Source organism: Aplysia californica, unplaced genomic scaffold, assembly GCF_000002075.1.
Source record: "Aplysia californica isolate F4 #8 unplaced genomic scaffold, AplCal3.0 scaffold00136, whole genome shotgun sequence".
NCBI lineage: Eukaryota > Metazoa > Mollusca > Gastropoda > Aplysiida > Aplysiidae > Aplysia > Aplysia californica.
The window spans coordinates 1208097-1274616 of NW_004797406.1; the positions used below are offsets into that span (position 1 = coordinate 1208097).

The 66520-nt window shown below is 40.0% G+C and overlaps 2 protein-coding genes across 2 annotated transcripts; one reads left to right on the forward strand and one right to left on the reverse strand.

Annotated features, from left to right (window-relative positions):
• Positions 1 to 12330: 12330 nt before the first annotated feature.
• Positions 12331 to 22023, reverse strand: LOC101861033 (arrestin domain-containing protein 17). The gene is made up of 8 exons (XM_005096739.3): positions 21759 to 22023; positions 19593 to 19718; positions 19155 to 19280; positions 18486 to 18697; positions 17694 to 17876; positions 15924 to 16133; positions 15186 to 15354; positions 12331 to 14485 (listed from the first exon to the last, which is right to left on the reverse strand). The coding sequence occupies exons 2-8, from the start codon at positions 19705 to 19707 to the stop codon at positions 14067 to 14069; spliced, it is 1434 nt and encodes a 477-aa protein (XP_005096796.1). The 5' UTR covers positions 19708 to 19718; positions 21759 to 22023; the 3' UTR covers positions 12331 to 14066.
• Positions 22024 to 28652: 6629 nt separating this feature from the next.
• Positions 28653 to 59808, forward strand: LOC101861275 (ran-binding protein 9). The gene is made up of 12 exons (XM_005096740.3): positions 28653 to 28934; positions 40082 to 40193; positions 43703 to 43755; positions 46125 to 46292; positions 48577 to 48599; positions 50038 to 50139; positions 51053 to 51135; positions 51737 to 51849; positions 52074 to 52802; positions 53871 to 54022; positions 54474 to 54585; positions 59368 to 59808. The coding sequence occupies exons 1-12, from the start codon at positions 28751 to 28753 to the stop codon at positions 59496 to 59498; spliced, it is 1962 nt and encodes a 653-aa protein (XP_005096797.1). The 5' UTR covers positions 28653 to 28750; the 3' UTR covers positions 59499 to 59808.
• Positions 59809 to 66520: the final 6712 nt, after the last annotated feature.

Below are 66520 nucleotides of genomic sequence, written 5' to 3' on the forward strand. Positions count from 1 at the left end.
AAAGAGTACCAAATACACTAATCATCTTCACATTAACAGAGTACAATCACTATAACAAATATATGGAGCCTAATTTTTTTCAAGACTGTGAGACCATTACAAATCAGTATTTTATCGCCCCAAACAAGATGATCTGTCGTTATTTCGACAAAAACATGAAGCGTTGAACCGGCCGGCGCCGCATCGGCCCCCACGGCGAGCGAATTGGCGTACTGTAGTGTACCCCACGTGCGAGGTCTCATGCTTTCCAAGTCTCGCGGAAGGGTTAATGCAAAATAATTTCACACTAATTACTTTATTCCAAAAGGAAATGAACTAATCTTTTAATTGATATCTGTTTTGAGCCGGTACTTTACATATTTCGAGTAAAAAATTATCTTTTAAAATTTTGACGGTATTTTTAAAGGCTTTCTATTTAAACGCCAAAGGCCAAATATTTACAGCGGGAAAGCCCGTTTAAAGCTCTACATTTCTCCACCAATGAAAAGACGGTATTTAATCATCCCTTGTTACGCGAAGCATTTGAATGCATGCATGTCAATTTTTTAACCGGCCAACCATGCATTCCGACCACAAGGGGCTTCGCTTTCCTCGGCGATTCTCCAGCTCCTAATAATCGGACATATAAACAACTTACAAGTTACACCATTGTAACGAGGAAAAGCTGAACTTTTACATGGTATACGGCATTTGGAGTTTTATAGCGAAAGAGCAAAGAAACAGCGATCGGAATTACCCCGACTTCACCGATACCACGCGGTCGGAAGGCCATGAGTGCCCACGAGGCCGTGTTTACGCTACCTAGTGAAAGTGGAAAGCAGAAAATCTCACTTATGCGCAGCCAACTTCCAAGTCATTCCTTTCCTCCCATTTCATTGGCTTACAAAAAGTTACACCTCTTGCCATCCGCACCGCTCGCGTCCCACAGCATGATTGCACACGTGTTGAGCCAGTCATGCGGTGCAGTCAACATCATTCCCCTTCCCCCTTCCTCCAGCCTCCCGTGGTGAGACAAGGGCCACGTTTTGGCTCTCACAATAACAAAGTAACACCTACCCACAGCCGGAAAGGCTGTAAAACCAGGTCTTTAGTTGAGAATGCGAAGTGGATTTGTTTGAGATTCGATTGTTGCGTGTTCCGAGTGTTCAGAAACCCTGTGAAGTCTATACAAAGAAAACATAGGGACTGAAATGGGACCGAGCTTTAAGTTCGAGATACCCGAGAATTCGTGATTTTCGTGTTTGAGATTCATGGACTGTACTGTAGCACCCAGAGCTACATTGCACTGAGTCCTCCTACTGAATCGCACCTAGAGCGGCATTGCGAAGCATTTCTTCAATTGGCGAATGCGCGACCTGCCGAGGTATGCAGTTCTGTGAGGTCTAGGAATAATTCCCGATTAGATTTGACTGAAAATGAGGCTATATAGCAAAAGTAGAATTGTTCTTCTTTCTTCGAGATTTTGAATGGTCAAATTTGAATCAGAATTAGTGAGTGTGTGAATTTTTAAAGTAGCCTAATTATAACAAAATGAAGGGTGTTATGGCGTTGAAACTTGGAAAGTTTGAAATTACATTAAAATTCAACCAATGGAGCAATCTCGACAAAACAAAGACACATTGAAATTCTACTGTAATATAATATGGTATTTTTAAGTCACTAGAGTAGTTTGTTATTTTTAAATTGGACGAAATAGATGGGTAACGAATGAAACCTGATAGCCACAACTATAAAGAGAAAAATAAGTACCTTGCCTATACTGTACCCAACTGAAACTGACATGTTGGAAACGGTATTCTTTTCCTAATATTATAGTTGCGTTTTACCCCGATCGTTTTGTAAAGAAAAATATTTTTTATGAATGTTTTAAAAATATGATAATTTTAGACCATCTCCCTGTTCCAGGATTTCGGGGCATGCATCAGGACAAATCTCCAAGAGCTAAATGGTTAATAGTTGTCACTGACATGTATCATCTGCTGTATTATATTATGATGTGAAAATCAGTCGCTGATGCTAACGTCAAGTGCCAATATAATAGTCCCCAGAGTCAGTATCAACTGTTCCCAATGCCCGCGTCCACGAACATTTCCTTCTATCATCACTGACATCATTGTAAACCCACAATGACATCAACATCAGATGTCTCTGATTTCAAAATCAACTGTCCCTGATGGCTACATAATATGTCACTGATGCCAACATTGATTGTCACTGATATCAACTTACATTATCAGTTTCAAATGTTACCGACATCAACGCCAGTTGTGACTTAAGTCAATGGTAACTGTCATTGACCATTATTTCCTAATTACCTTCACTGATGGTATCATCAATTGCCATTGAGATTTATATATTACATGACTACTGTCGAAGTTTTGCGATTACTTGTCTTTTTTTTTTTTTCTCACACACCTTTTCCTCAGCGATATTAGCCATTTCCCAGGTCACTGGCCATTCTGTAGGTCACTACCCATGCTGTGGTCCACTCTCTGGCCAAGTTGTGGGTCTTTGGACGTGTATATTTGTGTGTGTGTGTGTGTGTATGTGTATGATATGTGTGCCTGTGTGAATGTTCTAGTGTCCTTCGATTTCTCATGCTGTATCAACCCATTTCTGTACACCAACTTCGCCAGTACAGACAAATCTGTATACATACACAAATAGTCCACTCGAGTCTATAGACATAAACTGACCTGCTGTACATGTACTTGTATGTAGACTCGCCTACCGTGGACACTTTTGTATGTGCATAGATCTGGCTTTCCATACATCATACTGTTTAAAAATAAGCAGTTCCGACACGAAATTCCTGTGAACATGAAAGGATTTCAAATCTCCAGATTTTTTCCCCTTCTTTATTCTATGCACCTGTAAATTCCCATTGTTACTCACAATCATAAATTCCAACAGATTTGATTAACATGAAGCAACTTTGGGTTGTTTTACTTTTACCCCTTTTACTGACTGAGTGTCCCCCTTTCCTTTTTTTTTCGCACACAGTATCCTTGTAATCTTCCTATTGTTGTCAATACATGTCACACAACATGTGTTCAATAGGCTGGGATCCCTCCCTCCCTTATGGAATGCCCTTTCCCACTTCATATATATATATATACATTTTATGCATAGCAGGTGATGAGAAGGTGGCTTTGATTTAACAGGACAAGGAGATGAGACACTGGGAAGCTGCCAACCATCCCTAATTTGTAGATGGAAACTTCCCCGATTATATTTATTATGTGCACTTATGATTTATGAATTCCATGTATTATTAACAAATTATCAATTTGTTTTTGTTCTTTTAAGCTGAGCAAGAAAAAATAGTGACATGGTATTGTTTACCGCCCCTATCAAGACTAGTAGGTTATGTGAGAGGCAATTACACTAAATAGTTGAATTGGAATGAAAAATCATCAAGTGAATAGCTACAACCTCTGATAAACCTCAGTCTCAGGTTGAAAATAAGGTTTCCTTTTTTAATAATTTCCAAAAGTTTGCAGCTCTGCATGTGTTATTAATGACTAAAAACAGATGACCATGTATGTTGACGCCATCCAAGAAACAGTAAGAAAGTGGTTCCTTCTCCTCTATTGTTTTTTTTTCTTTAGCTCTCTACTTAACTAGAAATCAGCTTGACAAGACGAAATTTTTGTCAGGCTTTTCTCAGCTGGTCCAGCAAAAGACACCGAAGGAACCGTCATAACTTTGACTTTAACAGAAAATCTTAAACACCTTTTTACTATTATTTATGTACAAGTCTATAAGATTAAAGTACATACAGATGCCGTAATCATCTGAAAGGAATATTGTGGCTTGATTGGTGTTGGTTTCTTCTCATGGTGAGGTGAGGATTTCATCCGTATTGTCACAGCACATGATGTGACTTGTGAGTGACATAAGTTTGTCCTATCCAGTTTCCCACGGTCATTGAGGTGTGTGACTGTCCATTTTTCTTTTCTAGTCTTCTCCCATCATTATGATGATGAGCTCTCAAGACTCAGCATGTGTTGATTTCAGATTCTTAATATTTATTTGTATTCTTTGATCTTTAATGGTGATATAAATAAAATTTTTCTACATCATTCTTTGTTCTCAGTTATTAAACTGATAAAGAGAGTAAGTTCTTTGCGAGTCACAAATTTAGACTTCGACGCCATTTTTTTCGTCAACTTGACATGTTGGGTCAACTTGACATATTCAGTATATATATTACATATAGTATAGTGATTCCATAGGATGCACTAAACACTAAATCATTAGATGAATGAACTGATCTTGTTGAATGTGCAAAGAACTGAAGAGGTAGACATCGTGATAGTACAGGGTATGCCAATTAAAAGGACCAGTAGTGATTCTATAGGATCATAAGAATGTAGTATGGTAAGCAAAGAACCAATTTCAGTTTGAGTTTGAGGAAAAAGTAGCACATCAAACACAATAACAGTCATTTAGTGCAGGAGAAAAGTAAGACAGAGAGAAACAACTGAGGAAAAGAAAAGAGGTAGGAATGAACCGATAGAATCCTTTCATGTACCGTAATAAACAACTGAGAAAAAGAAAAGAGGTAGGAATGAACCGATAGAATCCTTTCATGTACCGTAATAAACAACTGAGGAAAAGAAAAGAGGTAGGAAGGAACCTATAGAATCCTTTAATGTACCGTAATAAAGTTGCCCAATCACAGCTGTATATATGAAGACTACAAGGGGAAAGCGCCCTTTAAAGAAATTATAGCTGTAATTTTTTTTTATTCTTATCTTCCACATACTTGCATGTCAGAAGAAAAAAAAGATATTCTATTTGCATGGAACTTTCTATCATAAGTGAAGTCATTCCACCACTGTGTCACCTCAGTTTGTCAGTCTCTATGAGCTGAGACCGATAGGTGACACTTCCAGACTGAACAGTTGCAATGGCATGTTTTAGTTTAATTGTCAATTGGAGGGAAATTTCAACACATTCTCAACCCAACTTCACATACCGGTACATGTATTTCACATGAATCAAAAAAGCACTTGAACGCTGGTCTATGGCATAAAATAACAACTTTAATTTCACATGTTGAAATAATACAACTCCCCTTAAGCACTCTACATTTTGTCAAACAATCACCATAATTGTGCTTACTTGTTTACAGTTTTATCTTTTAGTTTTAAAATATATATAAAATAAGAGTAATACCAGTACATGTACTAGATTTTAATATCAGCATATCCCCTAAAGAACCATGTATAATTCTAGTCATTTCAGGACATCAGGACTAGGTTTCCTTTGGAGTTAGAGTAATGGTGTTTGTTGGGTTATACAGTCGAACCTATCCAAGACAGTATCACAAGGGAGCCGGGGGAAAAATTTTGTTGCAGACATTTTCTGTCTTGGACAAGGGAATGTAAGAATTTAAGGGGAAGTGGGATGTGCACAGAGCCAGCCTTACAAATACATGGAGGGAACAAAGACCACCGGTTCGGTCAGCAAGCAGTGGTCAAGACTTCAAACCTCCCAAATGCTATCCTAGCCACTCTGATCGCAGCATGCGTCAGTCTAGCTATTCCTTTGCCACCCGTGCTTACATCTCCTGAGGACCATTGTTCAACCAGCTAAAAACAGAAGCAATTAAACATCTTCGCTTTCACCCATCGATGCAATAAGCACAATCATCCAATGCCACCCCTCTCCTGCATGTAACACCCATGCGTAATATTTTATTCTTGGCTGTTGATCAGGGTGTAAGGAAGATGTCATATTTCACACCTCTGGCTATCCAAGAAAGTTTCCTCGCTGGCTCACCACTTGAGCACTTTGAAAAGAAAGAGGGGTGAGATTTCACACCCACACCATCCAGACCATCTCAGTAACAACTAACCACCTTCCCCCTTCCTCCCTTTCTCCTCTGGTGGAAAAGCTAAAAAAGGTTAGCGCCAGTGGCACCAAAACTGGGACTTTTGTTTCAAATCATAATTGTGCAGGCAAAAAGCATTTTCTGTCTTCAACAGTCAAAACCCTCTCAAAGGAAAGGAATTTTTCAGTCCGTTTTCGAGTTGTGAAGCTTTCCATCAATGGCAGAAGTACAATCAAACCTTGTTATACAGCCCCCCCCCCCCCCCCTCCTCACTGTACCGCCAACCCCACTTATTGCCAGGTTTTGCCTATGTACAAAAAGAAACGCTATATATATAAATATTGCTTTGTGCTTTCACCTCGTCATCCACCAACTCGCTGAGTTGTATGGTCCTAATCAAATGAATGTAAATTTGCCCCGCTATACCTCTAACGAACCAGCCACCAGAGATACACAATACACACAGCCCTGATCCATGGCCGCCTGATAATCTCTTTCCCCACACGCGTCTGCAAATCAGGCTCATTTCTAACACTTGTCGCCGGTTTGCTCCTGATTTTCCCTGATTCTGAAAATGTTACAGTATAATTTTTAGGCTTTGGCAAATATTTTAAAAAGAAATTGGAATGACATTTTAAAGTTGCTGGTAGAATCTTCACCACCTCGGCTTGTCAACAAAATATCTTGCGTCGCCAGAAATCATCCAGACAACCAAAACGTGGGCGGGCATCCGTGAGGCTTTTGTATTGTAAGGACTAGCACTCAAGTCTACGTGAAAGGTCTGAGGCAGCACAAGGTCTGACCAGTATTGGGTACAAAAATTGAACCAAAAGCTGAAGTTGTAACATGTAATTGGTTGCTATTCCTTCCCCCCTGCTCATGGCAATCCCACATAACAAACCTAGATGAGTAAAGGCAGGCTAGAGAATAGTTACTGTCTCTAGTCTCCACCAGTCTACCACTACTCAAGATGGCAATCAGTATTAGTATTATCCCATTATTCTGCTCGTCCCAAAGTAGGCAGTATATCGAGGTTTGACTGTATTGTAATTATAGAGGAATTTATCAAAGGGGGAGCGGGGAGATTCTGTCATGACAGGTTTCAATATTGGCAGGTTCAACTGTAATTTAGGGGAGATGATACAAATTGGATCCGAATAAGGAAGGCTACGATTTGGGAACAGGGGAAGATCACAGTACACAGAGTTTATGCTGCCAAAACGGCACATATATAAAATGTTTTAGTGACAGCATACATACATGTGCAAACAATCAAAATTGAACATGTAAACATGGACATTTATCAAAAACAAAAGGCGTATGCACAGATGCTTGGTAGAAACAGATCAACATCTCAAGTTAACGTTAACAGTTAACCAAAACAATTTTCATAATTAAGAATTCTGAGCGCACAGTACTCTGAATGTTGCTCTGGATCTATCTCAACAGCCTGCATACTTGTACTTAAGTGAATGCCAAGAGAAGCTTTTGCTAAAAAGTTAAAATAGCATTCGATGTACTTTTGAACTTGATCGGTCTCATAATTCGTGAGTCTAACAAAAATACAAAGCAGCTTCAAAAAGGATGAAATTGCAAATAGGAAATAAAGAAAACAAGCCAAAAGTTATGGATTTTCCCAAGATTATACTTGATATCGGAAGCAGAAGCTCCCACCAAAATTTAAAATGTTTTTAAAAATCACACTATTGTCATCAGTATTCTCCTCATTTGTTTCTCTCTTGGCCTTCTTGATACTCTAGACTACACCAATACTAGTTGATGACATTTGTGAGGCAAGCTAACAAAATGAGTTATTTCTTGGATTTTAGCCCTATGGACATAGACACATCATACAGTCATGACGGCCACCTGTACAAACGACCACTTTTTATGTCCTCCCTTGCGTTTTTTCTTATATAACGTAACCGTGTAAAACTGCCACCTGTCCAATGCGGCCGGCCGCGGCCACCTTATTTTATCAACCCGGGACAAATTTACCTGCCTCAGGCGGCCAAGGGTGGTCACTCATTGCCCGACGCTTTGTCATAAATTTTGAATCGGCCCCTCATGTTGTGGGCAGGCCTTCATAATTCATTGACCTGTCGTTATTGTTAGTCCCTCCAATGAATGTCTACCCTAATTGACCAATGGGTAGGCCTAACAATCAATGTTCAACTGCTGGTGAGGGAAGTGTGATCCATCAAAACCTAAAAGCCCCACCAACAACTCGTGCACAAATCGTGTGTGAGGTGACTGGTCACTGTTTGGTTTACCAAATCTGAACAAAGTAAGAATGGACATTGACATGAAGTTGCGACAAAAGCGTTGCTCGTTCTCAAAGAGGTGACGACCCGTTTGTTTGTTTTACAATGGCACTCGGTCTTCATCATCGTACTTGCATAAAATAATATTTCGTTTACTTTACCCTTACACAAAATCAGCAACAAAAAGAAAGCTAAACATAAAACAAACCCCCATTTTTCAAAAGAAAACAAAAACCCTTTTGAATAAGCCTGAGATCAGCCCCAGTTTGGACCTCAGTAGAGAATGGTTTGCTTTCTTCATTTTGATCAGTCCTGCCTAAGACGGCCACCTGTGTTATACGGCCATTTTTCTCCTTGACAACGGGTGGCCGTTTTACTTTTACACAGGTTTTACTGTATTTATAGATTGAGTTCTGGTACAATTATTTTTAAGTGACCTTGACCATCAATAATTTATTTATAGAGGCACCGACCATCCATGTCCAGGTGCTGTTTTAGCCACAATTTATAAGTATGAAATGATAAAAGGCATGTTACACTTAAAGAAAACGGCATCAGTTAAAAATTTTCAAGTCTGATGATTCCTGGGTGAATTTGCAGCTGATATATACTCTCAATGTGGATTGCAAAAAGTAACTCACTCGGTCAGCACGCCTCACATCTGGATAATGGTCACAATTGATTTTCTTCTTCCTCACAGACAACTGCAACCCAGACGCAGCAATAAATTTGATCAAAACTGCATATATTCTATCAACGCTAAAAAGTATAAAAACAAACCATAGGTTGTATCAACATAATCAGAGGGTAAAAAACACTGACTAGAATATTGAACTCCATACATACGTTCTTTGGTTGGCAAGCTTCACATGTAAAACGGAATCAACAGATTCGAGTAAAAAAGAAATAGCACAATACTTTAGTTCTCACCATATACTGACGACATTTACATATAAAAACGTTTTCTCTGATATAAAGCATTTTCATTAGATTATATATAATATATAGTGTGACATCGAGTTTCTGCTTTAGTAAAATTCACCAAGGCATTGGTATTATATTTTTGAGATTTATGAGCAGTGTAAAGTACAGAGACATTTACCAATTAAAACATGACAAGGTACAAGAGTCGCTTATGACGGACACTGGCAACAAAGGTCACTGAGGGACGTCAGGACACCACAAGCAGAAGCGGCAGAAGTGTCTTATAAAAACTGACACGGAACACGTGAATATTGCACTGTAGTAAAAAATGAGGTAATCCAGAGCACACAGCATAGAATCTCTCTCCCAACTACCCACCATTTGGTAGCTGAATACATCATTCAGAACACATGCCCCCCCCCCCCCCTCATCCATTACTCAACTTAGACCAATCACGAGGAATCCTCCTCAGTGTGGTCAAAGTCAAATAACCAAAGACTAGTAAAAGATTGGAGTAACAGACTGTGAAACACAGAATATCATACATTTACATTGCACAATCCCTATCCAACATTTAAAAAAAGATTACCATCAAGAAATAAGAAAAAATGCCATCAACGAATAAGACATCAAACAAAAATACCTAAGAGACACTGAAGTAGAATTCTTGGCCGTTACAATTATTACGTCAAAGGGTATCACATCGGAAACCACAGTAATTGGTAACCCATCACCAAGTTATGGTTTGCATACAGTCGGGCAGAGATAACACAAACACGCAAAACTCAAAATCAAGGATTGCTCACGAGTCAGACAAATGCCATTCTGAAACTGAACCACCATATTTTCTTTGTATTGGTAACACTGTTTTCTCAAACATCTGTGTGGATTTGTAAAAAAGCCCATCTCGAAACACCTAATCAAATTTTTTCCCACAATTGTTTTGAATTTAAATCGCCCTGCACGCATGGTGGAAAACAACACATCCATCCTCTTCAAGAGTGTCAGGTTACAGAGCACACCAGGCTTGCCCCCACACAGCATGATACACACACTGCTGGTATTGAATCACATCATTGCACATAGCCTGTTGGTTGTGTGTGTGTAAGGCACTAGAAGTTACTCCTTGGCTCCTTCTTACTGCTGTCTTTCTACTGCTACTCCTTGGCTCCTTCTTACTGCTGTCTTTCTACTGCTACTCCTTGGCTCCTTCTTACTGCTGTCTTTCTACTGCTTCTCCTTGGCTTCTTCTAGCAGGAAAGGAGGTGAAAGGAGACAATTTTAGAGAAGAAAATTTTTCCGTCGCTACCCGGATTCGAACCCAGGACCTTAGAAAGACAGGCGAACATCTTAACCTCAAGGTCACGAGAGCCCCCAAAGGCGCAACTGCAACGACTCGAGGAGTTACAACATGAAGGAATGAGGGCAATCCTTAGGTGCACATGGGACACCTCAGCTGAAGCAATGAGATACCTCCTAGACTTCCCATGACATCAAGGCTAAAGAGGGGCACAGAATGGATGACTCAAGCCACAAACACCATCAGTGAGTGCTGCCAGGTACAAGACATCAGGAGAGGCAGGGATTAGGTCGTGGTCGAAGATGCGCTCGGAGAGTACACAACGGTGAAGGCAACATAGGGAAGAGAATGTCGCGACTGGCTACTTGGAGCTAAAAACGCTGAAATTGAGACCCTGATAGTAGAAAAGCATAGCAAACAAGGAGATTCTGTGATCTTCACGGATGGATCAGTCAACAGAAAAGTCAAATCGAGCTTAGGCTTAGAAACATAATTTTTCTCTGTCTGTGTGTGTCTCATGTGATGACAGTTACGTAACCGTTTTCTCTCAAAGACGGCTGTCCGAAAAAGTTCTGTAAAAAAAAGCATGTGAAGTCAACATCTCCTCTGGATCTGACATAGAAACCAATTTATTTTAGTTTCATGACTCATCAGCATTACTCTCTTTGTCTCTCTTGCTTTTAAACTGGAAAAGTTGCACGTGCACACACTATCCATCCTTCTACCCTTTTGCCGATACCAGCTTAATTACCAGATACTTTTCATGATGACACAGAAGAGAAACGTTAATTGACTCACAATAAAAACCAAACTTCAGATTTCAGCAGAGATTGACGAAAAGTCCTCCAGCACTAAATCAGAAATTTATAAGAATTAATATATCACCAATTCAATGCTTTCCATGTTTCTCAAAAGAACTTAATAAAATAAGAAATCAAGAAGGCCAGCATGTTAACCTGACAACGCTGGCCCACTTTGCCAGATTTGAGAACATCAAGCTAGCAGTTTCAATGATTCCAGCAAACATGTGCCGTGTCTTTTCCAACCTCTGGTCCCATCCTGATGACTAATAAAGCAGGCAAAATTACAAAGGAACTTGGCCTTGACTTCACATGCAACACAGGATGGTTTGACAGGTTCAAAAAGAGACACAGCATTATTCAAGAAGCTGTAGACTGCAAATCTGCTACAGCAAATCCGTAGCAGTAATTTATATTCCAACCATTGTACTGTCAGTTACTATCCTTGATACTCTTTAAAATCTCTTTAATTTTTTTGTTTATCGGTTTACCAAAACTATGGATTTATCTAACGCATTTGTCAATCCCTCATATGTTTGAGTTATCTGTGCCCGACAGTACTTTGTAAAAAAAAAACCATCATGATCATATCAAGACTCATTCTTTGTAAACGCAAAACACTTGGCTGCCAACACAGTAAGTCATAAGTGAGTCGCTTCTCGGATACTGATATTATCAACGCTTAACCTTCCGTTCAACACAACCCACATACTTTTGGAACAAAATACTGAGTCGTTAACATTATGACCGTATCATGACTGACACAAGGTGTACACACAAACAAGTTGCGACAATACAACCTAGTCAAGACTCGTACACACTGTAAACACAAACATTTGTGAGGCATCGTGGTGAAACCAGGCGCTCATCGAAATAATGATATCGAAGATACCAGCTTTCTGCCAGTTTGACAATTATTATCGAATTTTTGTTTTTGGGCTCAACAACTTTCACGTCCATTGAAAATATTTCACTGAGGACTTTACTAAAACGGTGCAAATAAATTAACATTTTCAATTTCTTAAGACTGTCGAGCTATGAAAGTCACAAAACTTTGGAGGCCATTTTCTTGCTACTTTTTACCTCTGAAACCAGGCCACCCCCACCTCCTTCAATCGCAAATATCTCAACTTCTATTCAAAATAGATGGGTATTTTTCCATCAAAAGCAAGACAAATGAACAGGCTTACGATGGTACCAATAACTCCATTTGCCCAAAAATTGACAAGCACCTGATTCCACCATGTCAAGACACTTTTTGTTTTAAACAGACCAGGTCAAGACACACACTTTGTAAATACAAACACTAGGGTTTTTTTACACTACAATCACGCTATGGCCAATACACTTAATTTGTAAACTTAAAAGTTATTCAGGAGTCATAGCCACGCAGCATTCTAAAAGTTCTGGAAATCAACAAAAAGGAATTTTAAGCTTAAAATCATGAAAAACTTCTGGCACTAGATCTCAATTTCATCTTCAAATGTCAATCATAGTGGCACAATAAGACCTCCAAGACATCAAATATAACTGACTTAGCAACCACTTTCACCCTATCACTTATTGCATCTGCTTCCAGTAAATACTTTCCTGTACACTTCAGGAACAAAAACTTGTATTAGTCAATGTAAAATTGTTGACTTTGTGGGGATAGCACCTCTGTTTGGATTCAAAATTCAATAGTTTTCAACGGGGACAGGAGAGGGATTTCCAAGCGCCTTGACAACAACCCATACCATACTCAAAAAAATCTGCACACTCTCTCCAGTAGAGGTAGCAGCAGCATTCCAATTACGGCAAACCACAAGTAAACGTAATTTCATATCCTTCAATTCCTTTTGCATTTAGTGTAAAAAAAACTGCAAAGGTTTACACAGGCTTACTCAGTGGTGAAGAGACAGCAAGATAAATCACTAAATGGTGTAGACCCAGCATTCAGTGGTATAAAGACAGCAAGATAGCTCAGTCATCGGTATAGGGACTGAGATAACTCAATCATTCTTCAGTGAGGAAGGGAAGGTTGGATAACTCATTCATTGGTCAGTGAAGAAGGGAAGGTTGGATAACTCAGTCATTGGTCAGTGAGGAAGAGACAGTGAGATAACTCATTCATTGGTCAGTGAAGAAGGGAAGGTTGGATAACTCAGTCATTGGTCAGTGAGGAAGAGACAGTGAGATAACTCATTCATTGTTCAGTGAAGAAGAGACAGTTGGATAACTCGGCATTCAGTGATATAAAGACAGCAAGATAACTTAGTCATCGGTATAGAGACAGAGATAACTCAGTCATTGGTCAAAGGAAAAGAGATAGTGAGATAACTCAGTCATTGAACAGTAGAGTACAGACAGTGAGATAACTCATTCATTGATCAGTGAAGAAGAGACAGTCAGAAAACCCAGCCATAGGTCGATGAAGAAGAGACAGTGAGATAATAATTCATTTACTGGTTAGTAGAGTACAGACAGTGAAATAACTCAGTCATTGGTCAGTAGAGTACAGACAGTGAGATACCTCAGTCATTGGTCAGTAGAGTACAGACAGTGAGATACCTCAGTCATTGGTCAGTAGAGTACAGACAGTGAGATACCTCAGTCATTGGTCAGTTGAGTACAGACAGTGAGATACCTCAGTCATTGGTCAGTGGAGTGCAGACAGTGAGATACCTCAGTCATTGGTCAGTAGAGTACAGACAGTGACATACCTCAGTCATTGGTCAGTAGAGTACAGACAGTGAGATACCTCAGTCATTGGTCAGTGGAGTACAGACAGTGAGATACCTCAGTCATTGGTCAGTGGAGAAGACACAGTGAGATGACTCATTCTTTGATCAATAAAGAAGAAAGAATGAGACAAATCATTGATTGATCCAAGAAGTAGAGACAGCAGGATGACTCATGAGTTTGGCCACTGGAGAAGAGACAGTGAGGTAACTCGTTCACTGGTGTAGAGACTCGTAGCTGGGCGGGGGTGGCAGTGATGAGAGAGCCTCCCCCTCACTCTGGGACAATGGGCTGTAGCCTGTGGGGAGGGCCGGTGGGGGCGGAGATTGGGGAGGTGAAGGGGGAGGCAGGGGGTACGTATTAGTCTGACCACTGCTGTGGACAAAGGCCACTGGAGTCTCATTGCCGTGTGGGGGAGGAGGGGCTGTGATGTAGGCACCGGTGTCAGTGAAGTGCTCGCTGTTGTAGTAAGGGTAGCTGGGCAGTCGATGGAAGCGACTGCGACGGCTGGCGGCTGTGGAGGGACCCCCACCAGAGTCCACATTGGCACGACCTCCCTCATCAATATCATCCTCCTCTGTACCCTCCTGAGACTCCATGCGACCAAAAACGCATTCCTCGTAGGACGGAGGAACTAAGGAAAAGACACAGAGAAAAGAATGAGTTGATATCACAATCAGGCACAACTCTTGACCACAGATTAAGTAGCCCAGCTGTTTCACAGACACAACATCACTCACTTCGCTAATACACTCTAATAGCTTTTTGATAATCATAAATTAAATTGCGGGAACTTGGAAAACCCCCAAAAAGGATTAACCTTAATAAAGTGGCTAATAATTATCAAACCATATAATTTTGCTATCTATTTAAAAATTGAAGTATAGTTTAAATACTTCGTATAATGAAGCATTTCATCTGCAGTAATATTTCTTGAGTTTTTCACTGGCTGAAAACCTTCTTGGGCATTTCATCTATAGACATATTTCAGTAGTATTTCACCAGCAGCAGTATTTCCTCTATTGAAGTAATTTTAACTCATTAAAGTATTTCATATGCTGAAGTATTTCTGAAGTGTTTCATTTACTGTAGTTGTCTGAAGGATTTCATCTACTGAAGTACCTCATTAGCAAAGCATTTCACATAAATTTGAAATGATAAAGAAGTTAATGTGTGATAAATACATTATTTGGTCAAGACACTATCTACTCAAGTATTTTACCCGCTCTATTATTTCATACAGTAAAGAACTTCAATAAGTCTATCAGTTCACCTGTTCTGCTCATTCTTTTTTTTTAAAGTGTTCCATCTGTAAAAGTGTTGTCGCAACTTACGTTCAAACTGTGGTCTCACAGGTGGAGATGAAGAAATGTCAAGATCAAAGGAAGAATGGTTAGTATCTACATCGGACGGCCCAGTGGGTTCTGGGAGTCTTAGAGGTACGGTGCCGATGAAAACTCCACAGTTGATGTGAATTGTCCGCCAGCCCACTGGAACTTTCAGCTGAGGACAGAGGAAAACAATCCGACAATGCAGACCCTTTATCAGTGTAAACTGAATTTTGTGGTGCTGTTTTGGGTATCCTTGCCTTATGAAGCCATGGGAAAGTGAATGACAGCAACCATGAAGTAAATTGAGGAATCCCAAATGCATAAGTGATGTAGGTTTGTCTCGATACACAATAAATAAGTATACCATGTGTACTGTAGAGTATTCAGGTTTACATTGTGTTAGTGTCTAGAGGGTTGATAACAGGTAGGGATGGGAAATAGTCAGAAAGAATACATAGCAATATTAAAATCGCATGGAAACTTTCCGTTTTCTCTTATTTTGTTGAGTTTTATTCTTGCCAATGATTACATAAGATTTTAGAAGAGGCCCTTTCAACCAGCAATGTCCAGAGAGGCCATGGTCATAGTACATCGTGTCTGGAAATGTTACTAATAGGACACTGCTGAAATTGACTTTTGTCTCCATAAAATTATTAACAACGTACAACTTCCTCTATTTTTATCCCTATTTCCAGAAGAAAGATAGCCATCTGTAGACAGAAAACTTTCATCCAAGCTTACATGTATCTCATAAGTGATGTCGATGATGTTACAACCTTCAAGCAGTGACGGCGCCACCGCAGGGATGATGCAGTGGCTACGGAAAATCGCTGCTTTGCCTGCTCCGATTTTGTCATCTGAATGGAATAGATCCCACTCGTTGACTTTGTTGTGGTACTTCGGGTTTCCAGAAGAAAATACGCTGTCACTAAAGCCAGTGTACTGGACCAGCTGGAACAAAAGAAAGAAAAAAAGAAACGAAAATATCACATGAGCCTACACAGACACGATGACATTAGTAAAACAAAAATAACAACATGAGTATCAGCAATGACATATGAGGAAACTTAAATTTACACAATAATATGTAATGAAGATATGAGAAAACCTCTACCCAAATTCTTAGCGTACAAAAAAAAATGAAATGAGAAAGTTTATAGCAATTTGTATCATGAACACTAACAAGGCTACGAGATACAAGTAGATTAAGAGTTCAGAACCAATTACCCATCACTCCAGAAGGAGCATAGAACACACAAAAATTTCCTCTGTTGATCTCTGTTCTGGGCGAGCTATCTAAGCTTACTCCACAATTCCCCTGCCACCAATATATTTTATTTTTAATTATTCTCCTCCAGGTACCTTTCATATTTTTTTCCATTGATATGAGAGAACCTAGGTGAATGTAAACAATGACAAAACTTAGATTTACACAGTGACATGAGAAAACCTTGGGGAAACAAACTATGAGCATACTCAATGATATGAGAAAATCTAGAACTCCAGCCTGAGCAAAAGAAAGGATATAATGAAAACATATTGACCTACGTCATAAGTGCATACAATAAAAAGAAAAACCTAGGTCTGCATCCAGTGTGAAAACAGTAATAAAGAAAAACCTGCACAACGTAAGTAAACAAGTAAACAATGACATGTAAAAACCTATATATCTGTATCATGAGTGTTAACAGTCATTCAGCAAAATGAGAAAACCAATACCTCCTTGGGAGAGCTGAGTTGCAGCCCTTGAAAAGCCTCTCAAATCCCATTCAATTTTCCCCCTGATCAAGTTCTTACTTTTTGGATGCTCAGACAATAAGAAATTTTTTACAGGTTAGTCTGCTTCTTTTTGGCTGTAATTACGTCTGTGTATCCTGGGACCAACTTCAGTAAACACCAGTCAAACAATCCAGACAATGGTAAGCCACCCTATTAGACTGTGTGGAGACTTCCTCTTTGTGGGTCCACAAGACTCCCTCCCTCCCTCCCTCCCTCCCTTCCCCCCCCTCTCTGTCGACCCCATCCATCTATAACTTCCTCTTTACCAGCCTGTTCCTTCTCCACAATTTCCTTTCTGCTGACCTTACTCTCTTCCAAGATTCAGTGCGAGTGACTATATCAATATTCATAGACATCACTCTACGAATAAAGGTATGTTGATGGCCAAAGCCAGCTGGTACAAATCATGCTTCACAGTAAAAGCAACTGGCACTAAACACTAAAGGTCTCACAGAAGCTTTCATTTTTTTTTAAAGCACACCTGTACTCTTACTTCTCCCCCCCCCCCCCCCCCCCCCCCCACTCTCCCACAAGGTATTAATGACAGATTTGAAATGTGTATACAGACCCATCTTGAAAAACGCAAATATATTGTTCAGGGTGATACTAGTCTGTAGTGAGTAAAACTGACCTCACACCCTTTCCACAACCATATCTACACATGTACATGAGGCCAAAGTGTCCACAAGAAATCACTAGGGCGACAGAAAGGCATATTTGACAGTCCTGTACCTGAACGAGGAATAAAGAGACTCCATAGATGGTGGATGTTGCTTGATTATTGACGCGTATGTCATACTGCATTGGCTCGCCAGGTACAAATCCACTCTTCTGCAGCCGTAGGGTTGCTGAGACGGTACCAGAGTCACAGCAACAGCCTTCGTACATTTCTTCTTCTTGCAGGTTCTGGGGCATCTGATGAAAGTCAATGCAAATCAACTTTTAAGCACAACATTAACCCTACATATATAAGACATACAATAGCTTCACAAACAAGACAAAAATCCTCCTTTTTCAAAGGACACATCATCCTGCCTACATTTAAAAAAACAACCTCTATGAACATAGACACATCACCCATCCTCCACATACAATTCATTATAGATAAACAAATCTCACATCATGGGAAGAGAGATGATGTGTTTGAGAGACAGGAGAAAGAGGAGGCACACGAGCGTGAGGAAATATAGAGTGTACGGCAAAAGCAGGAAACAGGGACGCTGTGCCAGAAGATGAGAAGAAAGAGGAGGTACAAGTGAAGTGCGACAAGAAAGAGGCAGTATGGGAGAGTGTGAAAAGAAGGAGTGCCATACCATACAGCGAAGTGTGATTGAACGGTGAGATACAGGAAGAGGAGAGTAAGGAAACAGAAAAGTAGCACAGAGTACAGCAACGAGAAGCAGAGTGACGAGATACGGAAAGAGTCTAAGAAGTATGAACAGCAACAAGCCATACAGCAGCATAAGAATAGAATGCCATTCTGCAGCATGTAGCACAATGAAAAGGTGAAATGGTATAGCATACTGCAGCATGTGGTAGGGTGGCCAGGTCCAGGTGGCGGATGACAGTCAGCTGCTGCTCCCGCTCCATCATGCCCTTCCAGCCCAGGTCCATGGTGACCAGACACTCATAGTTGACATAACCACGGCGACCTTCAAAGGATGAAGGAACGTCTGGCGGGAGCATGAAGTCAAACGGGTACACATGGGTGCCGATTGGATGCTTGTCCACACGGTCTGACAGAGAAGAGACAGAAGACAACATGAAACATACAGTATGAGACACATGGTAAAAACACTCCCTGATTCTAGGAAGCACAGGACCCCCCCATCTCCCCCCCCCCCACGAGGTAAAGCGCAGCCCATTCATTCCTCCTTGGGCTGTTTTTAAACAATGTTATAATACTAAGGTAAAACAAGGTGTCCTGAACCATTCAAAGTAAGGTACTGCTGGCTATCTGAGGTTATAAATGCTTGCAAAAATGGGTAGCATAAAAGACCATGTAACAGAGGTGGAGTCACATGTCGCATAGCAACTGGTGTCAATTGCCATTTTAAAGTTGATGTCTCCTATCAAAAAAGAAAATGTTACACAAGATGGTCTCACATTACAGGAGGTGAAGAGAGGTCATTTTTATCCTCTAAATGTTACAATAATCAGTTGTCACATTTCTAAGCAGACAGTGAGCCTCACTTTCGCTTTGATAGAGGCAGTATTCACTATCGATGTACACCTCGTCTGCCTGGTAGCGTTTCGAACTGTCTCCATAAGACACATCCCATCTTGACTTCGCACGACCACAAAATTTGATGTTGATCGCTGAGAAAAGAAAGAAAAAGATACTGACTTTGGACCACTTTTGAGATAAAAATTGAAACAAAACTACAGCTGAATATGCTTTATTGAGAAAAAAATATTTTAGAAACGACTGACAGGTCTGTAAGAAAGAAATATAGTTTAAACTATAGTATTATACACATCTTTTGGAAAGGTTTTTTTTCTAACACAATATGATTGGTCTCTTGAAAAAAAATAATTGCAAAACATGATGGGGCCAGTCTTGAGGACCAAAAAAAAAAAAGGATTTTGTGTCTATTGTCAATCATATATATTTATCACTGGTCAACTCACTATCAATCCAGGTGGCCTTCGAGAGCCTAATAACCACACTTCCTGTAACTGTCTGACCAGCAATGTAGATGAAATTGGAGTTGTTCAGACGAACCTCAAACAAATCCACCCTCATTGTCACCAGACCTAAAAAGAGAAAAGATCAAAGCACAACAATCATCATCACTTTGACTTTCACTAGTCTGTCATCACATTGTCCACTGACTAATCACTTCACCATTTGATTATTCTGCTCTCTTCAAAATTTCTCATCACCTCGTTCAATCAACATTCAGTCAATCACTGACTTGGGAACTCAAAAACAATTACAACATGTCATTCAAGCTTGTACATTTACTGAATCATTTCCTGTTCCAGGAACAGCTTAGTACTGTAAAGCTGATGTGGGTTCTCTTTCCAATTTTGAAGTTTGCTATAGTATTTGAACATTTTACCTTTCCAAGCTCATGGTGACTAGTCACCTCATCAAGCAGTTCACAGAATACTGAGCATGCTAAGCAACATATAAAACACTAACTGGGACTCTGAACTGCACTGTAAAAATGAAAATGCAGTGACTATTTTCACGCTTCATGGTGCCGTGAACGTAGTTTGCAGCTGCAGGCTATGTTCATGGCACCCTGAAAGTAGTTTGTTTGTGTATTATTAAAACTATTACTGGGGTTTCACTGCAGTCAAGTTACTGTGAATTGCTGCTTTACCTTTTCGGCAGCAACACTTACATCCATTTCTTTTATCTTTATCGTAAATTACCCCACTTAGCCACTTGTACGATGGCGAAGACGAAACTCTAGATCTATACCTAGGACTCATAGACTGACTCGGCGATACATGCGACTAAACGTAGAACGACACAAACTATTTTTTGGCAATATGGCCATCTTGTGTGAAGTCAGACTGGGATACCCCTCCGATCATGTGACTACATCTAAATATAGACAACTGCAAGGCACCAAAGATTCTCCACTACAAGATCTTTGAAGGCATGACGCTCTGGAGCGATGTTTTTCCAGGAATACAGGTAATGTGATATGATGCGGTGTTCCGAAGATGCTGCTGCTTATCTCTACTGCGCATTGTTTATCGGGCCCGAGGTAATCTTCCGAGGCCTTTACGGCAATTTTTGCGCGCTTTATTGTCTTTGCATTTAACGTGTTTTTATTTCAAGTTCAAGTAAACAGTGTTCTTAACTGTTCTGAGCATCAACAATCTAAGCAATCTTCCCTCATGTCCAAGTGAGAAATTTTAACGTGCGAAACACATCGATACGGATACGATACGTCAAGCCACTAACCCAATATGTCGTTCCATGCAGTATTTTCAAAGATTCTCAACTCAACAACCTTCTAAAAATAGTCTTTGGGTATCCAAGGATGTGATGACATCACATTAAGTACATTAGCAGGCAACCAGGCAGGTGCGTCGTTCTACGTTTAGCCGCAAGTCTCGGCGATGGGTTCATGAAGTGCAGTGTCGAGAACCCTAGCAACTGCAATAGAGAATACAAGCCAAGTGAGCTGTTCTCTGTTGGTGTCAGTATCAGTTTCTCAAATCAATCATCAGTTTTCACGCCAGGTTTTATTTCTTTAACTTGACAACGGTTTCCTTTTCACTGGAAATCTGACATCATCAAGACTTTCGTTGAGATTCCCCACTTCACACTTCGTGACCCCATCACCCAGTCAGTCTACGAGTTCTAGATTGATTTCAAGATTTTCGTTCGGAGAAATAGTCACTTCGGTAAAAATAAAAGAAACAGATGATGATAGTGTTGTCACTGAAAAGGTAAAACAACAATTCACAGTAATCTAAAGTAGACTAAAGTGACTGCAGTGCAGCCCCAGAGAAAAGCTTTAATAATGCACAAACTTCATTCAGGGCACCGCGAGAACGTCCTAATCACCACTAAATAAATGAAAATTACACTTTCTAATCTAGATTCTAGACCTTTATATTTTATTATCTATCACAAATTTGAACAGAGCATCCTCAAACTCCTCACATAGAGAAATATACAGTACAGGCTCTAAACTATTCATGTATCATACAGAGCAGGCTGGACGTTTGGAATTGTTCCCTGTTAATCAGACTCAGAAAAACTGCAGACAAGCCAGTGACAAGTTCATCAATTATCAAGCGCAAACTAAAAGTCAGAGTCAGACTCACAACATTTTTTTTATTCAGCTCGTTCCCTCAATCGACATCACGCTAGAAACATGACAAAAAGTTCTTTGCTATGCTATTTAAAAGGCCATATATTTCCACAATATATGATATCAAAGCACATCTTCTCCGTTGAATAGAAACAAAAATGCAGAAAGTGAAAGGGGGTCTTTCATCTCTGACTGCTGTAGTAGTAGATTTCCTGTTATTGATTTTGCCACCATTTTGGCTCTTGGGACGGAAACACCACTATTTCAGCTCTAAATAAAAATGAGTTCCACATCGGAAATGAGATCTTCGTTCATCGCTTAGTTCGCTTGAACAAAAATTGGTAAATCAATGCTTCGCACGTATCTTGCGTCCTTCGATTTATGATAATAGCAACAAGGCACTACACGTCATGTGCTCAACAACATTTTGCATAGCATTGTACTGATAAAATTAGTGGGAAATTTAATCGAATTAAATTAGAGCCAGACAATCAGACAACATCAGTGCACAGGAAATATGAGAACAAATATGAGAAAAATTAATATTATGAAAGTAAGATATTTTAAAGTTCTGTGGCCTAGCCAAAGTTCAAACTAAAGGATGAATTTCTAGGAAGCGGTATTTTTATAGAAGCGGTTGGAATGGGTGGGCAAAGAGAGCGCCTGGTTGAGTTGCAAGAAATATGTTTTTAACACGAACAATAATTGAATTGTTACCTTACTCTTAATTAATGATTGTGTTACATGACTCCTTGTGAAGCGAGAAGTAGTATTTCTGTGCTTTCTTTCTTTCTTTTGGTAAGTGATTTACGGCGCTCGCAACTGCATAAGTTCATATGAGCGCGCAGGACACATTAAACATTTTCAGTCGGAAGGAATTTTTGAATTTTGCCTACTCTTATCGACTTTAGGCCACCAAGGGATCTTTAACGTGCGCGACTTGCACTCGGGACCACCGAGATTTTTCACCCTTGTCCGAGAAGGCGAGGTAGACTAGACCTTTCCTTCCAAAAGCTCAGGGACGTGGCTGAAAGTGAAAGACAGCAGTTAAGGAGCCAGGGAGTAGCAGTAGAAAAAAAGGCTGCAGAAAGAGATCAGATCGGAAGGCGGCGGGCGATTCTGAAGCCGAGTCTCGCCTCTGTGGGTCTTGCAAATCACTATCCAAGCAAGCAAGGGTATCGGATTATGCTATGTATAGATGGTGAATTATCAGATCTTGTCGTTGTACAGGCAGGCGTTTCATCGTTTCAGAGCACACTGACAACCTCACAAAATGGTTTCGAAAATGTTAATGGAAACGTTTTACTTTTACGCTCCTATCGATGCCATTCAGATGATTTACGAGGCGGCCTTCGACCCTATAGGCTATAGGTGCTTGTCAGGATTACCCATGATACAATCAAATTCTCTGATACAATCTCAGCGAGACGGGAATCGAACGTGTGTCTCTCCTGGGCGACAGCGGAACACGACTACACTATAGGCAGGGGTGTATATTACATTGTACTTGAATTGTTAAAATAGTCAATATTATTTCAAAACACCCGTTATTATTCAATAAAACCCAAGGGGGCAATGAAACTGCAGAAGATTAGAAGTTAATCATCTTAGTGCGTAAACGTATCATCTTCTTGTTTATTCCGCTTCGAGAAAGAATTATGTTTCAAAATCCTACTTAAATTAAGCGTTCTTTCTTCGACAGAGTGACGTCATGCGGTAAGCCCACTGCACGAGAAGGCTAGTGGAGTAGCATGTCCAGAACAAAGATTCTCTACTACCCAGCAGAGACGAGATCAGAATACACTTACAGTGGGGGCGTGACCAGAGTGCAGCAGAAACGTGACGGGAGTAGGCCTACAGCCAAAGTCAGTGTGACACAAGAGTGCACAGCAAACTTGAGCAAACCTTAATGACTCAGATAGGGGAGGGGTGGATCGAAAAGCAACCCCCCCCCCCCCCCCCCGCCCCACACACACATAACATGAACGTCTCCCATAATACCCAGGGAGCACAACCAATTTGATTCTTTTATTATTTTGATGCCGTCGAGACCGTCCCCAGCCAAATGATTCGAAATCAACAAAGGCCTACAAGATGACAATGCAAAACTTGCCAGTTCATATGGGCGCTGGCATAGATTTTTTTGCAAGTTCTGTTTTTTAGGGGGAGGGGATGGGTTTAGATTTCCAGCAGTCTATTAACTTTTTTCTTGCCCTCGCTTTTACCTCTTTTTTGCTGTTGTTGTTTTGTTGGGGTTTTTTAGTATGTAAATCTGTATCAATGTTGCAAAAGTGTTTTTGAAACATGTTATTGCTAGAGGCGGGAGTGAGTCGCCACACTTCGGGTATAACAGGGCTGTGGCGGTAAATCAAGGAGCTCTAAGAAAGGAAAAAATCCAGAGAGTTTTAAGCAAACTATTAAGACCAACTTAGAATGACAATAAAGACATGCGTTCGAACAGACTGCCTACTATTATGCTCATGCCCGCCCCCAATGAAATAGAAAGAGATAAATAAAAATGAACTTTAAAAAAATAAAAGCAACAGAAACAGTAAACTAACAAAACAAAACCAAAAAAGCAAAACAAAAAAATAACAAGATTTTTTAAAAGACAGGAAAGTAGCGCAGGAGGGGGGGGGTATACGTGAAGGAGTGAAAAGAGTTCAGTGTATACAAATTTGCCCAAGGCATTGTAACAATTTAAATAGCCTATTACCTTGTGTGATTTTTACTCATGAAAGCGAAAGCTGTTGTCGAGAGAAATTCAACAAAAAGGTAGGCTACATGTCATAAGCCTACATCATGCCAGCGTTGCACGAACTGAGTTAAATGTATTTCTTAAAAGTATATAAATTTAGAAATCACGTACGCTTTTAACAAACACTTCCAATGTAAAGAGCACAGCATTATTATTATTATTATTGTTATTATTATTGTTATTATTATTATTATTATTATTATTATTATTATTATTATTATTATTATTATTATCATCATCTTTATTATTATGATTGTTGTTATTATTATTATTATTATTATTATTATTATTATTATTATTATTATTATTATTATTATTATTATTATTATTATTATTATTATTATTATTATTATTATTGCGTGTGTGTATATTTGCCGATATTTTATCATAACACAATCAATGTCGATAGGGCCTATAATATGTAACTTTAATCATATTCATCACATTATAAACATAAGTCCCACTATTCTTTTGTTGTCCAAATCTTCTCAAATAGCCAAAAGTACGTTTTTTTCAGCTACATTGTATTTCACTTCACTGCCTTGGGCGGTAGAGCATATAATTTCCACTCTTTGATTGCTTCAGCGATTTCTTTCTCAATTGGATGTTCACGATTTATTTCTAATTCTCTCTCAGCTGGCGATATATCCAGTGGGTATTATAATTTGTTGCTGTAAAGAAGTACCTAATTGAAGTGTTCTGTCCATCTGTTTAGTTGTGCTATTTTTTCTCATGTCGACATTTCTCACGCTTGTCTTTAACAGGCAATTCCATTTGATATATACCTCCCACCTGTTTCTTTGTTGCATCATAGATTCCTTTAAGGTTGCTGCCTGTTCTGCCATTTCCGCTATTTCTTCTTCTTTTTTTTATAATCTGCTCTGGTTTGCTTTTAAGTTCTTTAATTCACTTCATTGTTGACTTGTGTATATTATTCTTGTGACGCTTCGATTTGGCGATTGGACTGAGGTCCTTTTTCTCCACATATAGTATCTTTGCCCTTTTCTATTTCCTATCCTGTACATGTATTTTGTAGAGATTCGCACTTTGTGCCTTCTCTAGCTCTGTGTCTCAATCTCTCTCTCTCTCTCTCTCTCTCTCTCTCTCTCTCTCTCTCTCTCTCTCTCTCTCTCTCTCTCTCTCTCTCTCTCTCTCTCTTCTCTCTCTCTCTCTCTCTCTCTCTCTCTCTCTCTCTCTCTCTCCCCCCGCTATTTTTTTGTCTCTGCAAGTTGTATTGTACAATTATAAGACTGATGCCCATATCTGCTCTTGCTCTCCCACACCTCTTAAATCAGCTCTGTCAAAGATTGGAATTCGGTCAAGGGTCAAGCTAATAATTTGAACCTCTCGCAGTTTCGACTGAAGGAACTGTATATATTGACCCCATTTAAATTACTACTGACATGCCCCATCCTCTTGAGCCTTGAGCCAATTTGAACTGAATAATTCTTAAGTTCCAAAGGTTGTGGCCTGAACTTACATCGGCGCTCGTGAAGACTCTTACATCTTCTGCGGATCTTCTGAATTTCTTACGTCCACGTATTATTATTATTATCATTATTATTATTATTATTATTATTATTATTATTATTATTATTATTATTATTATTATTGCGTGTGTGTATATTTGCCGATATTTTATCATAACACAATCAATGTCGATAGGGCCTATAATATGTAACTTTAATCATATTCATCACATTATAAACATAAGTCCCACTATTCTTTTGTTGTCCAAATCTTCTCAAATAGCCAAAAGTACGTTTTTTTCAGCTACATTGTATTTCACTTCACTGCCTTGGGCGGTAGAGCATATAATTTCCACTCTTTGATTGCTTCAGCGATTTCTTTCTCAATTGGATGTTCACGATTTATTTCTAATTCTCTCTCAGCTGGCGATATATCCAGTGGGTATTATAATTTGTTGCTGTAAAGAAGTACCTAATTGAAGTGTTCTGTCCATCTGTTTAGTTGTGCTATTTTTTCTCATGTCGACATTTCTCACGCTTGTCTTTAACAGGCAATTCCATTTGATATATACCTCCCACCTGTTTCTTTGTTGCATCATAGATTCCTTTAAGGTTGCTGCCTGTTCTGCCATTTCCGCTATTTCTTCTTCTTTTTTTTATAATCTGCTCTGGTTTGCTTTTAAGTTCTTTAATTCACTTCATTGTTGACTTGTGTATATTATTCTTGTGACGCTTCGATTTGGCGATTGGACTGAGGTCCTTTTTCTCCACATATAGTATCTTTGCCCTTTTCTATTTCCTATCCTGTACATGTATTTTGTAGAGATTCGCACTTTGTGCCTTCTCTAGCTCTGTGTCTCAATCTCTCTCTCTCTCTCTCTCTCTCTCTCTCTCTCTCTCTCTCTCTCTCTCTCTCTCTCTCTCTCTCTCTCTCTCTCTCTCTCTTCTCTCTCTCTCTCTCTCTCTCTCTCTCTCTCTCTCTCTCTCTCCCCCCGCTATTTTTTTGTCTCTGCAAGTTGTATTGTACAATTATAAGACTGATGCCCATATCTGCTCTTGCTCTCCCACACCTCTTAAATCAGCTCTGTCAAAGATTGGAATTCGGTCAAGGGTCAAGCTAATAATTTGAACCTCTCGCAGTTTCGACTGAAGGAACTGTATATATTGACCCCATTTAAATTACTACTGACATGCCCCATCCTCTTGAGCCTTGAGCCAATTTGAACTGAATAATTCTTAAGTTCCAAAGGTTGTGGCCTGAACTTACATCGGCGCTCGTGAAGACTCTTACATCTTCTGCGGATCTTCTGAATTTCTTACGTCCACGTATTATTATTATTATCATTATTATTATTATTATTATTATTATTATTATTATTATTATTATTATTATTATTATTATTATAATTATTATAATATATATATTATACACTGTATATATATATATATATATATATATATATATATATATATATATATATATGTGTGTGTGTGTGTGTGTGTGTGTGTGTGTGTGTGTGTGTGTGTGTGTGTGTGTGTGTGTGTGTGTGTGTGTGTGTGTAGTATGTGTTATTTTCCCCAGGCGATATCAAGTTTAGGCGTATCATTGTTCTTTAATTAAATGTGTGGAAAAACCCTTAATCTGAGATGACCATAATTTTAAGCTGCCACCTGCACGCAAGTCTCAGCCTTCTTTCGTTAATTCTCTTCTCCTATTCGGTGAGATCACATCTCTTAATTTATAACCCGTGTTATCTTTATATGGCAACTTATTATATAAGTGCCTTTTACGCTACCGCCCGCTTACCCCAATTCTCCTCAAAACCGGTGACTGCATGGCAGACATTTCTTTTGCCTCTAGTCTCTAGAATCTAGTTTATTTTCACTATTTTTAGACCACATGTTTTACAACCGCTTTAAAGGGTTGACGATACCAAAAGCCTTAATACCCACCGGGTCACCTTTCTTGCATTTGACTTACCAAATAATAATACATTTTAAAATTAATTTATTATATAAGGCCCTATCGGTAGGCCTAGGCTATTTCATTTGGATATGGATCTAGGGAAATTAAGGTATCTTATGATGGGCCTATATGTTCCATGAAATGAGTTTGGGGTAATATGGGCCTATATATATATATATATATATATATATATAATCACGTTCCTTGAAATGAGTATGGGGTAATTTCGAAATGACACAATATAGGCATATCTTCCGTTGACGGACGACAACTTTGGTGCACTTGACTGGAGGTTCTGGGTAAGAATCTGCGAGCAGTGGAGGAACATGACTTTTTTTTCAACATGATAGAATCAAGATCTAAATCTAGATCTAATCAGCTTGGTGTCCTGACAAAACCGAACAGAAGCGTTTTTTTATAAAGCCTACCTAAGAAGTTTATTTTGGGTATTTTTCAAGATCGTTGGTTGAATTATATTTTGGTCCTAGACGTAGATCTAGATCTAGGCCTATGTGTTGAAGCAGAAACGAATAGGGGTAGGCCAAGCCTATTGTCTCCGAAAAGATATTTAAGATAAAGCTTTTGTTCGTTTCAGCCCAAGTATTAATTTCCTTGTGCGCAACTCAAGCATTTTCTCTACCTCGTCAATGATTGGATACTATTTTTTCCTGTGACCAATGAAAGCCCCCGTCGCCCAAAATAGTGTTTTCCTTCGATTCCGTCACATCCGGGCTAGATCGTTCAGCTGAGTGAGAGAGAAGACTCAGGAGAGACTGTTCACTGACTGTTCAGAGAGAGCGAAAGAGAACAAAATGGCGACGGGCACTTCGTCTCAAAGCGATTCTTCTGGATCGGGAGACGACAGCACTGATCGACTAAAGCAACTTTATCCTGCATTAGATGAAGATGAAACACCTCTACCCCGTTCTTGGAGTCCCAAAGACAAATTCAGTTTTATTGGACTCTCCCAGAATAACCTCAGAGTTCATTACAAAGGTGCGATCTCTTTGTTGTTTTCCTTCCGTCGCATTTTGACACACATCTCATAGCCTTTGCCTCTATAAATAGAATATGAACTGATCTGATAACAACTGTCTTACTGAATATAAGAATATTGCAGTATAAGTCCAGCTCCGCCAGTGCCCTCTTGATTGGCTACCTGAGTTGAATTGCCACTTCTAATTGTCTAATAATTTACTGCTTGATCTAAATCTAGTCATAGTCATAGCATAGAGATCTTCTAGAAGAGCCATTGCCTAAACATGAGTATGAGACTCACAGTGGTGTAAAAAAAAAATCATACCAATTTGACCCTCCTTTCTGTGTGTCACTGATTGACATTTTGTGCTCATATTCCTGAAGTATCGTAGTGCAAGGAGATGTAGGGTTTTGGAGAATCAGATCTCTAGGCCTTATGCCTTATGGCTGGGCCGGGCAACCACTGTATTTCTTGTTTTAACAGTAACAGTGATTACAAAAACGGGCAGCAAGGCAAATTATTGACTCAAAATTACATTTGGGGAAGACAAAATTTTAATGAATAGATCTACCTGTCCGAGATTCTCCATTGAGAGATATTAAAAAGAAGTCTATTCTCACCCGCCCGGAAGTTCTCGCAAGATCAACTCCTCCCCTCTTCTCTCTCTCTCTGTCTCTTTCTGAATACTGTCTATCAGTGTGGACGATCAAATTGACCAAAACAAAGTTAAAAAATGATGTTAAAACACAAAAGTAAATTAATTTGGTTGTCTACAAAGATGCTACGGCTATTTAACTTTTCGAATCGAGCCGAACTACGTGGGTCGCCATTTTGTTTTGCCCGGAAATTCTCGCGCTACTCCTCTCTCTCTTTCTCTCTCTCTCTCCACTGCCCACAGACAAAATTGTACGCTTTTAGTAGGCTACAGCGAGATCTATACGTTTGATGCGAGCTAAGATATCAAACCTAACAACTGCAAAACATCAAATTATGGTAAAATTCAGGGGGGCATGCCCCCCTGAAAACTCCCACCACATTTTTATTAGGCCAAAACAGGCGAATAACAATTGCGGGGTGGGAACTACCGAAAAAGCGCCGTCTTTTCGATGAACGATCGTTGTTCCTCCGTTTTGGAGTTGGAGGAATCACAATTTGAAGAAAAGAACAATGTAGCAATGATCACGAAAATCCTTTTTTTGCCAGAAAATGTTTGCAAATAGGTGCATTTTGTAGCTTTATCTTCACTGAGCATAGAACTTTTTGAATTTTTAAAATCCATCAATAAACAAAAAAGTTACGGATTTTTTAATCAATTAATTTCTGGTACACTTTTATGAAAAACCCCCAAAATATGGGACGTTCTTTGGTGAGTTTTGAGACAATATTCGTCATAACTCGCTCATTTCTCTGAGTATTTAAAAGAAACTTGGCAACCCAGTACATTTTCTAGTGCAGAATCTAGTCCTGCTTTCAGATTTTTCATAGCTATCCTATTTTTTGAGTTATGAAGACCTTTATATAGGTAAAAATGTTGGCCTTTTTCGGTGCGTTTTGAGACAATATTTGTCATAGCTCGCCTATTTCTTGGAATATGTAAATGAAACTTAGCAGCCTAGTACATTTTTTAATGCAGAATTTAGTCATGCAGTCAGATTTTTAATATCTGTCATACTTTTTGAGTTGTAAAGACATTAACAGGTAAAAAAGTGGCGTTCTTTACAGATTTACAAAGATTATCAGTCATATATTCTCCCAAAGTCATGATATTTGAATGAAACTTGGCAACATAAAAGGTTCTTCCTTGCCAAGCAATATTCTGGATCAATTTGTCACAAAAATGTAAGTAGAGAGCTACTAATAAATCCAGTTTTGTACTAGTAAAAGCATGCATACTTTGTTATAGAAAATAAGATCGTCTCTGTGTATATCCATTGTTGGACAGTGTCCTATTGTGTGGTAGATTAAGATGCGTTCAGATAATATAGTTTACAAGTCATGGGAATATTTCGCATGTGTAGGCTACAACTTATACAATAAATGTAACACATTTACACCCCCCCTTCTCTCTCTCTCTCTCTCTCTCTCTCTCTCTCTCTCTCTCTCTCTCTCTCTCACGCGCGCACACACATGCACGCGCACGCACTCACGCATGCACGCGTGAACGATAACAATGTATAAACGGGACTATCTTCCCAGACTGGACTAAATAAGTACCATACTCTTTAATAACAATCTTAATGCCTCACTTTTCCCAAACAGAGCACACAGGACGAGTCCAAGTGTGTGCATTCCCAAGAGGGGGGAATAGGCTTTCATAACGCAAACACAATGCCATACCACTTCTCAAGATGTTTGCTTTTCTGTTTCTATTCTTCTGTCATGCAATCAAGCAAATAAAAATGACTACATCTATTGTATTGTGACTAAAATGCAACAAAAACGCAAGTTATCAAGGCCCCCGTTTAGTTTTCAAGTATCCTTCCCCCCCTTTCCATTTCACATAAGCGGGGCCTCGTTTGTAGTGCCCGAGGCGACCGATGGCTGATGACGTCACTCAGTGGAAATTTCCACGCCGCCGGCCGTTCACCCAGCACGCGCAAATGACAATGTCGCTTTTTTCCTTAGTTACTCCCACATTTTTAAAGATTACGCCAAAACCGCTAAACACAGAAGCATGAAATTTTAAGGGAATAAAGAAAAATGGTGTACAACGTATCAGTCAGTTTGACAAGTCACAGCTCCGAAAAACCTTCAAAGCGCACCACATCAACCACTTTCGCAAACGTTTTCGACTGCTTCTTGGATGGGTACAAAGTTGTCAAACTGCATATTACGAGATTGACCTCTTTTCTGATTGGCTGCCAAGTTTCATTCATATCCATTCACGAGAAGCGGCGTGTGAGCGAGTTGAAGACAACAACCTTTGCGTTAGTGCGTCCCTCGAAACACCCCCGCGGCGGGGGCCAAAAATCGGCAGAACAAAATGCGCTCGGTGGGCATTGCTAAACAATGTCATAATTGCTCTCGAACAGTCATCCTCTCTCTCTCTCTCTCTCTCTCTCTCTCTCTCTCTCTCTCTCTCTCTCTCTCTCTCTCTCTCTCTCTCTCTCTCTCTCTCTCTCTCTCTCTCTCTCTCTCCTCTCTCTCTCTCTCTCTCACTCACTCACTCACTCACTCACTCACTCACTCACTCACTCACTCACTCACTCACTCACACACACACACACACACACACACTACCGGGTCTGGGCGATGAAACTTTTCCGAAATCTCAAAAGAGTTCCCCTACCGGGTCTGTATACTTCGTGATTTTGTTCCCGGTTACCGGGTCTGTATACACTTCGTTGTAACAATGACGCAGTCCTCTGAACATGTCATTTATGTGTTCAAGAAAGATTACATAATTGGACATTATAATTCATTGACAACACACATCACAATAGTGAAACGCTGTGCAAATGCATTTTTAGATCTAGATCTAACCTAGATCTACAATCTAGAGATATATTATATCCATATCAAAGCCTCAGTACCAGAAAAACACATGTGCAAAACAATTTTAAACACAAGCATTTTAGACAAAGCACAAAATCAATGGGGCTGACTTGTACACATAGCAGTGATGACAAACATGACTTGATTTACAATGATGACACAATGTACTGGAAAAGACAAAAGTCATGCCTTCAGAAAGAAGTGTGCACTTTAACCCTGGTCCTGTGGTGGCCAGGTTTATGTCGCCCGATAAGCCTATATTTCGGCACCTCGCCTTCGTTCCGATCCCGTGGCAGTCTGGCCCCTGGCTCAGCGCATGCCCACCGAACATCATCCTTGTTCCTTTTGGATCCCGCATCGGACCCACATTCACGCAGCCCACCAGTGTTTGTGTGTCAGTCTGCTTGAGTTTGTTTGCGTTTGTGGCCTACTTTTAGAACCGCCTGCGTTAGTTGGTTCGTAACTGAGGCATTATGTAGCAATGCCAATCACCAGCTGCGCCTTGGGCCGGAAATCGGCCTCCGCGCGAGGGGTAATTTTTGGGCCGCTCGGAATCAGAAGTGACTCTTCTAAGTATAGTTACGGGAAAACTTGTCGACGAAAATAAATGAAACTCGGCAACCAATCAGAGGAAAGGTTAAACTAACGACATGCCAGCGTACAATCCCGAACGATTTCTAGAACCGGAGATATTGCCGTGTTTGTGCGAATTTCCTCTGCTGTTCGAAAACTAAGCAAAGCTGCGGGTTGATCGCCGACCACAAAGGCGCCCCACATGTCTTCTTTATTGCTGTAAAATTTCAGATCTCTGTGTTTAGCAATAGGGCCTACATTTTACGTACCAACTTAAAATTACCACCCATACATTGATAAAACACTAGAGCTGGAAACTAGATCACGCATTCCAAACACGAGGTGCCGGCATGCAAGAGGCGCGTGATCGCTAGGCGGCATGTGATTGGCTGCCCATAACTAAAAAGGTCACCGGCGACTTCATCGCGGGTTTTCCCGATAGTGCTTTTCTGAGTTTTAGAAGGGGTGATCGCGTCGCGGCAAAAACGATGTAACGCAATTCAACAAATTTCATGCAAATATCACAGTCTTTTTTTCAACTGTTGGTGAGAGAAGCGTGATCTGCCATGACACCTATAAGCCCCGCCCACAACTCATGCACAAATCATGTGTGAGGTGACTGGTTACTGTTTTGTTTAACCAATCTGTAACAAAGTTACAATGGACATTGACCTGAACTTACGACAGAAGCGTTGCTCGTTCTCCGAGTGGTGGCGCCCCGTGTGTTTGTTTTACCATGGCACTCGGTCTTCATCGTCTTACTTACACACTTCGTTTATTTTACCCTTTCACAAAATCATCAACAAAAAAACTAACCAAAAATCAAAAGAACAGCAACGCAAAATCCCTTTCGTACACCACTCACCCCCCTTTTTAAAAAAGAAAAACAAAAACTCTTTTGAATTAATTAACCTTACGACAGTCAAAAGCCTGAGATCAGCCCCGGTTTTGGACCTCAGAGAGTAATGGTTTGCTTTCTTTATTTTGATCAGTCCTGCCTTCTACGGGCACATATTTCTCTATGGCAGTGGGTGGCAGTTTTACACAGGTTTGAGTGTATTTTAGGACAGAAACAGCAACACTCTCACAAAAACAGCAATTGCTAGTTAGGCCCAAAAAAAGTTTGAGTCCCCAAGATTTGTCATTTTTTTAAAAAGCTATAATAACATGAACAAAATAACTAATAACATATGAGTCAAAATTCTTTCTGTTCTGTAAAACTCAACATCTCCTACTGAAACTGGGCATTTTTTATAATCTAACATAAAGAGGTAGGCCTACAGAGTAACTGGATTTTGAAGAAGGTAAAAAAAAGCTGGCATGCAGCGGCTTTGTTTGAGCTAAGGCGCTGGTAGTGAGTGAGTTAATAATTAATGGGAAAAAGTACCAACCCTCTTCCAACGCTTTCTTTCTTTTTAATTTAATCTTTATTTCTTTTATTTCAGTTAAAGTTACTGTTACTAACATGACTTAAACTTTTTTTTTTAAATTCAGCACAAATTGGCACTGAAATGTTTTTAATTGGGGTGCATAGATTCGGCACCAGGGGGACTGGGGTCAGTGAAATAAGTGACATTTTGGTGCACTCCAAAATTTCCTTTTCAAAATTGTAATTTATGTTACAGCTTTGCCGTCTTATATGTATTTTTCCTGTGAGTGTGAGGTGATCTTATTGTAAATCGTCTAGATTTCCCACTTTTCTTATGTGACAGCAGTTCTGTAACCTTCCCTTTTTTTTTCTCTCTCTCCCTCTGTGGTAAAAGAAAATATATGTAATGTGTGTGCTCGTGTTCGAAAGATGCTGCACATAATTCCCAGCTATGTGAGATTTCCCGGTTTGGAGCGTGAGTAGATTATCTCCCAGTTAATGTTGTGTGATCTGTATCCAGTGGATAACTGTAAATAACCCCATGATTGCAATTGTTTTCTATTTTGTGTTTTAGGATGTGTTAATTCATTGAGGACGTAATTTTTTTCGGCAGTTGGAAATACTGTGGACATAAAATAAATTTGTGACCCTGCAAATGGTTTTGAGGAGGATGGAAATGAAATGGTTTTTACAGATGTTTTAAACCGTGGTGTGGCAGATCATTGGAAAGGTAACTGAATGTTGATGTTCGCTGATGTTACGAAAGACATAAAGAAGCAAACTTTGGATGCTGTTCAAACTGCTGATTTGCCCTTCCGAATGTGTTTTCCAGAAGTTATTATATATTTGTATCGGCGATGTGTAGAGGAGCTAATTAGAAAAAGTATAATTTGTTTTTACTAAGACCATAAATGGGGGCTCTCGTGGCCTAGAGGTTAAGGTGTTGGCCTCTCATTCATTCAAAGGTCCCGCTAAAATTGTCTCTTTTCACCTCGTTTCCTGCTCTCTAGCAATGTTGTGTCGTCTGCTTTCGTCTCCTCTTTCTCCCCCACCCCCTCTCCTCCTTTGCACCCTCCTCTGGGCTCCTGACTCTTTCTGCAGCCTTTCTACTACTCTTTGGCTCCTTACTGCTGTCTTTCAGCCACACCCCTGATCTTTTGGTAGGAACTCTTTGGCTCCTTACTGCTGTCTTTCAGCCACACCCCTGATCTTTTGGTAGGAACTCTTTGGCTCCTTACTGCTGTCTTTCAGCCACACCCCTGATCTTTTGGTAGGAACTCTTTGGCTCCTTACTGCTGTCTTTCTGCCACACCCCCGATCTTTTGGTAGGAACTCTTTGTCTCCTTACTGCTGTCTTTCTGCCACACCCCTGATCTTTTGGTAGGAACTCTTTGGCTCCTTACTGCTGTCTTTCAGCCACACCCCTGATCTTTTGGTAGGAAAGATCTACACCTAGCCTACTCGGACAAGGACGAAAAATCTCGGTGGGCCCGTGTGCAAGTTGCGCACATTAAAGAATCTGTGGTGGTCTAAAATAGATAAGAGTAGGCTTCGGCCGCCACGCGGGCTAAATTCAAAATTTCCTACCGACTGAAAATGTTTAATGTGTCCTGCACGCTCATATGACCTTATGCAGTTGCAAGCGTCCTAAAACTTAACCCCCCCCCCCCCCAAAGACCATAATTATCTATTGTACGGAAATAGATTGACAAAAGTTTAATGAAGTCTCCCTTCTTAAAATGGTGTAATTATCTTTTGCACATTATCATAGTTACCACTTTATTGGTCCCACAGAGGGGGGAGACCCCAGACGTGTATAGTAGGTCAAGTATGTTCAAACGGAGTCCTCATCTTCACTTCTACCAAAATGTGTCTAGAAAATGCACTTAATGATTGTTTTATCTGAGAGTAAGTTTCCAATTTTAAGCCACAAGTCTGGGTTTGCCAATGGTAATGTATTTGCTGCTAAGTGCAACCAGATGTGCAAATATGATGTTGTGTCTCTTTTCTACTTGTAACTAACCTGAGGTTCTGACATGATTGTTATGCTTCCCCTTTCTGTCTGAAACGTATGAGGGGTACAAACATGACTGTTCACTCCCTCACCTGTAGTAATACACCTTGTGGTACAGTGGAACTTCGATTCAGTGAAAACTCGGATTCAAGGAAAAGAGTTGAATTTCCCCCTTTTTTAAAATCCTAAACATCAATAAAAATAACTTGGATTCAACAAATATATATAAATGAGCAAGCTCGGATTTAATGAAGTTGCCTGCCGGATGAATAGCCCCTGGTGACATGGCTTCGTTTTGTTTTCTCCCACAATGAAACCGAACTACATTTGATTTAAGGAAGTCGAGTACAGTATACATTGTTTGCTTGGTTCCCGTAACTATCTGCTCAAAAACCTCATGTTTGCTATTACAAACACTGAGATTCAACGAAATTTAAGCTCAGGCCCAACGACTTCGTTGAATCCAAGTTCCACTGTACCAACCTGACCATTCCTCATCTGTAATGTACCATGAGCCAGTCTGAGAAGGTTGTATAATGTGGCAAGGACCTACATTTTCGAAAATTTCATTGATTTCATTTTTAGACTTAATGCAGCAGTGGGTTTTTTCAGTTTTCTGACTTCAAAGCAGTCTGTGGTGGGTTGTTTTTTTTTTTGTTTTTTCTCTCTCTTTCTTACTACTTCAGGAATTCCCCTGCTTGAAGTGTGATATACAAACACAAATGTGGATGATACTCTGGCCTGTTCTCTTCAAATGGCGAGGCAGCACTGATAAGAATAAGCATAATTCTTGTTACAATGGACAAATTCTTAGTTTTATCTTAGGCTTCATATTTCAAGCTATTTAATTTTTAAAAATTGATTCTAGGATTGACCACCAACCATTTTATTATTTAATTGATATGGTTTTTCAAATGATTACCGAATAATGAAATACTCCTTCTTGAGAATCATCTAGAATTGCTTGTGAAAAATTAAAGAAAGGAAAACAACAGAACCGTATTTTGTGAAGTAGTTCAGTGTTAATGCCAACAATCACCAGAGATCGTGTTACTCTGATTATCTTTTGAGAACACTGACTAAAGACAAGGCATAGTCTTGGCTGTTCCGACTACTTTTTCAACTTTGTTCTTTCAAACCATGTTTATTGTCCCATTAATTAAATTTATTTTTCCTCATCTATTCAGAGATTCACTGCATTTTTATCAAGTGATCTCTCTGTTCTGAACTTTTGTGTTGATCTGCCCTTTGGGCTCATTCATTGTAAACCCTGGAAAGATGTTATTCCAATAAAGGATGGCATCCAGATTTGAGTGAGAATTGATTATAATATTTGTCAGTATGTTTGTTAATGTTTTAACACCTATAAAATGACAGCTTGCACTGTATGCTTCCCTGGAGTTGAGATTGTTTCAGAATGCTATTAGATCTGCTGGGTAAATGATATACATTGCAGATTGTAAAGTGCCTAGAGCTTACCGTTGGGCGGGAATTCTCACTATACATTTGTGCTATATATTTATTATATTTAGTTATGATACATTAGTGTATGAATGCATCATGTCTCTAAAAATTTTCTTTGAAAAGCTACAGGGTATTCCTTACTATACAAATAAAAAGTTTTAAAAGTCTGGACCCAAGCTTATCCCATAGTATTGAGTTCAATCCTTAATGGGTCCTCAAAATTTACACCAATTGTCATCAGTTAAAGATTTTTTCATGCGACTCTAAGCACAAATGGGAGAAGTAAAAGAGCTGTGAGCTATATTTAAAAAAGGGTTAATTTGTTTTAGACAAGTACTTCAATCAATAAATACTTCTGTTTCCACACCCATGTGTACTAAGAGTAGTATATAAAGTTCAAGAAAAGTGTTTTATTCTATGTACCCTTTGACAATTTATATGAGTCTTTAGTTGATTCCTTCTGTGGATTCCTTTTCGGGGGGTATTTGTTGTGTAATATTTAATAAGCTATTTACTTTTGAGGAAGATGTGAGTTCCAGCATCAGGTAGATTTTTATTATCTCATATCTGTCTGTTGAGATGCTGTGTCCCACTTAACCCTGGTTTGTCCTTACTGGCAGGGTCAGAGAAGCCCTAATCTTCATTTGTGTGAATGGGGGGGCTTTAATACTTTTTAAGCATCTACATTTTGCAAAGTATCTGTCCATTGTCTTAACTTTGATTGTCATTTACCAACATCAATGCGACAAAAACAAGTCTGTATGGTTGGCGCTTTCATGACCAAATTATGTTAATTATGCTGTAAAACTAGTTTAGCAAGTATATATATGGATTGTTAATAGTTTTAGTGCTCATAACATGTAGAAGATCGTCTTGTCCCACATACATGACTTTGAGTTGTTAAGGCGCCATCTGCGGGTGAAATTTCCCCCATGTTTACCCAGTTTGACGATGCAATATTTTTTCTCTATTTTTGAAACCTACATCCATTTCCCCCGAAGTTTCTAGCGCCTGTTTCAATCAATTATGTTTAGAAGTCATGTAAAAATGAGTTTTAAAGAATAATTTGCTATTTTGGATCTTGTTTTAAAATATCTTTTTTTTTTACTATCAAATATTTATTTTTCGGACTTCAAATTACATCATCTCCGTTATTTTCTATTCTGAATGGCTTCATATTTTTACACTATGTTTGTCCATAGGTGACCTTTACTGAAATAGAGCCTTTTTTAAAGATAAATAGAAAATAAAGTTGCAATCAGTGTTTTGGTTGGTTGTCCATAGTACATATTTCCAGAGCCATAATTATCATATTACAAATCTGGCGTTATTTGTTCATTACATAGGTGTTGTAGTTTGTACTTACTAAAAAATGAAAGCTAGCGGACGAAAAATAAGAGAGAAAATAGCTATTGAAATTTGATGAAATTATCCAAAAGCGGATGTTTGCTTGGTTACCATGTACTTAAAATAATAAATAATTATTTGAATTTATTCTTTGATCTCTGACTAATATAAATATCCCCCGGGGCAATGCCACTGACTGAAGTGTCTTTAGGCCATTTCCAAAGCGGGACTGCAGGCCAACGACCCAAAAAAGTTATTTTTTAATATCTTGATCCAGTAATTAAAATGTATTTCTCTTTGGGCCCTATATTAAAAACCGCTCTTTGGATGCATACACAGGATCACTAAAATAAATTACTTACAGTAACCTAGCCTACAAAATTCTCATTTTGAGACAGTGACACCACCCTGCCCCCACATTTCTGTGTATGCTTGTCAATTTCACCCTGCAGCTCTCTAGGCTTCTACACATGAATCTTGAAAATTTCTCACCCTGTGTCTTGAATTATGTTTCTTCGACATATGTTAAAGTGTGGTGTTGAGGAAAATATGTCAAATTTTTAATGTTTTAGGTGTATGCTGTAAATCCCCTATTTTTTTATATATTTTTTTCTGGCCTGATCAAGGCTAACATTAAAAAAATGGTCAGAATGTTAGTTTGAAATGGGCTTTTAGATTCTGTATCTGTAGGTCATCCAACTTTTTGACCAGTATGCAGAGATCTGAGAAGATTGAACAGAGCGATTTCTTTTGACCTTATTTTAACCGCGGTCCGACGAAAGTGAACAAGCTGTAGTAATAACACCTCTACTCTGTGGCTCTTTGATGACCTCTCTGTGTTGCAAGTGCAGTAAAACTCTGGAACTAAAACAAGTTATCCATGTCCTGTTTGTTTCTCTTAGGTGTTGGCAAAACCCACAAAGATGCTGCCAGTGTCCGTGCTACCCACCCCATCCCAGCCTCTTGCGGGGTCTACTACTTTGAAGTGAAGGTCATCAGCAAAGGCAGAGATGGGTAAGTACTCCATAGGGAGGACATAGGAGTCACAGACCTAGATCCCTTGTAGGACACAAGCTTAAGTCACCTTTGTGGGAAAGAGGAAGGGACGCAGTCATCTCAATTTCTTGATATTTTAGTGACCTCCCTTGGAGAGGGGGGGGGGGGTCACTTTGGCCGAAATGTGACGACACATGACTTGTGATTAAGAATACAAAGGCGTTGAATGGGTGGGGGACAGGGGAGGCAGAAAGACAGACCCAATGTAATAAAATACCGGGAACAGTTAACCCAACAGGAAACTGTTGGTGAAAGTCATATGAGCAATTGCCAAAACGTGAGACTCTCTTGAGACTCAGTGGTGCAAAAAAAAATTTCTTACCAATTTGACTCTCTTTTCTGTCAGTCACAGATTGGCATTTAGTGCTCATATTCCTAGAGTATCAGAGCAAGGAGATGTAGGGTTTTGGAGATATGGGTCTATTGGTTTGGCAACTACTGTATTTCTTGTATGTAACAGTGATGACAAAAACAGATAAGCAGCAAGGCAAATTATAGACTTTAAATTCCATTTGTTTAGTAAACAAACACTTTGTACACTATGAACTCCATTCATAATGGTAATATGAATGGCAAGCTTTGTAACAATGACACAGTGCACAGAACATGTCATCATTGTTATGTACAAGAAAGGATACACATTGGACATTATCATTGACAACACATCACAATAGTGAAAGGCTGTACAAATACAGTTATCAAAGCCTCAGTACCAAAAAAACACATGTGTAAAACAATTTTTAAACTAATATGAAGCAAATGCACAAAATCAGTGGAGCTGACTTGTACATAACAGTGATGACAAACATGACTTGTACATAACAATGATGACACAATGTACAGGAAAAGACAAAAGTCTTGCCTCTAGAGATAAAAGCGCACTTTAAGAATTAAAAAAAAACCAGGAGAGGTTTCTTTTGCTTTGAAACAAATACCAGGTCATATCAAAGACAGTGGACGATCACAATTATGTTGCTAATTATGACAAACAGTACTCGTACATAACAGTGATGGGAAAAGGTCAAATCATGCCTACAAAGAACAAATTTGCACCAAGAGATACACAGATCAATAAAGGCGTATTTTGCTTCTAAATGAATCTTGCATGTATGAAATATATGTTGAAAACTTATTGATATTAGCAATTATGAAAAATATTACTTGTACATAACAATGATGACACAATGTATTGGAAAAAGGTATATCATACCAACAAAGAACAAATGTGTATTTTTGAGTTAGACAGATAAACAAGGACATGTTTGTTTATTTGTTTGAGTAAAGAGAGCACACATTACTTAAAAAATGTTTGCTCTTAGGACAATGTAATTTCTTGTACGTTAGTCAGTCTTGTACGGCTGCATGACGACACCCCAAACGTCATCACTGAGCACAAAAGCTAAATCTATAACCACAGAAATGATCCATCTCTCGAAGTTTGTTCACACATCACACTCTTGCTCCAGGAATCCAGTGTAAACACCGCAATTTCACTAAAATATTCAACAGAGTAGCATAAAAACACGCATAACAGCCCAGTACGTCACATTCAACTCAAAATTCTTGTGCGTCACCGGACGCTGAAGGCAATGACTACTTTCGTTTTTCTGTTCCCCCCGTTGCTTCCGTTGTTCTGGGGACGCGGGTAAGGGGAAGTCACTCAAGAAAACAATTATATCCGGGCACTGTTGATGACACGTTCAAAACAAAAGTGGGCGAAATTCGGACTTCCGGCACGTCGCAAGTTGACGACAATAACGGCGAATGTTAAACAGCCGACCGAAATCGTAGATCTAGGAACCCGATGTTCCTTTCGCGCATCGCGGCTTTTGAAGTATTGAATAAACGACGATAGGCAAAGAGATTTAACCAGCTACGGTGATTCTACTGAAAAATAATGGTGTTTTCTGAAACACCTAGTCCGTGACGACATGACAGACGCACAAGTAATCCGAATTGTTCGTCTATTTGCAAACAAATGAACCGATTTCTTGAGCAAGTTAACCTTTCTCAATGACAAATAACATAGGATCGAAGCACACGTAAAAAAAACCCACCCAAAAATACTAAATTTTGGACATTCTTGGAAGTTTGCATTGGTGTGCTCAAAATGACACTCAAGGAATCACTAAAAAACGAACATTTTTGGCACAAAATTTACAAACTCAAGATTGTAAAGCTGACAAGGGGTCTGAAACTGCTAATGCAGGTTCTACATCCTATATTTGATGTGTGTATAAGTTTTGGAGGAATAAATACTAATGCATCACATTTTATGCACACTATTGTGAGATGTGTGTGTTTTTCCCCACGTTTTGGCAATGGCTCATATAGATACGATGGCCCGGCTACGTTGCTTTCCAAGTGACCAACCCTGACTGTAAATCCATAGATGAGATCAGAATCATAGATCTCTACATTCAGATAAACATTGCTCTTGTGATTCATTGAACAAGTATGTTATAAAACCTTTGAGCGCTGCTGATTAGGCTTACTTGACTAATCTTTAATCCTAAAGAGGCCTATCTGGTGAACTGCAGCATTCACGCATGTGGCGCATCATAGGTCAAGGTCTAATTAAACATTGCATGACATGCTGTCACCCAAACACCAGTCAGAAACCGTCTCTCAAACTTTCAAACAGATGCATTTCCTGTGACCAATCAAAAAACATTTCAGTCCCTCAACCCCCCCAACATTCCACTGACCAGTCATAGACTCATAGACCTATGTCATTTGTACTGTCTGTGGAAAGTTGGGTGTGAAAACGCAGTCCATCACTCTCTTTGTTCGAAATGAGAGTGGCAGTCTCACCAAATATATGGTTTTCTAGGCTTGTCTTATGCAAGCTGTGCAGGTTGTAGTGAAAACTTCCCTTTGTCAAGCTCTACCTGTCTGTGTGTTTCGCGGAGCGGTGCCACTGATTAAAGTGTCTTTAGGCCTTTCCCGTATGACCTTTTGCACTTGCGAGCGCCGTAAAACCTCTATTAAAACAAAACGTGGATCGGAGCGTGCGTTTAGAGGGAGTGACCGTACGTTTGTACGTCTAAATTATGTAGTAAAAAAATGGTCATATGACATAAGCATGCGTTTGAGCGGAGTGTGCTTTTGTATGGCGTGCGTTTAGGCATGTAATAGGTATTTGAGTATTAATTTGTATGCATTGTGTGGTCTCGCAAAATTTCTCTCTTTTTAGCCCTTTGCTATTATCATCACTTCTTAGATTCATGTTGCAATTTGGTGTGTTGAGAAATTGTCTCAGATCCACATTACGATGTACAGGTACTATGTCTATAATATGATCCCAGACATTTGTTTCATTTTTCAGTATGGTAGAAAAAAAATTGAAATATTCTTTCAAATTTATTTCATATCTTTTAAGCAATTTAATTCAATGTAATTCTCATTTGTGCGGTGCATGTGCAGGCTGAGATTTCCTCTCTCATAACTGTTCTTTATTTCAACAGCTACATGGGTATTGGACTTTCTGCTCAGGGAGTCAACATGAACAGGTTGCCTGGTGAGTGATACAGCTGACAGCATCTTGTGACAAGTGTTTTCACGAAATGCCTGTGTGTTGTGTCAACTGTCTGTGTCATATATATACTGTGTCAGTTCTCTGTGAAATGTTTTTGCGTGCCGTCATCTGTTTGTGCCATATCAGTTCTTATTGCCCAAAGTTTGTGTGGTTTTCTTAGTCAGTGGGTCGTTGGCGGGTGCTCTGGTGTGGTTTGCTTCTTCTTTCCTATCAAACATCTATTGCCCTTATCTTCCCCTCTTAGACCTGCATGTTTGCCGACAATCGTCTGAAATCCGACAATCGCGACCGGACCCGCGAGCCGGCCAATGCTATCGCTAGGCCCTCCTGTATCAGTCAATGTGCGTAGTGCGAGGCCTGGCCGACTGCCAGCGCCCCCTTTTTCTCCCGTCGGCTTTGTCGGCACTTTCGTTTTCGTGCCGACGTCGGCGTTTCCGACATAATTGTCGGAACCTGAGTAGAAATGCGAATACGAAAAAGGACGACGACCCAAATTATCTACTTTCAGTTTCGTGCTCGAGCGGCCATTTTTCGTTTGTTGACTAATTCAATTGTTCAGATCACATGGATTCATTCAAGTCCGACTCACTTGTTCTAGATCTAGATCTAGGTTTATATAGAACATTATAGACCTCAATGGAGGATTCATATTCCAATTCTATTGTGTCAAACCCACAGAATTCTACTACTAAGTGTAGAATTCTGTGGTCAAACCCTATCATAGGTTGTGCTGTAATATTATTATTAATGTTGGTAAAAAGCATTTCATCAGGTAGAGATAGATCAGGTGCGTGAATTATTCATTTATTTAGAATTTAGATCTAGACTCAGCTGAGCCCCTCTGTTCGGAATCGGATGCGGATTTCTAGTTCAAGGCCTATTTCTATTCACTTGTTCTACAAGATCTAGAGATCTAGATCTAGAATCTAGATTTATTTAGATTACTATTTACTAGATCTAGATCTATATATGGAGGATTCATTTCCAATTCTATTGTGTTATTTTATCAAACCCTACTATAGCAATGTAGCTAGAATCTAGATGTAGGCCATATTAAACTCCTTGTTTGTTTTGGAGTGTGGTTGTTTAATTTTGTTTATTTTTTCATTTTGGACTTGTGTCTGCCTTTTTACATGAGGCCTGTTGCAGGTTCTTTTTTGGGGTAGGGGTAGGGGTAGGGCTAGGGTTAAGTCTCTTCTTTATTGTGTTTGTTGGGGTGGTCGCTTGTTACTCGGAAATCCTTCCTCCTAAATGACACCCACAAAAGCTGTTATATGGGGGGGGGGGGGATGCGCAAATTTTTCAGACAATCTGGTTGAGGCTCACATGCAGGTCTACCCTCTTTCTTTTTTATGTTTGTTACTCTCTTGTAACACCTCTAATCTTCTGGCGCTCATATGACCTTATGCTGTTGTGAGCACCGTAAAAATCTATTTAAAAAAATTCTTAGTCCTAACTCTTTATGAACTATGTGTGCAGTGTGCCATCTATATGGGAGGTATAAGTGCTGTAAAACTCTTACTAAAACTAAACTCATATGTGAGGGCCCTGTGTCATATCATTGTGAAATTTCTGTGGTCTGGGTCAGCTGTTTGTGAAATGTTGCTGAATTATGTCAGCTGTTTTTGTCGCACATGTGCATCTTGTCTTTAGTTTATGACATGTATACCTTGCGCTTTGCTGTTTGTGTCGTATATGGATTTTGTTGTCTGTTCTATGACACATGTGCATTGTGTGGACTGTTTGAGACTTGTGTGAGTGGGTGGTTGGCGGGTGCCCTGGTGTGGTTTGCTTCTTGTTTACTATCAAACATCTATCGTCCTTATCTCTCCTACTTCTTTTTTATGTTTGTTACTCTCTTGTAACACCTAATCTTCTGGCGCTCATATGACCGTATTCTGTGGCGAGCGCCGTTAAACCTCTACTAAACTAACTAAACCTCTACTAAAAAAAAAAAAAGACTTGTGTGAGCTGTACTGGCTGTTTGTAGAATATTTGTTCAACGTGTCAGCTTTTTTGTGTGGATGATTGCAGGGTACAATTTGTAGGTCCTACTTTTTTCTTTCCCTTCCATATATATGTCTTGCCTTTTTTTTGTATACTTAATGACTGTTATAGTGTTGATATGATTCTTACCTAAGCTCGATGTTTTGTGACGTGGGCTACAATGGACACGAGGTCTGAGGCTCCAGATTCTCAAATTTGCAGATCACAGACCTTGAGGTTAGTGAGATTTTGTTTTGTTACTGGGTGTAGAACTGAACTATTTAACAACTACAGTCAATAATTTCTGAAATGCATTATTATAAATGACATACCTTGACCAACATTGTATTCGATTTTTCTACCAGGATGGGACAAACATTCTTATGGTTACCACGGCGACGATGGCAACTCGTTCTGTTCGACTGGGTCAGGGCAGACGTACGGGCCCACATTCACCTCAGGGGACACCATTGGCTGCTGTGTGAACCTCATTGACAACACCTGCTTCTACACTAAGAATGGTATCAATCTAGGTACGTACCTTGTAGATCTCTTGTATGATAAGTGTCTCTACCACAATTAGCACCTTGTAAGTGGTTGGTGGGTGCTCTGGTAGGGTTTGCCCCCTCATTCCTATCAAACATCTGTCTTCCCAATCTCTATTTTTTTTTTAGCTTTTTACTCACTAGTAACACCTTTAATTTTTGACACATGTTATGTTGCAAGTGCAATAAAACTCTTCTTTACTTTTTGCTTTTAATTTTTCATCCTTTGTTGTCGTTAAGTGTTGAGGGGAGATGCAGTTTTCTATGGTAGGCCAGCTCCACATCTCTTTCAATTGGGATGTTATGATTTCCCTGGGTTCCCTTTACTTCCTCAATCTATCTTTTGTGTGGCCTTCCTCTTCCTGTATAACCTGAGTACTTGGTGTTAAAGGCTCCTTCGGCTGGCTGGCTAGGTGACATTCGTAACAGGTGGCCAAACCATTTTATTCTTTGTTTTTTTTGTATGAAGTGCAAGCAGCACTCTGTGCCAATAGTTGCTCTTTCTTCTACATTTCTCTGCCTGTCTCTTCTTGTAATGTTAAGGGTTTTGCGAAGACATTTTATTTTGCATCTGTCCAGGTCTGGCAGTGGTAGCATATGTTGGTATAAATATTGAAGTGATAAGCTGTCTCTTTGTGTCCATGGAGATGTTTGGGTGAGATAGAAGAGATGCGAGCTGATAGGTAACCACTGGCTTTTTGAGTTGATGTGCTTATTCTCATGTCAAATTTCTCTCAGCTGTTGTTCAGTGTTGTTGTTTTTTTAGGGCTTTGTTGGTATGGATGAATAAGACATTGGTCGTCTGCAAACATAAGTTCATTTGGGATTTATGGGCTCTGGTTTGTGTCTTGCTAAAACTAAAAATTGTCCCCTTGGGCTCTACTTTGTTAGAATTAATAAGTCATCTATTTATGAGCTCACTATTGTTCAGGAAATTAAAAGGAATGGAGCTGGGAGGTACATGTAAATACAGAGAATCTGTACCATTATGCCACTGACAAGCCTATGTTAGTGGAAGCAGGGTCCCTTTTTCAGGACTTATCTCAGTCCATGTTAGAAAGAGAACCCCGCAGAGGATTGGCTTTGCTATCAAATTGTCTCATCAGTTCTCTAAAATTGGTGCCTGTGTGCAAGACCTGTTGCAGTGTACTGGAGAACTGCCTCAGTGTGCAGTGTCTGTCTCAGTGCAGTTGGGAACCACCTGCTCCGGTTAATTGGTCGCTTTTAAGGACAAGTGGGCTAACCGAGATTTCGGGGGTTTCCGGAAATCTTGACCTACACCAAAAGTAGACATTGCCCTACCTATAGGAGAAGTTTGGTTTGATTGGTGTGTATATTATTATTTGTTTGTTATAGAGAAAACTCTCGTATGTTAAAGAAACTGAACAAGGGGCAAAAACTTATCCTTCGATTTTCTCAAAACAGCGTTTATCGGGATAGTCCCCTTGTGCTTAAAAGCGACCCATTGTGATGATGTCTTGATAGTTAGTACCCATTCTATGTAGCCTGTAGCAGCGGATGGTGTACACTATCCAGTCTGATTACTGACAACTGTAGTAGCTGATGCGGCGCACTAACCAATGTCTGATTATTAATTTTATCAGCTGATGGTGCCGACCAGGGGTCAGCAGCCTTGGGCCTTGAGGCCAGTTCCAGCCTATTAAGCATTTTCATTCAGCCTAACTCCCCTCTACTTATTTTGATATAACGTCCGGCCTAATTAGCTTTACCTTGACTATCATATACATTGTTTCATTCTTTGCAAAAAGGCACTTCCGGTCAGGTTCAAGTTGAGGTCAAGGTATGCATCATTGATATCATTGATGATATGCTGACACCCCCTATCTGCATCACTTCACATTGTAAATCATTTGTTTCAAAAGTTTGATAACACATACTTGCTCTAAAACTGTTGCTGGTGACCAAGGCAGACATTAAAAAAACAAATCGAGGTCAAATTACGTGTGCGTATATAATGTTATAGTTGTCATTGCCATTAGGCGCACTGCTATTTTCAAATGGTTGAAAGTTCTTTCTTTTACACCTTGTTTTTTTTCCCCCCAGCTTAGCAGGTCTTCTCTAAGCTCTGAGTGTCCTAGTTGGCTGAAAAGGTTGCTGACCCGTGGTGTAGACTGAATGATTTGATGTAGCAACAGTTCATGTAGACTTTACTATTTAATAGCTGATTCAACAGATTGTAGCAACAATTTACATGTAGAGTAACCAATGTGCAATGGTTTATTTTATCTTTATTTTTCCTTTGCCCTTTCAGGTATTGCTTTCACAGATCTTCCGGTGAGTTACCTCTGTGTGTTTAGATAACTATGGGGGTACCGCTGCATTACGCTTTAAGTTCAACAGTTAAAATAGTAAATTACTGATGCTGTTGTGATGGGCTAAGTAAAAAAGGTGCAGCTACGTTACAGCAAGCAAATCACGTGCTCTAGTTGTCACTTGAGTGGGTGTCCATGCGAAGTTGATGTTCCAACTGTCATCTTCAATTTCTAAATAATAGTCTGTTTAAACAGAGAGGGGTGAATGCTATTTTTTTTTGTAGATATACCCTTGCAGATAAAAGTTTCTCTCCTGGCACAGGTATAGTGCTTAAGGTCATTTGGTTGGGGGGGGGGAGGAAAAAATTCTGTGTAGGTTTTTAATGGATGTAATATTTATATGTTTCATATATAATCGCTTTTGGGGAGGGTTTTTCTGGAGGAGGGGGGGGGGGTGCTTTTTGGCTCTTGTCTGTAGGAATCTTGGTCATATTGAGTAGTTTAAGCCTCAGCATTTGTCAAAAAAGACAAACGGTTTTACAAATACCTGTACCTATGTGGTACTGTGAGATCCTTATTTGTTTGAACATCTGTCTATGACCACTGTGCTGTATTTATAATTTCCTCACCGCCTGTTTTTGTGATCTCTCCATTATGGGAAGTTGCAGGCCACTACTGGTACGTTCTTTTTTTCTTTCTTTCTGTTGTTTTTATTGTCTGTTTTTCCCAGTGCTAAATGACTGTTATTTTGTTAATGTGGTTCTGTTTATTCACACAAACAAGATCTCTATTTGGTACATGATCTCTACTGCTGCGACCTCTTCACTGACTCTTTATGGGGGCTCTCATGGCTTAGAGGTTAAGGTGTTTACCTCTCGTTCAAAGGTCCCAGGTTAACTAAAAATTATGTGTCCCGTGCGTCATATGACCTCATGGAGTTGCAAGCGCCGTAAAACACTTACCAAAAAAAAAAGGTCCCAGGTTCAAATACGGGTAGTGACGCAAACATTTTCTTCTCTAAAATTTTCTCCTTTCACCTCCTTTCCTGCCCTCTAGCAATGTTCTGTTGTCTGCTTTCATATTCACTTTCTGCCCCCTCCTCTTGGCTCCTGACTCTTTCTGCAGCCGTTCTTCTGCTTCTCCTTGGCTCCTTCTTACTGCTCTTTTTCAGGCACACCCCTGATCTTCTGGTAGGTAAGATCAACACCTTGCCTTCTCCGACAAGGGTGAAAAATCTCGGAAGTCCTGTTTGCAAGTTGCGCTCGTTAAAGATCCCTTGGTGGTCCATATTTAAGAAGAGTTGGCTTCGGCCACCACCCTGGCAAAATTCAAAATTTCCTACCAACTGAAAATGTTTGATGTGTCCGGCTCGCTCATATGACTTTATGCAGTATGAGCGCAGTAAAACACTTACCAAAATATAATAAAATAATAATGACTATCTTTTGACTTCTGGACAGGCCAACTTGTACCCGACTGTGGGCCTTCAGACTCCCGGCGAGGTGGTGGAGGCAAACTTTGGACAAGCTCCATTTGTCTTTGACATTGAGGACTACATGAAGGTGAGCCAGGCAATGGTGCCTTGACAATGGGGTTTATATCTTGTGGTCTTCCTTTGCAGGGATGCGGATTGTTAATGGGTCTGCAAGAGATATCTGTTGTTGTAGGCCTTTCTCTACTTGTTGTCACTGTTATTATGTTAATCTCAGTTGCAAGCACCGTAAAACCTAACGAAAAACGAAAACTATATTATGTTAATCTGTTGATAGAGATGTGTACCAGTCTTAAGTTTGCTCCATGATAATGAGGTGAGCTGTTGCTGACACTTGTGTCCTTGTGGGGGTCAGAACTTTGTTTTGACCTACAGAAATTTGTCATTGTCTATAAAAGAATGCTCCAACTCTTTGAGTGTAACCATGGGTGGTTGGCCGGTGCTCTGGTGTGGTTTGCTCCTTCTTTCCTTTAAAAAAACCTATCGTCGCTATCTCCCCTCCTTCTTTTTTGTGTTTGTTACTCTCTTGTAACACTTATAATCTTCAGCACTTATATGACCTTATTGTGTTGTAAGTGCCAAAAACACTTACAAAAACTAAAAAAAACTGAGTGTACTCTCTCCATGGAAAAGGGAAACATTTTTCACGTAGTTTTGATAATGCAGAAACAATGTTAATGAGTATGTAGAAAGAGGAGGAGCAACAGGACTCGGAACCCTGGGAGGAGAAAGTGTTCATAAGAATGTAGAAGGTAGGTTGGTATTGTATTCAATGTTTAGGGCCATTGGCCCACATCACATAAAGCATACACATTTTACTGAAGAGACTTTCATGAAAACAGCATAAATTATAAGACGCGCATATCAGTAACATTTTAAAAGGATTTTGTGTTGTTAAAGCTTCCACAATAAAATAGTCTGGTTTGAGATCGTAGGAGTATTTCTGGAAATGAACTTTTGCCTTTACCTGTGTTTCCTCCCAGGAGTGGAGGGTCAAAACAAAGTTAACCATCGAGAGGTTCCCTGTGTCTGACCGGAGGGGAGAGTTCCAGACAGCTTTAAACAGGTACACTAGTGTGTTGACAGTTGTTTGTTATGCTCACAGGGATTTCAGGCAGCTGTAGACAGACACAATTGTGTGTCGTCCTTTGTTTGTTTTTTTTAATTGTTGGGGGGGGGGGGGGGGGGGGAGAGATATATAAATCACATACAAATGTACAATCTAGCTGTCTCCTGTGTCCATGCTCCTGATCACTCTCATCTTCCCTACTTCTTCCTCTTTATCTCTCTTCCACTGTCTCTCACCTCACTTAAGATTTGCCAACTACCTAGTTAAACTGGAGCTGAAGTCATCTCGCGTAACCCCCCTCCAAGCTCGTGAGTGTGCTGCCTTTTTCCATCACTTTGTTCATGAAGGAGTATGCTGGTCTGCTTTCTCCCTTTTACCTCATTCCTCTTGCTGCTGGTGACTGAAGGACACCACTAGTGGTTCTTTTTTCCTTACTACTTCTCTTTTTTTGTCTTTTTGCAGTAGGCCCACCCTTTTCCTGCACCAGAGGACTTTTTGTGTCAGCGTGTTAAATCTTTTACTCGAACAAAATCTCTGTTCTCTCTTTCCCTCTTTTTGCACACACTCATGACCTTGGCCTTCCTCCTTGTGTCCTCAGAATTGTGTCCACCTACTTGGTCCACCATGGCTATTGCTCAGCCGCTGAGGCCTTCTGCCAGTCCACCAACCAGCCAGTGGTGGAAAACATTGAATCTATAAGAAACAGACAACGTGAGTTTAAAGATGCCATGTGTTACTGTTTTTTGTACATGGCAGGTACTTAAGGGAGAAAAAGATCAAGTTTTTTGAGGAGGGAGGGGGAGGGGATGATAATGACAAGTTAATGGGGATTTTCCTCTCTATCATGTGGTTGGCCACTTTACGCTGTGTATTAAAAATTCTACACTATCTGTATTCTAGTGACGTAATCCATCCACTGCTATCATGTGTTTCAGGTATTCAGAAACTAGTCCTGGCAGGTCGAATGGGGGAGGCCATTGAATCCACCCAATCTCTGTACCCGAAGCTGCTGGAAGCTAAGCCCGACCTCCTGTTTATGCTCAAGTGCCGGCAGTTTGTGGAGATGGTCAATGGGACGGACAGTGAAGTGCGTGGAGGTGTCTCCCCTTATGGGCCGGCCAGTCACAGCCGTAGCCCAAAGTCCCACCAGTCGGGTGAGGGCAGCAGTCGCTCTAGTCCTTCCCACAGCCCGCACGCCCAGGCCTCCATCCCACCCACCACCCCGCAGTTCCCACAGCAAACGCAGCACTCCTTCCATTATAATCAACAGCAGCATCATCGTAGCCCTGGCAGCTCCAGCTCCAACAGTCCCAGTCGAGCGTCGGCTTCAGGAAAACAACACCCGAGCCCGGCCTCTTGTCCTCCGCCCAGTCTGCACCAGCAACAGCATAGCAACAGCTATAACAGTAGCGGTGGTGGTGGTGGTGGCGGCGGTGCTCAGGCCAACAACCAGACAGAGTATGCCCACATGGAGGAGGAGGCCATGATGAACTCGGCCAACAGTGCGGCCAGCGGAGATCACATGGCCATGAACGGTGGCCCCCGTCTCATTCAGGCCGAGGAGATGGATTTGTCTGACGAGGGAGACCACTCCAGCACCTTGTCCAACGGCAATTCTCATCTCAACGGGAACTCATCACACTGTGAGGACGATGAGGACATGGGTAGGACATATGCCTTTTTTGTCTATAGTGGGAGGACATTGATTTAATATTTTTGTTGTTGTTGCCGTCTATAGTTGGGGGGACATGGGTGAATGATTGTCTCTGTTGATTAATCTATAGTGTTTTGACAAATTATCCTTTTAAGAAAAAAGAAAAGCTATAATGTACAAATGTTATTGCTTTTGGATAGTAAAAGAAGGGATTTGGAAATTATGTTTTCATTCAAAAACTATGCAAAGTTGCAGAAAATTATCCTTTCACTTTACAGACATTAACTGACTGAGACTGTATGCGAAATTTCAATATTCTGTGGTAAGAATGTTTTGTTTTACAGTGTTCTGTGAATTATAAAAGGGGCATATCACAACCCATGAACAAGTTACTGAACCCAAAATTACTGCAACGTGACAAAAATGGATTCTGTTTTTTTGTTTCTCTGGGAATATCCAATTAATTTATAAAACAATGCATAAAAACTACACAAATTGAAAACTGGTTCTCAGCATAACTACCTCTTAAATCTTACTATGTTTCAGTGATCCCAGATGTAACTTCATATAGGATGACGTACAAGGTCATTAAATTAGGACATTACTTCAGTATTACAAGTGACATTCTGTATGGTGATTGTTTGGTGGTGCAAAGGTTCACAAACTCATCGGTTAAACTCTGCACCCGAATTTCTGTAATAAATTCATCAAAGCAAAGTCGGTGACATTTATTAAAACATGTTCTATCACTGTACTGCACAACTGGGAAAATACCTAAAAAACGAACCTCCAGTTAAAGACCATAACAAAGCAGTCTTTTTGCCATCTCTGCTTCTTCTTGAGAAGCACAAATATTGTAACTCAAAGAGAAACTTGTATGGTTCCTCTTGTAAGATACTGAATTTCCTGAAAAAAAGTTTTGTTTTATATATGTTTATGTTCTTCTTAGGCACAACAAAATACACAGTGACTGAGAAATTCACCATTGGTGTTAGCAGTGGGGGTCACACAATTACAAGAGCTGGCATTTTTGTGAACTTTTTGTGACTCGAGACTGAAACTTTGTTCTCCTTTACAGATGTAGACGGCCCATCTCAACGTCGACAGATGTGTGGGGGCAATGAAGCAGCCATAGAGAAAATGCTAACATTTGGTCGCGAGTTAAAGGTCATGAGTCAAAGGTTGAGGAAGGAGTTTGGCAAAAGTGAGGCCAACAAGAGAGCTCTACAGGTGAGGGTGTGAACCAAACTCCTGTACTCAGCATAGTGCATTTTGGGCCTGGGCAGTTGTTTTGACGAGGGATGTACACACACACTGAAATTATAGGCCAGTGTCTGTGTTCATGGTGGTTTTTGAATCTTCAAAAATGTTTTAATCGGAAAAATTCTGTTCCACAAGCTTAGGTTGCTGTTTGGCAGAGGTTGCTGTTATCTAGGTTGTTGTTAAGTGGATACCTCTGTACCATGTATTTTTACTTCTGCATTATATTTCAGATGAAGTTTGTACAGGAAGAAGTGGTGGATCATAAAAATGAAACTTGTACAAGCAAAACTATAGGCTCATGGGGATGTGAAGTTTTTAGAGACAAAACTGGGGTCATTGAAATGAAGGGTTGTTGAGGCAAATCTGTGGGATCGTTTAGGTGACATTTTTACAGGTAGAACTGTTGACTCTCCCTCAGGATGCCTTCAGTTTGCTCGCATACTCAGACCCGTGGAACAGTCCGATTGGCAGTCAGTTGTTACCCGTGAAGCGAGAGCCTGTCTGTGCAGCTCTCAACAGTGCTATATTAGGTGAGTGTCAAGCTTGCACTACATTCAATGAGTCTTTCTCCAGGTGCTAAATTCGGCCAGTCTCATGCTGGGTGCTGCTTTCAATGTCTCAATCCAGATGTTAAATTAGGCTGAGCCCGCGTCAAGTGTTAAATTTGAACTAAGTGACTCAAGTTGCTTTGGCAGCCACCCTTTTCTTTTTAAATGGCCAAAAGTGGTTTAATTACTTATTTTTACTCATATTACTATAAAATTTGCATGCTGTGAATCATCAACAGAGGTGCTGTGCTGACATGTTACAATTTTTTTTCTTGGCTATTGAACAGTGATTATAATAGATCTACATAATGAGTCCTGTTTAACCAGACATTTTGTAGACCTTGTTAAAATTGGCCATAACAGTTAGTCCGTATATTTTATTACTTGAATTGCTTGGCAAAGAAGCTTTTATAGATGCAAGAGAATTTGAGATTAATGTGCTTTTACAACGTGTGCACTCAGTGGTCCAGTGTATACTGTAGCACTGCTTCAGTTTTCGAGGTCAGTTTAGTCCAAGTCCAGGATGTATTCAGTGTGATAGTAAACAGACGGAAAAGTAGTCTTTTTTTAAAACAACTTTTTGTTTGGGGAAGCCAAAAAAAGAAAAATTAAGAAGTTAAGGAGCAAAATTTGTTTTGATCAGTATTGCACCAAACTCCTTATCGGCTTTATTGAAAGACTTTATAAGATCAGCTAACACCGAGGGACACGAAGCTGAAAAGACAAAAATTCCTGTTCTAAAAAATGTTGTTATAGTACTTCTGGCCGGTAATTTCTGCTCAGTACCGCTGGCGACTGTCGCCGACTCGACCAGGCACACAAAACAGATGGAACTTCTCCACGGAAGTAAATATAAAGGGAAATCACTCTATATGATAGCTGAATCATTGATGTAGCGCTTCGAACTTTTTTAGCGTGTTTCTTAAGCTGTGAAGGTTTTTAAAAAATATTTTTTGTTCTACCATGGCTTCAGCGTTTCCGCTAGATTCAGGCGAGCTTAGTGATTGTATTGATGACAGTTGGTCTTACCTTGACAATTTGTCTGATGTAGAGCCTGACTGACATAGACAGATTCATAAATGTTCCAGTTCGTCGTGTTTCTTCGTGTTTTAGATCTTGTAATGTTGGTGGGTCCAGGCCTACAGGTGATAGAAATTCAGGTGGGCATGTCTACCCTCTCCAAACAGAATGGGAGTTTATCTTGATGTTGATTTGTCGCAAAAAAGGTTTTTCTATACAGTACATTTATTTCTGAATATATCTTGAAATTTTCATGTAATTCTGTCAATGACTTTTGTTTCAATGAATTTTTTTGTAACGTACCCTAATTATTTTGTTGGCTTCTAAACCGGTGCGGTACTCAGGGGTTTTTCAGTATATGACTCAGCGGTACTCTAATTTTTTAATGCTGTGAAGCTGTATCAAGAGAAACAACCACTTGTTGAAAAGCAAGGGTTTTGATGCTTCTTTTGTTCTTTCTCTGTACGCTCAGACTGTGATTCATTTTAAATTTAGAACTGACGTCCCTATTGTTATCGATTTTTAAAATGCTTAAGTAAGTCACTGTTTCTTTCACTGAAACCCCAGAGATTCAACTAAATTTAAGGTCAGGTGCAACTACTTGTTAGATGTGAGTTTCACTTGTACTTACTTGAGCTACTTTTTCTGCTCATTTTGTCTTATTTCCATGACCGTGTGTATTTCATGACTAGCGTTTGAGTTATGCAAAAGTATTGGAGTCGTGAAAATTTGGAAGCTAACTCATTGTTTGAAAGTTCTAGGATTTCAAGTAAACGAAAACTAGATCTAATGTAGAACAGTTGTATATCGTGGCTATGGCAAGCTATCCTCTTGATTTTGAGAATTTTCAATTTTTACCCCCCCCAAAGCTCTGTCAAAGATGCACCTTTCAACATCACCAAAATGCTGTTTAATGCTGTGGACATAGTTTATGATATTCTTGCTTTTCATTATTCCTGATAGGAACAAATAGCAAACTATTTTCTGTCTCGGGTGTAAGAAGTACCCAAACAGACTTAAATGGATTGCTTGCGGCACCGACAATACTGTGTATCTGTTTCTGGTCCGTTACATGACAGTTATAAATGTTTTACTTGTAGTTCGATCAAATGTTTGATAAGTCTAGACATGTTTGGATATTAATTGTAAATGTTTCACTTGTGGATAGGTTTTTTGTTATGAAGTATGCAAATTTGTGTTCAAAATGTGCTGCTGCATTAGCTTTGGTCGAACATGTGTTGGCTAGAACTCAAATGGCCGCTCTATCGAAAAAGTAAAGTAAAAGTCGAACATATTTGTCCACTTTGTCCTTGAAGTGTTAAGAAGTCTTCTTTAATTAGGTACCACAAGCGAAAAATTTTTTGAACAATATTGACGTTTAAACCTCAGGGGTTCAAATCTACTTTATGAAACAAGAACATTAAAAAAAGAATTATCAAAATCCATCAGTAAACAATCGAGATATGGTATTTCAAAGTTTTATTTTTGAACGAAACCTTTTCAACGGTGACTTTCACCCATGTTTGAGGTGTTATAAAATACAAAGTGCATGATCAAATCAATGAAAACTTTGTTTTTCCCAGAGCTGTCAACACAAATATTGATATCTCTAAATTCAAAGCATGTTAGAATGACTGGTTTCCAAGATATGGGCCTTCAAAAATTGAAAATAAATGCCAAAATTTGTCATTAAGAGCTCAGAACCCTATTTTAACCTCTTCCAAATTAGTCAAAACTGCCTCCTCATTTGTGAAAATCACACAATCATTACAAATACATGCATAGACTTAGCTGAATTTTTTTCAGACCTCTCTGACCATAAGTAACTTTTCTGGACTCCTCTGAAGTGGGCTTCGGTGCAAAAAACGCCTCTTGGAAAAAAATTAGGGGAATTCTGGAACATCCTCGGGCAAAAAGCATCACAACAAGTGAACAAATTAAGCTACAGGGCTAAATCATACATCAAATTAAAGCTCAATGCAAGCTCTACGGGGCCAAATGAAAACTGTTTACCAAAACCTCTCATAACACTCCATAATAGAGCCCTAATGCCCAAAAACCTGCCATTATTGAGTGAAAATTATAACGTCTGCCGACTGGAAAAAAATTCATATAAAATCAACAAATTGTGCTACAAGGTTGAATTATATATCAAATTAAAGCTCTTTTCAGGCTCTGTACAGTGAATTAGTTTATAGAAAGAAAAAAACCTTCCAAACATTTCAGATATGGACAATAATGTGAAAAAGTCGTCAATATTGGTTCAGAAAATAAAGATTTCTGCTCAGGGGGTTTAAAAATTTGAATTAAATCAACATACTGTTCTACGTGGTTCATCTTTTATAATATAGATCTAGTTCTAGATTTATTTATCATTTTAGCTGAGAAAGAAACCAGTGGCTGGGGAAATACAATGTATCATCGTGTGTCCAGTAAGTGGATGGAAGAAAGAGTGGAGGGGGGGGGGGGGGCATCTCCAATTGGCCTATCAGGTGACATTTAAGTCTAAGTCTAAGAATACGTAAAAAGGCTGGTTGATTCAATAATTGAATATATCCACCAATCAAGAACGTAGATCTAGCCTTTTTTGTTACCGAATTAAATGCCAAACAATAGATCTACGAACATTTCCATCGGTAACACTAACACCCGGTAACCCCCTTCCGAGTATTTAGTAGTGTGTGGTGACATGTTACTATAAATAGAACCCCCAGTTCAACTCTTCACGGCTTTATTCTTTCACTTTGTCGACCAGAGATGCTTAGATTTCGATGCATTTAGAATAAATAAGATGTTCTTAGTTGAAAAGACAGCAAAAATACCACCACGAAGCGATACATTTGTATAGATCGCAATTAATTCACTATGAGGTGGGGAAAATGTAGGTCGGCGTGATTCCCACCAAACAATAACAATCCAACCACACGGCAAGTGGTGGCCGATTAGTTTTATTTTTCAAAACACGATGTTCATAAGTATCCTAAAAGAAAATTGTGATAATACTTACATAAATTGACGCCATAAACAGATCTATCGAATGTTTCTTTTACTGAACCATCATAATAATCGTCTGCTGGTTGGGTCAAGTCAAAGGGGGTGGCATTGGGCGATGGAACAGCCGCAATGGCAGAATGACGATCTCCCGAAAGAGGTTGTTACCCTACTTCAGAAAAAGTAATAATTCTACTTCGTGGAACGTAGTTGGCTTTTCTAAACACATAAACTTGATGGTAGAGATGTCTAGGAATATGATCCTGGCACGGATAGCCCGATTTGTGTCGAATTTCATATTTTAAAATGCTTTCTTCGTCTTTACATCGTACCACTCAAGCTTTCCGCTCGGAATAAAAACATAAACACATTTCCCTGAAATTCTCCTGGAATCCCAGATTTTTATGTTTCAAACCGCAAGAAAATTCGATGATTCACGACTGAGAAATCGAAATTTAAAACAAGTACCCCCCAAATCTAAGCGCGCAAAATTGCGAGACGGCCGAGTTTTCCTGTGTTAAACTTTAGTCAATTAAAAACTAAATATGCAATCATAAGTATCAGTTTCTCGTTCACCATGGAGAAGGAAAGACACAGAAAACAGTGGTATAATTTTTATTAGTGTTTACCAAAATTAAAACCAGCTAATAGTTGGATGTTGTCGTCCAAATCTGGCCCCAGCCGTAGCTGTCTGCCTTGAAAACGGCTCGCCTGCGGTACCTACTTTAATTGTCCATGACTGTATGTCCACAGAGTGTAAAGGCCTGCCCAAGCAACCCCCACTGGAACTGACCATTGCCCAGGCCGGCCAGTGCATGCGACTCATGTCCAAGTCTGGCATTGGAGCCTGTGCGTTTGCCAGTGTGCTCGACTACCTGCACTAACACAAGGCCTTGGTCTCCCTGTAGACCTGCACGCAAGCTGTGAGTGATGCCGTCTGTCTGTCCCAGCTCCACGATCTGACTCAAAGCAAGTGGCGACATCAGATGGTCCTCCAACTCCCACCACTACAGTGATTTCTCATGTGTGCTCTGTGCTTAGGTCCCTATTAGACCGAGTGAATGGGTCGGTTATGTGATTTGTACTTGAATGATTGTGTGGGCTATGTGATTTGTATGTGAACTATTGTTTGGGCATTGTGATTTGTACTTGAATGATTGTTTGGGTTATGTGATAAACGTATGGCCAATGTGATGACTGGTTCGTGATTGTGTGGGCTACGTGATGTGCTAATGATTGTGTAGGCATTGTGATTTTTGTAAATGATCGAGTGGGCCATGTGATTTGTATCTGAATGATTGTTTGGACTATGTGATTGGTTTGTGATTTGTGCTCGAGTGATTAAGTTGGGTGTGGTTTGGTTTCAAGAGACTAGTTTTTGACAAATTTACCGGGGATTTAATGGGCTTCGTTTTGGATGGTTCATGCCGTGAACACTTGAAGGGACATGGTTTTGGACGAGTCATTCAGTGAGACCTGAAATGAAATGTCGTTTGGGAAGTCGAGGGCTGCGATGGACATTCAGTGCCTTGGATTCTTTTTATTTTGTCTCTGCTACTTCTGTTCATTTTTTGTCGCCAAATTATGCAAAGATGTTTGACTTTCAAATCTAAAGAGGTAACTTTTCTGATCCACAGGGATACTGATGCGGGTTATTTGAGGGTGCCACTGTCTTTATCTCTCTGGTTTCTGTCTTGTCTTTGCTTTTTTCCCCTGTACGGTATTGTATGACTGTTATTGTGCCAATATGCTTCTCTTTCCTTAAACTTGGAAGAGATAGACTTTCTTGTCTGGTGACCTTTGCCATCTACTTTCTAAAACCCATTGATGCTTGCACTCTTAGATTGAAACCCATGAGATAAAATGTCCTGGTGTTCCAAAATCTTTCCTCATCTGCTTGTTTGTAGCATGGTCTCCCTGACTCACTGAGAGTTACACAATTTTTAATTAGCAATTTATACAGTATGGAGAGGTTTTTATCAAAGTATTTTTAGCTTTTCACTCTTGATTGTTTGCTCTGCAGCCCTTGCATCAGTGAAAATGTCTATGCAAAGATTTCTCGCCAAGTTTCTCATTTCAGAGCTAGACAGACTTTAGTTTGAGGGTCTAGAGAGGAGTTAGTTTGGTTCTCTCTCATGAGTTTATATGGAGAGGTTTACTGGCATTTTCAACTTTTAGACCATAGTTCGACACATGGTCTTCAGTTTGAATTTTTAATGGCCAAGTTCTGACAATAGAGTGATGGTTGATTTTTTGTGTGACAAGATGTGAAGACAGTGTGGTCGTTTTGTATTTCTGTGCGATGGGTTGTGATGGTCCTTGTGAGTCTTGTATGTTGTGCAGAGTTGTGACTATAGTAGCGTATGGCGAGCTGTGACAGCATGGAGTGTGTTGCATGTGGTAGAAAGTGTCCACCTGTGAGCTGTGTGCCTCATGGCAGGGAGTGCTGTCCCATGGCCCTGTGGCGGAGGAGACCTACTTGTGTTGGCTGGGGCTGCAAGGCTTTTTTCTCAAGGAGTTTAGAATTATTTGTGCATGATGTTGATGTATTGCCATGGGAGATATGCCTTGGTGTGCGTGGTTAACTGTGTGCCTCTTGCCTGTAAGTACCCAGGGGCACGCACAATCACAAGCAAACGTACATACAAACATACATACATACATATACACTCGCTCACAGACGCTTGGACACTCACACACCCAAATGCTAGGTGACAAATACGCATACAAATGGACTGCTTAGTGTAAGGCTTCGCCATATGCCATTTTGAAAAGTGCATATGATGGAATACAGACCTGCCACTCATCCCGATTTAATCGGGATATCCAGATTTTTTCCCTCAAATCTCAACCATCCCGATTTTCCCGATTTCGATCGCCAGTATCCTGATTTTTTTGTCGTTGCGTCTGTTGCGTTCGATTCTTAGAAAAAATATAAAAGTTGTGCAATCTCTTTTGTTTGGAAACACCGATTGGACTTTTTATCTGCAGGAACTTGGAACGCTATTTTCTAAATCATCTATGCCGAATCTAGATCTAGTAGATTACTAACGCACGTTATTTAAACTAAAATCGACCTAGTTTCAAACGCTCATTCGCATCACATGACATGACCTCGTACGTGTCGTGAGTAGCGTGTGTGTCGGGGACCGTCGGTTGTCGGGGTCAACAAAGTTCCTTCACACCGGTCGCGTTGGTCGAGGTGTTTTTGGGACTTAACCAGTGTGGACGGCCGGGGGGAGGGGGTGGGGGGTATTGTTTTGACACTTGGGCTTAAAGTGCGTGCCGTAATACAGGTACTAATTAAGGGGAAAGGAATTTTTTTTTTTTAAATGAACAGCCTTGGTGCGATCTTTTTTTCGATGTGAGGGAAGTCGAACGTTGTTAAAAAGCGGGCGTTTTGCGTGGAGAGTTACGTGTCAGCTGTTTTCAAGACTACGAGTGTTTCAGCATCACTGCGACCTTCGCTCCCCCAGTCTATCCAACTTCGACTCGAGTACATATATTATGCTGTCTTTCAGTTTTCCCTCTATTTAGAGGCCCAAACGTGAACTTATTCCTGCCAAAGTTTTGCCCTGCATACTTGCTTCAAGGGAACCAGGACCCCCCCCCCCCCCCCCCCCCCCCCGCCTTCCCCAGTGCCCTTTATGACTGATTTGCCGTTGATCCCGATTTTTTTCACCAGATCCTGATTTTTTAACTCAGAAATCCTGATTTTTAGATTTCATAGAGTGGCAGGTCTGTGGAATCTTACATTGGGCAGTCGAAATGCACTTACACAGTATGACATAGATGTACAATACATTCATTCACACTTTGCACCCACTTGCACAGACATACACCTATCTTGTACATATGCATGGGGATGGACACCCTCCTAGTATCATATTATTGCAATACAGACACACTCCGGCAGGCACACATACCCCCGCTACACACGCACACCTGGGGAGGCCTCCAATTCAACCGATTTTTCTTTGGTCATAATGTTGAAGAGTGTGCGGGCACGTGTGTGGTGTTTTCCTGGTCATAATGTCAGTTCACGGAAGCCTCTTGTGTTTACCTACTTTCAGTTTGTTACTCTTTACCTTGTGATAGCATGATGCGAAAAGTTTTGATGAAGAAAATAACTTCAAACATTGAGATGAAAGTTGCCAGGAGTGAGAACCGTGCAAGAAGTGAGTGGAACTGAGGGCCCCTCCCGGCCTGACAGTAAATTATTTTTTATGTGGATAATATGAATATCAATAAAAGAAAATAATACAGATTAAATAGACTTCTCTTCTCTTTTGCCCCCTCTTTCTGCTGTTGGGCTGCAGTGTGAGGGTGTGGGTGGTTGGCAGGTGCTCTGGTGTGGTTTGCTCCTTCTTTCCTATCAAACGTCTATCGTCCTTATCTACCCTCCTTCTTGTTTGTGTTCGTTACTATCTTGTAACATCTTTATCCTTCGCTACTTATATGACCATATTGTGTATTGCAAGTGCCGTAAAACGCTTCTCTTGTCCCTTCTTTCTATTGTTGGGCTGCAGTGTGAGGGTGGCCAGCCAGCACAGGAATTTACCAAAAGTTGTTTTTGAAGCAACATCTGATGGATGTTTTTAGGGCACCACTGGTTGGTTCTTCTTCTGTGTGTCTGTGTGTCCTAAATGACTGTTGTTGTGCGGGTGGTTGGCGGGTGCTCTGGTATGGTTTCCTCCTTCTTTCCTATAAAAATAAAATCTATCGTCCTTATCTCCCCTCCTTCTATTTTGCGTTTGTTACTCTCTTATAACACCTCTAATCTTCGGCACTTATATGACCTTATTGTGTTGCAATTGCCGTAAAACTCTTACTTAAACTAGCAGTGTGAGGGTGGCCAGCCAGCACAGGAATTTACCAGAAGTTTTTGAAGCGACATCTGATGGATGTTTGGGGGGCACTACTGGTTGGTTCTACTTTTGCCTGTGTCTGTGTGTCCTAATTGACTGTTGTTGTATTGATGCGCTTCTCTGTTCTCAAACTCAGTCTCTGTAAGTCTGTTTGAATGACCTACTGTCCCAGCAGAAGATTCGGGTGCAAAAGTGTTACAGAAATGGCCTCCATGACGTCATTACCGTCTTACATGAACTCGAAAGGGTGTGTAAAAAAATTGAGTCGTAGTTTCAACAGCCCTGGATAGTACTTGCACAAAGTGATGTCCTGGGCTGAACATATTGCCCAAGTTACGCCCTTACCTCGCACTACCTTCCTCTTACACTTACACACAGTTGTCTCGCCACCTCCTCTAACCACCCCATGTGGGTGGTTGGCGGGTGTTCTTGTGTGGTTCGCTCCTTTTTTCCTATCAAACATCTATCGTCTTCATCTCCCCTCTTTTTTTATGTTTGTTACTCTCTTGTAACACCTCTAATCTTCTGGCGCTTTCTATGACCTTATGCAGTTGCGAGCGCCATAAAACCTCTACTAAAACTAAAAACTCTTAGTCTTACAAAAACAGAAATGGCTTGGCCCTGACAGTTTAAATCGAAGCAGCCTGTCTCTAAAACTAAATGATCCAGGTAGTGTCGAGAAGGGCACGAAACACCAACAAAAGTAAACAATGACAATGCAATTAAGTAAGATAAGTCTCTTTTTCATCGAGTACAAACATACTGTAAGTCTATGCGTTTGCCCATCTTTCCCTCTCCATGATTCATCAAGGTCCCTTTTTATGTCCATGACTGTTATTGCACAACTGCTGCAAAAGAATTTATAAGAAGGCGGACCCTGTACACAAAATAGGTCGTTTCCAATGTGTATTCGTCACAGGACATAGGGAAGGTAGCCTACTTTGTTGAGGTCATTCTTTTCTCTCTCTTTGTGTTTGTATTTTTTTTCACTGTCCTTCGTAAATGCCTGTTATTGTTATCGTGTCGATGTGCCTGTCTTGACTCAAAATCTCAACGATGACTCAAACTGGACTGAGGAAATAATTCTGGGAGGGAGGCTGTATTATATTTATACTTTGTACCCCACTTGGATTCGAACCTTAATCGTCTGCTTTTGTGGGTGGTTGGCGGGTGCTCTGGTGTGGTTTGCTCCTTCTCTCCTATCATCCATTGTCTCTCCTCCTTTTTTGTGTATGTTACTCTCTTGTAACACCTCTATTCTTCGGCACTTATGTGACCGTATTGTGTTGCAAGTGCTGTTAAACTCTTACTAAAACTTTTTTTAATCCTCTGTGGAAACGTTAGCCTACGAGTGGGACAGCTGTGGATAATTTTAGTTTTGCTCTTAAGTCCTATAGTTATACGGGGTGCCCACTACTGATGGGATCGGCGATCGCCTCAAAAACAAACGTGTTTTTCAGTTTCAGGCGATCGGCCCGATCCAGCTGTAGTGGGCACCCCGTATTAAGTACGCTCACACGCAGCGTATTATGTTTCACGTACATACAATAAACACATGTACAACGTACACCCGTCACCCATACAAACTCACACTCACACACACGCACGCACGCACACAGAGGACATACCATACATCCCCATCAAGTATCAACTGCCAGATCTGCGACAGATAACATCGATCGGTGATCATGGTTTGCCATCCATTACCTTAAATCCTTTGCTCGAATGCTTTCAAAAAAGCTAGACAGATTATCCTGATCTTTCCACGTCACCCGTCTGTTTAGGCTCTCCAAATATATATGTAAGTTGTTTTTGAGTCAGAGTGTACTCCTTGCCTCGTTTGCTTTCAATTAGATCAGTGAGAGCTAGGTGTTCAAGTTCAAGGCCCTTATATCTATTCAAGTGTCCCAGAGACAATATAATTTGTCTCTTCGAAATTGTTTTTATCAGCGAGCGGCCCACACACCCACCCACAATACACACATCCAAAATACGTGCGTACACAATACGTCAACGAATTTCTGCTTAGACTTTGCAGCCTTCTCTGAGGTGGCTCTGACAGGCAGGGTCGAAACCCGCCTCCTAAATTATATAAATTGCGTAGATGGGGGGTGTTAAGACACCTAGATCTACCCTTTTTAAGTAACAACAACAAAAAAAACCAACAACAACTAAATAGCTTTTGTCATGCCGAAGTATTTCTTGTTACGCAAACTGAGCAAAACATGGCCTGGCTTTCAGTTTCAGGTTTTCATAATATACTGATTATTATGCGTCGGATCGTTTTTACGCTAAACTACATTCTGTGCAGATCGAGCAAGGACCATCAGCAAGTTTGTTAATTAATCATGGATGTTGATGTCAGTTGGACTGAGAAATTAATTTTCAGTACCGGTAATCGCTGACTAGTAAATGTACGAATCCAAAATCGTTACATGTATTTTGTTTCTTTCGTCTGATTGAAAACATTAATTAGAGCATATTATACACATGCTACCTCTGTCAATTCCATTTTCGAAATAAGTCTTAGTGTGGTACGGCACAAGTGGGAGTGGAAGCTTAATTCTGCGAAAAATTGACTAAACGATCTAAAGACAGAATTGTCTAGGTGCGGTATGTATATAGTCTAGGCCTTAACGGTAACGTAACCTAATAGATCTAGTTGATTAAAAAAAAAAAAGTATATACAAACTGTTCACATTACGAACTGCTCACAACCGGATCCCAACACAATCTGCTCTGACACAATATGAAAGACTTTACTGCAATTTTCTGTCAACCCAAACTGCTGACGGGACAAACTGCTCTCCCAACAGCGTGAATGAATGCTTTGCAGCGGTTCCCAGCCACTCCTTTTATCTCGCAGTCCGTGTTAAATAGCATGAATGACGTACTGTATATAAATAGGCTTACGAACAGACGCATACACACACACTTTCTTAGCATTCTTGGACCAAAACACTCACATTCACAAAGAAATACGAAAACTCTCTCTCTCTCTCTCTCTCTCTCTCTCTCTCTCTCTCTCTCTCTCTCTC

Coding starts and splice junctions, on each gene's coding strand:
- LOC101861033 (XM_005096739.3), bottom strand. CDS start 19,707: ATGAGGGTGGATTTGTTTGAGGTTCGTCTGAACAACTCCAATTTCATC. Junction 19,281..19,592: donor GAAGGCCACCTGGATTGATA/GTGAGTTGACCA, acceptor TTCTTTTCTCAG/CGATCAACATCAAATTTTGT. Junction 14,486..15,185: donor TGTGAGACCACAGTTTGAAC/GTAAGTTGCGAC, acceptor TCTTTTCCTTAG/TTCCTCCGTCCTACGAGGAA.
- LOC101861275 (XM_005096740.3), top strand. CDS start 28,751: ATGGCGACGGGCACTTCGTCTCAAAGCGATTCTTCTGGATCGGGAGAC. Junction 28,935..40,081: donor CCTCAGAGTTCATTACAAAG/GTGCGATCTCTT, acceptor TGTTTCTCTTAG/GTGTTGGCAAAACCCACAAA. Junction 51,850..52,073: donor ATCTATAAGAAACAGACAAC/GTGAGTTTAAAG, acceptor CATGTGTTTCAG/GTATTCAGAAACTAGTCCTG.